The sequence below is a fragment of the Camelus dromedarius genome, chromosome 4, assembly GCF_036321535.1.
Source record: "Camelus dromedarius isolate mCamDro1 chromosome 4, mCamDro1.pat, whole genome shotgun sequence".
NCBI lineage: Eukaryota > Metazoa > Chordata > Mammalia > Artiodactyla > Camelidae > Camelus > Camelus dromedarius.
Window position 1 is genome coordinate 33,773,544 of NC_087439.1, and position 72,089 is coordinate 33,845,632.

Below are 72,089 nucleotides of genomic sequence, written 5' to 3' on the forward strand. Positions count from 1 at the left end.
AAAAGTACAAGAAGTGAAAATTAAATTCTACCCCAAACCACATCCTCAACATAAATTGAAGGCAGATATTACCAAAACTTCAAAATACCTATGAATAAAAATATAAAAACCACTAAACCTGCATACGAAGTTTCACTTTTCCATTCTGGTCTTAACCTACCCTAATTCTTCATGACGAGCAAAGGCAAAGTGACAAAACCTGCAAGGAAGACAAAAGAAGGAAGTTAACAACTCTGTCCAAGTTCATCTTCAACCACTCCCAGCAACCTTGTTTGTCCTAAGTCTAAAATTACTAAAGATGACACCAACAAAAACAGGTCTGGTCAGACAATTGCATGGACTACAGAGAGGAGACTCCAAAGGGCATGTGATTTAAAGAGAGAGATGAGATTGAAATGGGCGTTCCTTGAAACAAATGCATAACTTCTGGGAAAGTTAAAAGTCAAAAAGAAAAACAGAAAAAGAAGCACCCATTGATAACTGACAGAAGGGAAAGAGAAACAAGAGCACTGTTATGGGTTGAATGTGTCCCACCAAAATTCATATGTTCAAATCCTAACCCTCAATGAGATAGTAAGAAGTGGGGCTTTGGGGAAGTAATTAGGTCATGAGTGTGGGGCCCTCATGAATGGAATTAGTGTCCTTGTAAAAGAGATCCTAGGGAGTGCTCTCTCTACCATGTAAGGTTACAAGGAGAATTTGGCTGTTTGCAACCTGTGAGAGGACCCTCACCACAACTCATCCATGCTCGCATCCTGATCTCATACTTCCAGCCTCCAGAACTATGAGCAATAAATATTTGTTGTTTAAGCCACCCATGCTCTGGTGTTTGTTATAGCAGCCTAAACTGGCTAAGACAGGGATAATTTAGGCAATCAAAAACTAGAGGAATAAAAAACTCACCACCTACCACAAAAACAAAAAGACAATTCTATTCCTCTTAATTACTTCCCAAAGGCTCTACTTTCTAATACTATCAACTGGGCATTAGGACTTCAACATCTAATATGAAAAACAAACATACAGACTGTCTAGCTATAAATATAGATATAGATATAGATATAGATATAGATATATATCATACATACATGCATTGGTGCAAAAAAAATTAGGAAAGTTTAACTAGAAACTAAAAAGTTTAGTTATAGGAGCTGGATGGGAAAAGCGTGGAAAGAAAAATTAGGACCTGAATGACAGGGATAAGGAGGAGGGGACACTACCATGACTACACATTGTATAGCTTTTACTCTTAGAGCCATATTAATGTTCATGTGTCCCTAATAAGTAAATAATTAAACCAGGATATGGTGATATGGTGAGAACCCCAAAATGGAATAGAAATGGTAAAAAATGAACCCAACTATATTACAAATGAAAAATGTAACATACTGGATAAAATGAGGAATGTTTAAGGTTAAAAAAGTTTGGATAAGTCTTTGACCCTGAAAGATTTATACATTCAAATTAGGCTTATCAGGTGCCTATGGTCAACAAAAGCAGTGATAATCTCTGGTATTCAAAAAAGCATTATACCATGTTTGTTACAGAGTAAATGCTCAACAAATGGAAGAATCAATGATGAATTTGAAATGTAAATGGTTATTCAATCCTCAATTTTAGACTGGCTTTCAAATGGGTATGATTTTACCCCCAAGGGACATTTGGCAGTGTCTGGAACGGTAGTTTTATAACAACTGCAGAGAGGGGACTTGCTGCTGCCATCTAGTGGATAAAAGCAAGGACTACTGCCAGTCATCCCTCAATGCATAGAGTAGTCCCTGTCTACAAAGAGTTATCCAGCCCAAGATACCAAAACTGCCGAGGCTGAGAAACTCTGTTTCAGAGCAGTGCAGTTGTAATAAATAATGATGAATTAATGAGAATCTGTACCTTGTGACTATGTAAATGAAACAAAATTAGTGTTCAAGATACTCCATAAATTAATATAAACAAATGCACATGTTATCACAAAAACTATTTATATAACATCTAGAGAGCAGTGGTAATTGCACTGATCTTGAATAAAGTGGAAAACAATTCCCTTTCTGTTGTCTCAGTCTTGTGGAGAAAATCACAGATATTAAGTCAGGTTTGCCCAACATTTGATCAGAGAACTATATGTTCTCCTTTTGGAAGTGAAAATATCTTTAAAAAACTCATCAAACACTGTAATTACTCTATTCTTTCTTTGTTCTGCACAAAAATTAGCCACAGCTTCCTGCAGAAGACAAGGATGCAGATGTTGCTTTTACACTCAGCCAGATGATTTCATTAAAACCAAATTGTAAACTCAAATATATGTTTCAATCTCTTCTCTCCCTTATGGCTGCAGCATTTTAAGGCCAGATTTTAAACTTTGTATAAAATATAGGCTAAGAGGAAATGTGCTTGAGATATCACATTGAAATCAATTCAAGGAAAATATTAAAATTTTAATTTTTTTAATCTTTTTTTTTTACATATTATACTATCAAGTATAATTCTCAAGTGGACTTTCTGGAGGTTCTAAGGACTTTATTGAATTTAGAGAGTTCAGCCTGCCACACTGTTTAAATCTCTTTCTCTACCAACAATGCTCAGTTCTTTTCCAGGCAGAAATATTTACCTCTCACCATCTTATTGTCTTAGTCAACCATGTGTATTGAGGGAATCACTGAATTCTTTACACTTAACAGTTCAATTTCAGTCTCTAATATCACATGTGATCTAGTACAGTTTATTTTGTCTCCCTTTCTAAGTGACATACAAGTCACTTACTGTTACAATTCATTTTTAAACATAAGTTCTGTTGCGAACTGCGAATTTCCAAATTTCTAAAGTAGTTTAATTGTGAGTGGGATAGTTTGAGAAACATTTAACTAGGCAATGGGTATGATTTGACTCAAATAGATTATTTAATTATTAATAAGCAAATATCCTGTGAGATAAGACAGGTGACTTTCAAAAAATCAACATTCAAAGAAAGTTTTTGCTTAACATAATTCCTAAAAGTCTGCCCAAGATCAATATACTTAAGCTAAGATTATATCTTATAGCATTTTAATTCTAAATAGGATTTTTAAACAAGCATAGAAAAAATGGCCATTTTGACATGAGACTCTTAATCATAAAACCAGCAATAGAGTAATAGATTTTATTCATTTTTAAGGCAAAATTATATTTCATATTATGGATATACTACATTTTCTTTATACATTCTTCCATCAATAGACATTTAGCTTATTTCTATCTTAGCTATTGTGAACAGTGCTGTAGTGAACATGGAAGTACAGATATCTTTTTGAGATTCTGATTTCATATCTATTGGATATGTTCCCAGGAGTGGGATTATTGGATTATATGGTAGATCTACTTTTAATTTTTCAAGAAACTTTCATATTGTTTTCCAAAGATGCTGCATTTTATATCCCCACTAAGAATTCCAATTATTCCGTGTCCTTGCCAAAATGTAATAGCTTTTGTTTTTGTGACAATAATCAGTTTAAGAGGTATGAAGTTATATCTTACTGTGGATTTGATTTGCATTTCCCTGATAATTAGTGATTTTGAGCATCTCTTCATATATCTTTTTATATATTGTTATCCGTTTGAATATCTTCTTTAGAGAAATGTCTATTCAAGTCTTTTGTGCATTTCTAATGACCTAAGGAAATTCCTACACTCTTTATAGGCAACTAAGACATTCACAGTTAATTTCTAAAAATTGTTTTGCTCTACAATGGCATTTCTTCCGACCTTTTCACTATAATATTTCCTGATTCACAGAGTAAAAAATTTCTCCCTATGATGAAAAAATTAGTAAACTCAAGACTGACAATAAATTACTCAAGTTTCTCATTTCTTGGATCACATTACTTCTGTTCAGTAGGTATTTATTTAGTAAATACTATTTGCCCAGCATAGTCTTAAGGCTGAGGGAAAAAAGAATAAGGCACCTGGATTTATGCACAAATAAATAACACTGTAACATGATCTTTGCAATAGTAAAAGTAAATGTGTGTCACAGAACTAATACAGAACTTAAACTAAGGCATTCAGGCAGCTGTAATCATTAGGGAAGCATCAGAAAGGAAGAGATTCCTAAGCAGAATTTTGAAAGATCAGTGGGAGTGCCCAGATTTGCATTAATTAGGAATCCCAGGAAAACAAATCGCATGTGTCAGTTATCAGCATGTGGGTGACTCTGTTTTTGCCTCATTTAGTATCCACTGAGTAAAATGGACTTGGGAAGTACAACATTCTTCATAGATCAATATTCTATCAATCACCAAATCAGTTTTTCACCAGGACATAAGATCATTCTACTCCCAATTATCATCAATATCAACTTCTTCACTGGAAACAGAAATGATCTCTCAACTTTTTTTCTGTTCTCTGTGGGATCATTCTAGGACCCTATATAAGATATTAGAACTTTGTGATAAGAGGTGTTAAAAACCCTCAAACTACAGATCAAATATCCTCTTCCCAGTAGGTTCGGAAAATACCTGCTCTAATAGGAAATAAAGTGAACAGATACCTGAATACCATATTTGCTTCTTATTCTATAGTAAAGAATGTAGTTGAGATAAATACTGCCAATGACCTTTATATGTGCCTCTTCATAAGCCATCCAGACACTGGTTAGCTATGTACTTAATCAGTTAAGAATAGGTACCAAACAACAGATAGAAACTTTGAACAGGATTTATGCAAGGCCCTCTTTATTTGAATTTTTTGAGTTGATGTTAGAAGTAGGTAAAAATAAAATGATATAATTGTTCTTTTATAGATAAGAAATTATCAGACTGGGTCAAGAAATATCAGACTGGGTCCTTAGAAATCATAACCAGCTAATACACTGAAAAATATAGAGAAAGAGCTAGAAGAAGAGAAAAAAAGTTATATGGTATAAATTCTCAAAGTCACATCCAAGATTAATTTAGAGTAGGAGAGTTCTAAAATAAATATTGGTGAGCACACATACAAATCTTCAAAGCTGTCTTGGTTCAAAGCATATTTTCATGAAACTGTAAATTGTCTTACATAAAAGTGATTCTTGAAATGAGTGTAACCAATACATTCATGATTGAAAGGAAATAGGAGAGCAAGAAAGTTGAAAAAGAAGCTTATTAAAGTGTGCTTATTTTAGATTCATAACATTGAATAGTTACCACATTATTTATAATCATAAAATAGTTTATTGAAATCATACAATACAATAAAAATCACTTTGATTGAATAATGAGGCTAATGGAATAAAAGTACTAAAGTATAACCATAAATGACAAAATAAGGATAACGGTAGACAAGGAATACAAAATAAAAGTTCACAGATGATTATTTTGGATTGTTTTTCAGAAAAATTCCAACACTCTTTCCCTATCACTTTGAGTGAAGTTTAATTCCTCCTTGCATTCATGTTGGGCTTGGCCATGTAACTTTCTTTGGCTAATGGAAGATAATGATGTTGTTGTAACCAAAGTCTTGGCTTAGATCTGATGGTCTGTCATGGGAGTACTATGCTCCAGGTAGTCTGGGCCTCAGGAGGGGCCAGTAAAACAGACCATAAGCCCTGGAGCTGCTGGTTCAAGTAAGAGGCGATAAATATGAAACTTACCTGAATTTAGATCTACAGCCTGGAGCCCGAGGTCCAGAAACTAGAACCTAGAATCTAGTCTAACCCAACTGATTTGCAGCCTACCCTCACACCTAGGAGCATAAGAATAAATGATTGTTCTTCCAAATGAAAATAACCGGTCTCTTAAGAGCTAGATAGAAAAAGAACAAAGCTAGAAAGAAAGTAACGTATTGGGATGTCATGTACGAAATCATTTTGTTATGATTTATTATGTTTGTGTTATGCTCACCTTGACTGTACTACACTTGGTTGGTGAAAAGTCATACCTGAGTATAGTTGTTCATCCGTGTGCTATTTCCAGGAATCTTGAGTTGACCTGAACATAAAGAGAAGACCTGTAGGATACAAAGAGTTATGCAGAATAACTTACTGCTCTTCACCAATGAGCTCGAAGTTCGTAGACAGCAAGTCATCCTGACATTTTAAAGATCTTTAGGCCTGGTACTAATGTTTATGAACAACCAAGTTAAGAAAATACAAGCATTTAGAGATGAGTGACAAAGAGAATAATAGCATGTCAGAAAGGAAAGTGTCAGTGGTTGATTTAGACTTGTACAACTGACTAAAAAATTCTACCGTTGGTCTGTGGTTTCCTTGCAATTCTGCTTTTTTCAGGCTTCGTGCTCTCACATAACACTGTTGGATGTGATGGTTAGTGAGGTGCCATATAAAATCCACTTTGTCAAGAAACAGTGTACTTTCTTCCTAAATTAATGAAAGATTTCCTGGTTACCTATGAAAAGGGAAATGTTGCATGGCAATCTTGCACTCAAGTCCAGAGAGACTTGCTTGTCTTCCACACATGTTGCCTTGTATTTTGAGTTACGTTCTATAATTAAATCCAGAGGGAATGAATTGTAATTCTTTCTGATAGCCCATCTTTCAATGTTTCCACGTAAAATCGGGTGATGTCTTGGTATTATGAAGCTAATTGGTCTCTGTGGGAAACACAAAAGAGCGTTTTGAAGCAGTTGGGTTTCATTTGCCTATGAGTTCTGCTTGGTATATTATTAATATATGAAATAAAAATGTAGACGTCGAAGCATATGTAAAATCATGCCTAAAATCTAAGTAACAGATTCTGTTACATGAGGCCTGTTTAAGTCGGTTCTTTGGAACACAGATTGAACTTTGTCAGAAAAATAATGGTCTCTCTAAAGATTAGGATTCCAAAGACTGAAAAATAAAATAACTACACTCTAAAATGAATTTCAGTTCTCTTTGGAATACGGCAGAGTGCATTAAACAAATTACAGAAAACAAATAAATCTTAATGTAGTTTATTTATAGATTATATGTTAACCATATCAGCATGGAAAAAACAATCCAGAACTTCATACTGGCTTCCAGAAAATGAATTACCTGTACTCTAGTCCAGGCATAAAGAAAATGGACTCTAGTTTTGAGAAGAGCTAAATAACATAAACATGGTATAAATTTAAAATATATTCAAGAAAATGAAGTGTTCCACAGGGTAAAGTTGTGTGTGTTGAGGAATAAGAGTGAGATTTATGTTTAGGGTGGTCCGGTTCTAAGGCAGAATGTCATAAACCAGAGCGGCTGACAGTGGTGGTAAAATATATGTGTGTGTGTATGTAATTTATGATATATATATAATATTTTACATAATACCTATATACTTGGCAGCAGTACAAGCTGATCACCAGTGCTGACAGCAAAACTGGTGTTGACAGTGGTTGCAAAATGGAGCTCAAGAGCACATTTAAGCAAGGAAAAAACTATTGGGAGCCATGGAGTAGGCATTAAGTTGAGAGGCTATAAGAGTCAGGAAAGATGGCGTACCTCCAGGAGTATAAGATGGGGAAAAAACATCTGCTGAGAATTTTCTGTATGTAATGCCCTCTAATAAAGAGAGAATTAAGCTCGAATTTTTTCTTGTGTAAATTAATGGCTTACTCTTTGTAATTGAACATAGGTTAATCATCTTTGTAAAATCAGCCTGAAGATAATCTTAAATATATCTTTTTGTTTGTTTGTTTGTTCATTTGTTTTGATAGACTTTATTCTTTTAGAGCAGTTTCAGGTTCACAACAGAATTGAGCAGAAAATACAGAGTTCCCACATAGCCCTCCCCACCCACACATATACACTCCCCTATCCTCAACATCCCTCATCAGTGTGGCATATTTGGTATAATCGATGAACCAACATGGACACATTATTATCAACCAAAGTCCATAGTTTACATTAGGGTTCACTCTTGACGTTGTACATTCTATGGGTTTTGACAAATGCTAAATGATATGTAGCCACCACTATAGTATCATACAGAATAATTTCATTGCCCTAAAAATCCCTTGTGCTCCATCTATTCATTTCTCCCTCCCTCCATCTCCCCAAATCCCTGGAAACCATGATTGTTTTATTGTTTCTGTAGCTGTGCCTTTTCCAGATTGTCATTTGATTGGAATCATACAGTTTGTAGCCTTTTCAGACTGGCTTCTTTCACTTAGTAATATGTCTTTTAAGTTTCTTCCACGTCTTTCATGGCTTGATAGATATTTTTTTTTTACTACACACATATTTTTTAATTTACATATATATACTGTTCATTGTTTCTAAGAACGTTTAGAGCTTTAGCTTTTTAAACTTACACAGTTATCAAAGGAATAAAAGCAAGCACAAAATAAGAATTAACTCAAAAAGATACATATACTCTGCTATTAACAGCAACATTATTTGTAACTGCCAAGATATGGAAGCATCCTAAATGTACATCAATAGTTAAACAGATAATGAAGATGCAGCATATACATATATATATATATATATATATATATATATATATATATATATATATGTATAAATATAATGGAATACAACTCACGCATAAGAAAGAAAGCTATTTTTTTTGCCACTTCAAAAACCAGAATTTGATAACTGGCAGAGACATTTCCATTACATCAAAAACAACAAAATACCTAGAAATAAACTTAACCAAGGAGGTTACCTATACTCTGAAAGCTGAAATGACACAAAGAAATGGAAAGATTTCTTGTGGTCTTGGATTGGAAGAATCAATACTATCAAAATGGCCTCACTACCCAAAGCAATCCACAGATCCAACGCAACCCGCATCAAAATACTCATGACATTCCTCACAGAACTAGAACAAACAATTCCAAAATTTATAAGGACCTATAAAAAGACCCCAAAAAACAAAGCAATCTTTTGTAGGTCTCTCTCTTTTTTTTTTTTTCCTCTTTCTTCTTTTCTCTTTCCTTATGGTTTGATGACTAGAGACGGTCCTTTAACATTTGTTGTAAAGCTGGTTTGGTGATGCTGAGATCTTTTAGCTTTTATCTATGTGTGAAGCTTTTGATTTCTCCATCAAGTCTGAATGAGAGCCTTGCTGGATAGAGTGTTCTTGGTTGTAAGTTTCCCCCTTGCATCACTTTCAATATAGCGCGCCCCTCCCTTCTGGTGGGTAGAGTTTCTGCTGAAAAATCGGCTGATAACCTTATGGGAGTTCCCTTGTAAGTTATTTGTTGCTTTTCTCTGGCTAATTTTAATATTTTCTCCTTATCCTTAATTGTTGTTAATTTGATGATTATGTGCCTTGGTGTGTTCCTCTTTGGGTTGATTCTGTGCGGAACTCTCTGCACTTCGAGGACTTGGGTGACTGTTTCCTTTCCCAAGTTGGGGACATTTTCAGTTATTATCTCTCCAAAAATTTTCTCAGGTCCTTCCTCTCTCTCTTCTCTTTCTGGGACCCCTATAATGAGAATATTAGAGTGCTTCATGTTGTCTCAGAGTTCTCTTCAACTATCCTCATTCCTTTTCATTCTTTTTTCTTTTTTCTGTTCTGAAGTAGTGATTTCCACTAATTTGTCTTTTAGCTCACTTGTCTGTTCTTCTGCCTCATTTAGTCTATTCTTGGTTCCTTCTAGTGTATTGTTCATTTCAGTGATTTTATTCTTCAACTCCGTTTGGGTATTCTTTATATTTTCCAAATCTTTGCTAAAAACTTCACTCTGTGCACCTATACTCCTCTTGAGTTCTCTGAAAATCTTGGCCATAATTACTTTAATCTCTTTCTCAGATAAATTACCTATCTCCTCATCACTTATTCCTTCTTCTGGGATTTTATCTTGTGCCTTGGCCTGGGAGATATTCCTTTGCTGCCTCATATTGTCTATCTTTCTATGTGTTTGTGGATTCCTTCCACATGTTTTGGGATTATTGTTTTCTTATTTCTAGTGTCTGCCCCTGGTGGATGAAGCTGGACTAGAGGCTTATGCAGGTTTCCTGGCAGGAGGAGCCAGTGCCTCCTCACTGCTAGGGGAAGCTTGGTCCTGGACCTCCGGTGGGTAGGGCTGTGTCTAGAGGCCTTTGTGGCTTAGGAAGTCTGCTGATGGGTGTGGCTGTGTTCCCACCCTGTATGTTGTTTGGCCTGAGGCTTCCCTACAGGCTGCTGGGTGGGGCTAGGTCTTGGTGCTAATGATCAAATCAAGGTGTCAGCCTCCAGGAAAGCTCATGTAGATTAACACCCCTGGAATGTCCACCACCAGCTTTTATGTCCCCTGGGTGAGCCACAGCCACCCCCCACATCCCCAGGAGACCCTCCACATCCAGCAGGCAGGTGTGGCCTACGTTCCTATGAAATCACTGCCTCTGCCTTTGAACCTGGTGCACGTGAGTTTCCGTGTATGCTTCTCAAGCAAGTAGAGTCTCCATTTCCCCCAGTCCCGTGAGGCTCCCAGAGCCAAGCCCCAGCCTTCAAAATCAGATGTTCTGGGGTCTCCTTCTCATCCCAATGCCAGGACCTGGGCTGGGGAGCCTGACGTGGGGCTTAGAGCTCTCACTCCTCTGGGAGGGCCTCTGCAACTTAACAAATCTTCAGCTTGTGGATCGCCCACCTGGGGGGTATGGGGCCCAATTATATCATGAACACGCCCTCCTACCATCCTGCTGTGGTTCCCTCTTTATGTTTCCAGTTGCAGAAGATCTTTTTTGCTAGGTTCCAGTCTTTTTTCAATGGCTGTTTAGCAGTCAGTTGTGGTTTCATTGTAGTCGTGAGGAGGAGCGAGCTTGTGGTCCTGCCACTCCACCGTCTTGACAGGAACTCTCCCAGAACTCAATCTTAAATATATCTTAAGGCCAATAGTTCAGCTGAATGAATTGACTAGCAGAAGTGTTTCCAATGTTTAATGCAGTGGTCAATCTAGTATGTCAAAAAGATTATACAGATCATCAATAAATATAAGATGAAAATTAATCTAATCATGAAAGAAAAGTGAACAGATTAAAAAACAAGCCAGTGTTCACCCCAGAATAAAATCAGCAAATATTCCTTGAGCCCGAGGTGTGGGTTGAATATACGTCAACTCTGCTACTTTGGTAAGCCATCCAACCAACCATGCTCTATGCACTCTGCACTCTTCCCTTTCTAGGGATGTTTGAAGTGGCCCTGCTTAGATATGCATCAGATAAGGAGAGCAGAGATCTCAGAGACTGGTGTTTGGCCAAGAAGAATTTTCAGCTGAAGACAGGGGTCTCAGTCCAGTGCTGAGAATGCACTGAATCCTGAGGGGATATCAAGTGTTTACTGGGAAAAGTTGAGTTCAGTTTTCACATCCAGGGTGCCATCTGAAAGCCTTGATGACAGCATCTAGAGTCAAAAAGTAATGAGTAACCTAAGAGCAGGACTTTATTAATCTATCTTATTCATCACTGTTTACCAAGAGACTGGCCCACAGCAGGTCCCCCACCAATCCTTGTTGACTGAATGATTAAATCCCAGGGGGCCACAAATAGGGAAAACGTTTTCAGATGTTTAAGACACAACTGGTATATATGTACATGTATGTGGGTATCATGTTATCATATATCATCTATTATATATTATACAAAGAACTTCTATAAATCGGCAAGCAAAAGACAAGCAACTCTATTAAAAATCTGCAAAATCTTGCAGACATAGTATATGGGAAGGAACAGTAATAAGTATATGAAGTTTTGCCTTACCTCTTTCAAAATAAGAGGAATGCAAAATAAAATCACAGTAAGACACCATTTCACATGTACACAGGCTAGGTAAGAATTTTAACATCAGAAAATGTCAAGTATTAGAAAAGAGGCAGAACAACCAGAGGCTGATGAACTGCCTGTGACAATGCAATATGGCCTAATAAGCCTAGAAAGCAATTTGGCGTTATCTAATAAACTTGAAGCTATGCAAAACACTTAGAAATCCTACTCCTGGGAATAGACTCTAGATAAGTTCTCGCTATTTATAAGCTGCAGGAGACCTCTTCAAAAATATCAATGGCCTTACATTAGCAGACACCTGGGAAGAGCATTATCATCCATTAAAAGAAGCATGGATTAAAGGTCTCTCTCATATTCATAGGCTAGAGTATGACACAGTGTTGAAAATGAGTACATTATGACAACATGAACTGATTTTAAAAACTTAATTATGATTGAGAAATACAATAGACAGTGTAATTTCATCGTAAACATATAAAATGAAACTATAGTTCAGGAATGAAAACATGTACAATTATGATGAAAAAGAAGATTATAAGCACAAAATTAAGATAGTGGTTTTCTTTTTTGGGAGGGGGAGGGAGGCAATTAGGTATTTATTTATTTATTTATTTATTTATTTGATGGAAGTACTGGGGATTGAACCCAGGACCTCGTGCATGCTAAGCACATGCTCTACCACTGAGCTATACCCTTCTCTCCAGGATAGTGGTTTTCAATCTGACAGAAAAAAAGGATTGACAAGGTAAAGAACACATGGGGACTTCAGAATTCTGATAGGTAATATATTATTTCTTAGCTTGGGTGATATTAACCAAATCACTACTCTATACTACTTACATTTGATAATCTTTTATGCCTACAAATAATTTTTAAAAAAAAGAACTTCTAATACTTTGGTCTCACACCTCAAAGGACTGTCATACACCCACATGGAGGCTGCCTACTACAGAATAAAGAGGAAAGATAAGTACCCATCTTTACCAGAATTCCTTACGGCTCCCTAGAGACATACTTTTAATGTTTTCTAAGGTTTTATAGGGATTGGAACCTTTCTTTCTCCATTTCTTAGTATAATTAATTCATCCGGATTAATCCTCCTTCAAAGGTATTTTTTAAATTTCTTTTCCTTCTTTTTGTTCTCCTAAGCACACAGGCTGGCATGACAAACAAACGTTCTCCTGGCCCTGGTCCATTCCCTTTATTTCTCTCTGATAACTCCTTGATGTTTTATTTTTCTTAGTTCCATGTTCGTTCTGGTAATTACCACTCTCTTTAAATGTGGTTTATAAAAAAATTCATGCTCAAAGCAATTCAGTAGGTTTTCAGTAGAGGATAGCCTTTTCAACACATTCCCAGAGCAATTGACATCTATAGGCAAAAAGAAAGAAGGGGGGGGGGGAGAAAAGAAAAGAAAAAAGAAAAGATTTCTATATAGAGCATAAACTATGAAAGTTTCAGGGAAAAAAATAGAAGGGAAGATATTTAAGATTTGGGGCTAGGCAAAAGGTTCTTAAACTTGGCACTACACACATGATCCATAAAAAGAAAAATTGATAAATGAAGCTTCATCAAACTTAAAAATTTTTGCTTTATGGAAGATCCTGTTCAGAAAACAAAAAGATAATCTACAGTGTGAGAGAAAGCATTTACAACCTCATACTCAACCTAAGACTAGTGTGTAAAATATATAGAGTATTTTCAAAACTCAACAGTGAAAAGCAGATAATCCAGTTAAATGAAGAGCAAAGATCTGGAGAGCATCACTAAAGTAGATATTCAGGGGGCAAATCAACACATCAAAAAGTGAGCAACATTGTGAACCATTAGGAAAAAGAAAGCTAAAACCATACGATACCACACAACTATGAAAAGGACAGAAGTTTTTTTTCAATGTAATAAAAATGACAAGACCAAATGTTGACAAGCTTGCCAAGAAACTCAATTGTTCATACATTCCAGTGGGAATGCGAATGGTTTAGTCACTTTGTTAAAGAGTCTGGTAGTTCCTTAGAAAGGAACTAAACATGTAGTTACCATAGGACCCAGCACTCCTGGCCATTTATCACTGAGAAACGAAGACTGGTTCACACTAAAACATTCACATGAGCATTTAGCAGCCTTATTCCTAGCAGCCCCAAGCTGGAAACAAGATAGCTTTCAATGAGTGAATGATTTAAAAAACATTTAACCATGGATAAACATACTGTGGTGCTGCCTTATCACGTAATACCTCTTAGCAATAAAAAGGAACATGCTATTGATACACACAACAACCTGGATGAATTCTGTTGAGTGAAGAAAGCTGATCCCAAAAGGTTATGTATTGTCTGATTCCATTTACAGAACTGAACAATCTACCACTGACAAAATTATAGAAATGGAAAACAGATAATAGTTACCAGGATTTACAGAAATCATGGGGACAGGAGGGAAGTGGATGTGGCTATAAAACGGCAACGAGAGGAATCGTGGTGGTGCTAGAAATGTTCTGTGTCTTGACTCCATCAATGTCAGTATCCCGGTTATGATATTGTATTACAGTTTTGTGAGATGTTACCATTGGGGGAAATGGGATGAAGGAAACATGAAATTGCTCTGTACTATTTCTTACAACTGTATGTGAATCTGTATTTATCTAAGAAAGAAAAAAAAGCTTATTTTAAAAGTAAAAATTAATTTAAAAATAAAAGCACAAGTTTTTTAATTTAAAAAGTTTAATTAGAAAAAGCACATTAATGAGAGTCACTAAATTAACCCTAACAAAGTATAAACATGTGATATTAGAACACCTTATTGAAGTAATAGTTTCAACTCTTTATGCCTCTGAATTATTAAAATATAACTCAATCAGCAAGTTACAAGGTAAAATTAGATTCACTTAATTTTATGTACTCATCATTACTTATCAATTATTCACTTATAATTAACAAGCTATTTAACTTAAGCTATTGAATTTAAGTGCCTTTGGTCAGTAATGTAATCTAACTTCTCATTTTCAGTGGGAAATCTAAGGCAGAGCTTCCTAAACTTTAGTAGGTGTAGGAGTGATTGGAGAGTTTTTTGACTCTCGGACTGCTGGGTCCCACCTACGGAAAATCTGATTCAGAAGCTTTGCCTGGGACTCTGCATTTCTAACAAGTCTGCAGGGCTTGCCGGTGCTGCTGGTGCAGGTGGTCCGGGTGTTGAGCTTCGGGCCATATCTGAGTAGTACTTTCCTTAAGGCCAAAGGAATTGTTTTCCTAAAAGCCACCCAATTCTCAATAGCCAAGCACTATTTCCAGTCAAATTACATTCGGTACCACCTCTCTATAATGGAATTTAGTGGTTGTTTCACTGTTATTTTTAAAATACTTATAATAAAAGATTTTTCATTTCCACTGGACGATCTAATAAGCCATAAAATAGAATTCCTACTTCTATTGCTCATATCTTTCCATGAGCTCAACAGATTTCATGAAAAATTACCGAAGTTGAATGCACCATTTTAATTTTAGTTTAAAAAGATAAAAGCATCTGAGGCTTTGTATAAGAAGTGTAAACTTGTCACAAGATGACTTTCAAACACAGCACATACATAACCACACAGAAGTGATCTCTTGCACAAAATCACCTTTAAACTGCACAGTAGCATTGCGTTATAGGTCTTAGGTTTTTGAACTGTAAAAATAAAAAAGCAGCAGTATTTTTGCAGTATTGCTTAGAGGTAGATTTAAAACTTTAGATATACATGATAACATGGCCATCTAATGTGCGGTGCCAAGGAAGTTATATAGTTCATATTTAACACACCGTTGTTGCCCAGATTCTGCTATAAATCCAGAGGATAATCTTAGGTTACTGTATCCAAATATTGCTAAAAATAATAGGATAGTTTTTTTCTGAAGTGGAAAACACTGACATAATGAATCACAAACTACTGAGTCTGTTAAAACATAAGCTTTCTTTTTCTGATAGATCTAATTTTTCCTATTTCCCAGGAAACAAAGGGGGACAAAATTCATAATTTTTTTGGTGTGTTTCTTAAAACTAAAAGTTCATTCTCAATCAAAATATTTTAACACTAAACGCATTTTGTGATAGAATAAAGTGCATTTAAATTTTTTTTTCTTTTTAAAAAATAAACTAGAAAAATCATCAGAAAGAGAAGCAGATGGTTTGCAAAGATTGCTGCATTAAAATAAGAAAGGAATGGAGATCAAGGTTAAGTACCCAGAGGTATGCTAAAGAGCGCAAGACCAGCCGACAGTTAACAGTCATGGTCTGACTTAACACAAATAGATCAGAGTTTTATTGTTCACAAAATAAAAAATTCGAGATCTTTTAGGCGCCTTCCTGATTTAATCAATGTTTTTCTGAGGTGCAGTTCCTTTCCTCACGGAGGAGAAAAATTGTTTCCAGTTAAGAAAGTTCTTTCCAAATAATGCTGAGCCCATAATCACATCTCTTTTCTCTGGGATTTCCCAAATGCATTACAAGGCACCCAGTTTAAAGCATTCTTTTTCACTCTTCACAACCCCAAGTTTTACCAGTGCCTCAAGAGATGCAGGAAAAGTGAATGTGGGGTAGGAGGAGGGCCGTGTCCCAGGCTTCAGTACAGCCCCTGGGACGTGCCCCACCAAGTGTGGGTCCTTGGCTTCGCACAGGGAAGAATTCAAGAATGAGCCACAGTTGAGTAAAGGTAGATTTATTTAGAGAGATACATCGAAAAGGCAAGAGAAGGGCCACGAGGTGTGGGAGTTGGGTACACACTCCGTAGACAGAGCGCAGGCCGACTCCAAAGAGGGAGAGAGAGAGGGCAGCGGTGGCCCCGAGGCACCGTGTTGCCAGTTTTTATGGGCTCAGTGGCTTCATATGCTAATAAGTGGAAGGACCAGTGTAACTAGTCTGGGGAAGGAGCTGGGATTACCAGCAAGTTGGCCATTTCCCACTCTTTGACCTTTTGTGGCTAGCCTTGGGACGGTCATGGCGCCTGTGGGCATGTTATTCACCATGCTAATATATTACAATGGGCGTATAATGAAACTCTACTGGAAGTCAAATCTCCCTCCATCTTGAGCCTCAGGGCCTACTGGGGGTTGAATCTTCCACCATTTTGATGTTAATTGCTGTAGCATTTTTTGAATGGCTGTGCCCTGCCCCTTTCGTGTCTCACAAGTATCATAAAAACACATTTTCCCCACAGTATTCAATCCCCGAAAGAGTCACCGCAATCTTAGGAAATAAAGTCTTCCAAGTACTCATCTTTCTTAGTATATATGTTCAGTAACATACGTAAAGATAAAAGCAGAGTATCTAAAATCGTATTGTATTTAAGGTTGCCTCAGTCACATAATAGATTTCCTGATTTTTGTAAGTAACTTTGTATAATAGAATGTCCTTATTCTTAAGATGCAAGTGGACGTATGTAGAAGTAAATTATCAGGGTATCTACAACTTACTCTCAATGGTTAAAAAAAATCTGATATAAAAATATTGGGCAAATGTTAACAATTGATGCATTGGAGTAAATGTTTTATAGGAGTCCTTTTTATTATTTTTGTCTTTCTTTTGATAAGTTTGAAGTTATGATAAATTTACAAAAAAAAAGAAATATCATTATGTCCATAAAATAAATTATATTAATTTTAGATAAATATAGAGATTTAGTTTATTTACATTTTAGTGTATGTTTCAGGACCCCTAGTCTATATGTCTGTGTGGTGAGTAAACGGGTCCACTCCCACTTCAGAACTCTCAAACATCAGAAAATGTGTGACATAACAGTGAAACAATAATGACAATTCTTGTAAATTTAAGGCAAACCATATTTTTCAGCTTTCTAAAGGATAAAACTCAAGATTAATGTTTCAAAATAAATTCTTGTTAACTTCATCAAACTAAAGGGGATGTGGAGCAGAGCCTACAAATTGTATCATCTTGATTAGAGCTCCCCTTGGTGGCTTTATTTAGAATTTCACATGATACACACACACGTTTGTGGCTCCACAAATGCTTAACTTTACAAATAAAGTAGGAAGAAGACTTATTTCAGTACTTTGAAAGATACTGAAGTGCAGCTCCGTAAGTTTCTTTTCCAAAAATGCTAAAACCAGGCAGCTTAGTGTGAAATAATCAGATTCTTCCATTTAACCCAACCTGATCACAGTCTTTCACGTAAGATACAAAAACAAAACTTCTAATTGTTTTAAAGAGAGAACTGTCATTAAAAAAGTGTCTCTAAAAGCAAATGAACAAATATGGTAACACATTATAACTTATATTTCCTGCCTGTGTTTTCATAAAAAATATGCATTTGAGGGGCTGAAGTGAAAGTAGGACTCTTAACAACATATGTTTGCTTCCTCTTATTTCAGTAATTGATGTGAAACTAAATTTCTTATGTGTTAGCCACGCAAAAACACACAAGATAACAATGCCAATAAAAATGTATGGGAAAATGCTGAGTTTATATTTTGAATATACAAATCTTACATTTGAGTCAGAGAGTTTTTGACTATTTGATTTGTAAGCCAGAAGAAGGTGAAGCAGAAGCAGAAAAAGAAATGAAAAGATGGCACAGAATTAAATAGGATTTGAATTTGACATTGTGTGGAGTGTGTGTGTGTAGGGGTGAGAGGAGGGGGCAGTGGGTGAGGATTGACCCAGCTCTATTTTCTTACCCTGGAAACAGTTCTCCCCTTCTTAGGGGGAATTATTTGAAAACCCAGCTTCCAGATGTGTTTCAAATGAAAGATGGCATTGTCCCGCTTTCCTGGCCCCAGTGAACGGTGTGTAACCATTCACTATCGACCCAGTGGGATAGACACCAACAATTTGTCCCTCACAGTTCCCTCCTCCCGTCCTGGTTTCCACAGCCTAACATATTATGCCAGAGTTGGTCTGCATGTCCAACAGAACATGCAGAAGTCATTGCAGGCTGCATCGGAGATGAGGTTGTAAAAGTCACTGTGAGTCTCATCTTGGTCCCTCCCCTATCTGCTCTGTCTCTCTTGTCCTCTCACCACTCGCTCAAACAGAAGTCAGTTGCCATGTTGGGAGCAGCCCTATGGCAAGGTAGCATGGTAAGAAACGGAAGATTCATTTTTGTAATATCATTCCTGGGTGTACCTCCATATAGTATCAGTGTGAGGCATACTTTGACTTTCTTTGCCTCATGAAATCACACCTGTTGAAATCCTACTCATTTTTTCCAAGCTCAGATTAAAAGTCACCTCTGTATTGAAGCCTGCTTGAATCTGTGGACATATGTGACCTAAGAATTGTTCTGATCAATTTGATATTCTAACTGCTACAGTGGACTTGTGGCAGGACTGGGGTATTAGCTGAACACCTTCTTACCCTTCACATCATGCTCAGATGCCAAACAGAACCTAAAAGGGGAAGGGAGGTAACAAAAAAGAGTATTATTAAATCGTTTTCACATTCCCTATTTTTATTTCATCTTTTCTATCCATTCATACAAATATATTTAAGTCTATTTCAATGCATAAACCTACTAATACAGTTATTTTGACAATAGCAACTCATTATTTGGTCAAAAAAACGAGGAAAATGAAGTCTTATTTACAATGCCATTTCTGGGTACTGGGAATATGCTATCAGTTTGGGTGGCCATTCCTGTCCATTTTCACCTGCAGGAATCTCGTATGTTGAAAACTACCTCTTTTCCAGCCTCAGACTAAGTGCCACCTATACTGTGAAGTCCCGCTGGATCCATAAAAATAAAACAGATTACTTTGCTGCAAGTTCGAACCTTTGTTTTGTGTTATAATGAGTTGTATACCTGTATGCCTTCCCTACTGTATACTGTGCTCCTGGAAGGCAGGAGCAATCATTGCCCCCTTTATGAATTGTATTAGCAGATGGCTAAATTAGAGTGTCTTTTAATAAAAAAAAGTTCTAATGTCAGTAAAGAAATGATAGAATTAAAATATCACCATTTTATAACTCCATTCACAGTGAATTAATAAATCTTGGTGTTAAGCATCAACATTATAAATGGAGAAATTTCCTGTTTATTTCTCCTCTAATCTTGCCCAACAGGACCTATAATGATGACAAAAGGCCAAAACTTCTGTTTCATTAAACCTCTGGATCTAGTTGCTAATTTTCAGAAAATACAAAGGATGGAGAATCATACTGAAAACCACTCTAAGTGTGTAGCCAGCAAAATCCTGACTGTGGAAAACTCTCTAGGTCAAATAGCAGAGTCCTTTAAAAATAAATTGTTAAGACAAAGAAAAACATAGATGAGGGATACATAGAATAAGAATTTTTTTAAAATATTAATTTTAAATGGACATGATTAAGCTATATTTTCTAGGAATTCATATTTGTATAATAAAACACTTTTTTAAAACAAGGAAACAATTGTTACAATTGTCTATGGAAAGAAGGAAGGATTCATTATGGAACTGGATATTTAGAGGTGCTTCTGGGATGACTGGTAATAATCTGTTTCATGAGCTCATAGTTATTTGTCTTACAATAGTTCTTTAAGCTGTACATTTGTTTTGTGAATTTTTCTGTCTGGGATTTATTTTATAATAATGCGATTTTTACAAAAAAGAAAAAAGAACATCTATATATAAGAGACTCATGGATACAGAACCCATCTCTTTCATCAAATGTTAATTTAAAATTAAACTGTAGTATTACAAATTAAATTATTGAACTGTCTACAAATGAAGGACTAAAGGTGAATTTTAAAATTGCTTTGCTTGCTTCATTTTGGAGAAAAATGAAAACTAATCTGAAGTTAATAGAGTTAAAGTCTCTTCTTCTAGTTCTAACAACATATTTCTCTGAGGCTGGTTTCTCTATTCTTCTATGAAAATAAACTGCAAAAACTATTTATGTATATTTGCAGTGCATGTAGTATCGTCATCAATCTTACTTAGATTTGATAAGTTAACCAAAAAAGCAATCTCACTTGATACATGAAAAACGTTAAATATTGCTACAAGTGGTATTTATTCAAATTGTTTTATATAGATATTTAATTTGAGCAATTGCTATATCACTTTTATTTAGTTATATTCATAGAACAACAAAATTTAACATACAATATTCAGTATCAATCACCAGTACACAAGTTTTTGGAGAACAATAGGTATAGTTTTATAATTCTCTTGTATTTGCTCATGTAATAGATATTTCAATTATATTTCTTGAAATAAAATTTTATGTCTGTTGCATCTAATAACAAAAAGTTAGACTTGCACTTCATACCACCTGATTTTTTAAATTTTACCGTTGATGTATTTACTATATTTTAAGAGAATATTGCTCTGCAATGAGTTGGAAATTAGAAAGCCTAGTTTTTCATCATGGATAATTTAAGAAGTGTTGCCTTTCAACACTAATCAGAACACCATTCACTTAATCCATAATGAATGTATTTATAATTCAACTCACCAGATCTCATTGCTCAATGTTGCTTCCAAAATCTCCAAGTCTCCTTCTACTATATTTTAATTTTTATCATGTAACAGTACTTTACTTCAGAGTATATTTATCTAATACAAGTCAGTGGAATTTAGTTTAGTTCTACCAAATTCCTGCCATGTGAAACGTACTGAACTAGGCAATGAAGGGCAAAATGAATTATTAATAAATTCTCCCAGACTTTAAGTAGCTTAACACTCCAGTACAGAGAATAAGAAAACTATACAAACTGCTGTTATATAAATGCAAATAAGGTATATGAAAAGCACTTTACCACGTAGGGAGAAATCATATTTTGTTCAAGAGATCAGGAAAAAAAAATATTTTAACTGAAGAGAATTTTGAAAGACCTTGATGGAGAAAAAGTTGTAGAAAGAATATGAAGAAAAGATTTTCATATTTAATGGAGCACCTGGATGAATAGAAACAGAGACTTAATAGAAAATAATATTTGAAAGATACATTATGGAGGACTTTAAATCCTAGGGCTAAATAACTTATTTATACTTTCAAAAAACAATTTTATTGTTACACAAGTCCATGTCACAGGCTATGTGCCAGAAAACTATGGTAGACAGAGGGAGGAAGGGGAGGTGAGATTAAAACTACAAAGATAAATGAACCAAAAAATAGTGTTGAAAGATAATTGCAGTCATGGTAATAAATTCTGTGATATAGGGAATCATAAGTGTATGAGTATAAAGATGAAAAAAACTATTTTGCTGGAAGCTTTGATTTGGGTGTAGAAAAACTGTATTATAGGCCAAGGGGAGATCATTCATTTATTCCACCACATAGTTACCATTTACTAAACTCCTACTGCATTTTAGATATTTGACACAACTTTACATATAGATGGAAATATACAGAATATAATGTTTTGTGCCTGCCTTCCTTTACTTAATATCTTGTTTATGAGACTCGTCTATGCTATGGTGTATAGCTGCAGTTTGCTTCCATTGGTGGATGGTATGTCTATACCATAATGTATTTATCCATTCTTTTTAATGAAGGGTGAGTTAAAGGGGCCTTGCACAGAGACCAGTTAAAAAAAAAAAAAAAGCCAAAACCTCAGAATTAAGAGCTATGTCTAAATAAGCCCTTTCACGCTGATGTTAGTACGTGAAAAGGAGTGGAAGTGTATCAGTCGTACACAAAGCCCAGTAATATTTCGGAAACGTTCTGTTGCTAAAGAAATCACACAACTGACCTGTCGAAGTCTATGTCTGCGTGACCCCTGAAGCCACTCCTGGTTACCCAAACCGGCGCCAGCAGGAAGAGAGTCGGCACAGTGCTGGAGACACAAGAGCGTACTCCGTGGTGTGCTACAGATACAGCCACACAGAATGACGTACAAAGAGGTTTCTTCCTGAGAGTGAACTGGGGACTGTGAGACATAAATTTAAAGGTTTTTTTTTCCCTATCCCTCTAAGGAACTTATTCTACTCTCAGGGCTGAGATTTCAGCCTGAGTTTCTGCACAGCAGGATTTTAATATGGATATGTAACAGTGACAACTATTTGTACCTTATTTTTTCCCTTTTTAAACTAGAACTTATAAAACATAGGCATACCTCGGAGATGCTATGAGTTTGGTTCTAGACCACTGCAACAAAGTGAATATTGCAATAAAATGAGTCACAGAATATTGCAATAAAATGGTTTCCCAGTGCATGCAAATACTATGTTTATACTATAATGTAGTCTATTAAGTGTGCAATAACGTATGTCTGAAATATGTATACACTTTAAGTAAAAAACACCCTATAGTTAAAAAAAATGCTAACCATCATCTGAGCCTTCCACGAGTCATGATCTTCTTGCTGGTGGAGGGTATTGCTTCGATGTTGATGGCTGCTGACTGGTCAGCCTGGTGGTTGCTGAAGGCGGGGGTGGTTGTGCCAGTCTCTTAAAATAAGACAGCAATGGAGCTTGCATTGACAATCAGTTGACTGTTATTTTTATGAATGATTTCTCTGTTGCATGCAATTCCATTTGACAGGGCTTTACCCACAGTAGAACTTCTTTAGAAATCGAAGGAAATTCTCTCAAACCCTGCTGCTGCTTCATTAATTGAGTTCAAGTAGTATTCTAAATTCTTTGTTGTTATTTCAATAATCATCACAGCATTTTCATGAGAAACAGATTCCATCTCAAGAAACAATTTTCTTTGTTCATCCATAAGAAGCAACTCCTCCTCTGTTAAAGTTTTATCATGAGATTACAGGCACAGTCACATCTTCAGGTTCCATTTCTAATTCTGGTTCTCTTGCTTTTTCTGCCACATAAATTACTTGCTCCACTGAAGTCTTGAAACTTTCAGAGTCATCCATGAGGGTTAAAATCAACTGCTTTCGAATTCCTGTTAATTGTGTTATTTTTACCTCTTCCCATGAATCACAAATGTTCTTAATGGCATCTAGAATGGTGAATTCTTTCCAGAACATTTTCGATTTACATTGTCCAGATCCATCAGAGGAATCATTATCTATGGCAGCTGTAGTCTTATAAATGTATTTCTTAAATAATAAGACTTGAAATTCAGGCTTACTCTTTGGTCCATGGGCTGTAGAATGAATGTTGTATTAACAGGCATGAAAATAATGCTAATCACATAGTACTTCTCTATGAGAACTCTTGGCTGATGAGGAACATTGTCAATGAGCAGTAATGTTTTGAAACGAATCTTTTTATATGAGCAGTAGGTTGCAACACTGGGCTTAAAATATTCAGTAAGCCATATTGTCAACAGATGTGCTGTATTCCAGGCTGTTGTTCCATGTACAGAGCATAAGCAAAGTAGATTGAGTATAATTCTTAAGGGCCCTGGGATTATCAAAATGGTAAATGAGCATTGGCTTCAACTTAAAATCTCCAGCTGCATTGGGCCCTAATGAGAGAGTCAGCCTGTCCTTTGAAGCTCTGAACCAGACATTGACTTCTCCTCTCTATTTATGAAAGTCTAAGTCAGCATTTTCTTCCAGTTTAATGCTGCGTTGTCTACACTGAAAATCTATTGTTTAGAGTAGGCACCTTTATTAATAATCAGAGCTAGAACTTCTGGAAAACTTACTGCCACTTGTACATCAGCACTTCCTGCTTCACTTTGCACTTTAATCTTATGTAGATGGCCTCTTTCCTGACACCTCATGAACCTACCTCTGCTAGCTTCAGACTTTTCTTCTGCAGCTTCCTTACCTCTCTCAGCCTTCACAGAACTGAATAGAGTTAGGGCCTGGCTCTGGACTAGGCATTGTCTTAATGGTGTGTTGTGGCTGGTTAGATCTTCTGTCCAGACCACTGAAACTTTCTGTATATAAGCAATAAAGCTATTTCCTTTTCTGTTATTTCTGTTTTCACTGAAGCAGCACTTTTAATTTCCTTCCGGTAATTTTCCTTTATCTTCACAACTCGGCTGTTTGGTGCAAGCGGACTAACTTGGGCCTCTCTTGGCCTTCAACAAGCTATCTTCATTAAGCTTAATTACTCTAGCTTTTGACTTAAAGTAAGATGCGTGTAACTCTTTCTTTTATTTGAACACTTAGGGACATTGTAGGATTATTAACCGGTCTATTTCAATATTGTGTCTTAGGGAATAGGGGGCCTAAAGAGAGGGAGAGAGACGAGGAAATGGCTGGATGGTGGAGCAGTCAGAAACACTTAGCAATTAAGTTTGTGGTCTTACGTGGGTTTGGTTTGTGGCATCTCAAAACAATTATGAAAAGAGCATCAAAGATCGCTGATCGCAGATCACCATAACAAATACAATAATAATGAAAACGTTTGAAATGTGAGAATCACCAAAATGTGACACAGAAACAAATCGAGCAAACGCTGTTGAAAAATGGTGCCGATAAGCTTGCTCAGAGTTGCCATAAACCTTCAATTTGTAAAAAACACAGTATCTGCAAAGTGCAATAAATGGAAAAGCAATGAAAGGGATATTCCTGCCCCTTTGTCACGCTTCTACTCCATCATTATAAATTCAGTTGGCTCAATATCGCATACAATTTTATTTGAGTTTATTGGTCACCAGACTATCAGAAATTGTGCTTTGGAGATGGAACTGAATGTAATTACTATATGGAAAACTGATACTCCCCTTTGGTTACTTGTGAATACTTTTTATGTACAGGCAAAGGGTGAGTATGGATAGTAAGTCAGCGGAAGGGACATCATTTTGGTGACTGATAAGTTGTCCCATTTACATCCATTCTCTCTTTCACTGGAATTAGGCCTCCAGGGTTCATGGATTTCCAGTTTAAAAATACAATTCCTGGTAACTTTTGCAGCTAAGTATGAAATATTTACACTAACTGAAAAAAAAAACTTCCTAAAATCTACTATAATTGATACAGTGTGGTGCTGGTGTAAAGACTGCTGTGGATAACTAGGGAAAAACAGGGAATCCCAAAATAGATACACACATACATATTCTGTTGCTTTCCAAAAACAATGCAAAGAAAATTTAATGGTGAAAGAGTGCTTTTTTCAACAAATGATGCTGAAAAATTAAATACCTAAATGCCAAAATTAAAATTATCCATATATCACATCATATTAAAAAATATACTCAAATTGAATCATAAATCTAAACGTAAAATATAAAACTACAAAATATCTAAAAGAAGAGCAATGGAGAAAACCTTTGTGAGCTTGTGTTAGACAAAAAAATTCTTTAATGTAATTCTAAAAGCAAAACTTATTAAAGAAATATTTTATAAACTGTACCTCATCAAAATTTAAAAAAAAATTCATTGCATCACATATAATGTAGAAAATTTAGTACCTCTTCAAATATTTGAAGTCCTTCAAATAATCTTACATTTATTATAAATATCTTGTGTCCACTTCCTGCCACTGTAGAATTCCTAGTGACTGTTTTGAGTTACACCTGTTGCCAATCTTGTGTTCATTATTCACTTCACATGATCCCACTATTTCTCTTAAAAATATGATATATTTTATAGGCAGGATATTTTGCTAAAGACTTGTTATAATATGTACAAATTGTAACTTTGCACAATTAAGCAACTATTATGAAATGAAATGGTACTTATTGTGCCTATTAAAGTTCGTTGTCCATTTTTTCACCACAGAAAATTATTTATGAAACATAATTAAACCCATGCTCTGTCTATTGCCATATTCTTGATCCTCTTTCCCCCCACCTGGAACTTACTTCTCTTTACAAATTCATAATCATCAATTTTTTTTCCATTCAGAACAACTTAGATTTTAGCGATCACTTTCAAAAGTCTCATATTTCATTTTTTAAAGAACACAGAAAGATTCCACATTAATTATGCCAATCTACTAATATGCACAAGACAGATTTTTTCCCCTTGCAAATCTCTTCCCAGTGTCCTTTAGCAAGGCATACATAGCACCAATAGAAGGAAAGGAAAATGAGTACTACGTATTAAGGCAGATTGTGTTCAGAAATATTATAATTAATATTAATTAATTAATATTAATAAATATAACAAATATATAACAGATGTATATATACTACCTTATATATATACACACTGATATATTATGTGTGTGTGTATATATATACTTGTCAGTAGAGGGCAGTATATAATCATATAGCTCTACTTTTTGGTAATTCAAGGACAAATACATGGAGAACATAAATTCCAAAGAAATAGATTAAAAATTCTATTCAGTTGTTAATTCATTCACCTGACACAACAAAGTAAAATACTGCAACTTAAGCAAGTGGAATAGAAGTGTACAGAAAGTAAGGCAGCGACACTTCTAATTGCATCTTACCCCAACACTTTTGCTATCTCTTGGCCTAAGTTTGTAATGTTTACTCTCCAGTTCCATAATCATCACCGTACACTTTGCCTTCCAATTTTTATTTTTTATTTAAAAATGCACATATATAAAATTCAAAAAGCATTAAGGGAACAGTCAGTGAATTATGGCAAAATTTTCACACCTATGTAACCCTTCCTGGATGTAAAGGATGCTATATATGTCACTGAAATTGTCTGTTTGGGAGTGAGCTATTCATTTCTTCTGTTGCTAAGAGTGTTGTCTCCTCACAACTCACAACTAAGTATGCCTTGGCCAAAAGTTGCTGCTTTCTTTAGGTTACACCGCCCCCCTGGGGCAGAAATTATCCAGTGATGGGTTGACAAGTGAGGACGATGGCTCAACACACTTGCCATGAACAAGATGAGCTCCAGCGCTCACCACTGGGTCAGCTGAGGCTCCTACATCTGTTTTGCAAAAATAGAAAGAAAAAAAAAAAAAGCTCTTTTCCTGTCCAACTCCACTTCTTTCACTCTTTTCTAAATATATTTCCCAGGAGTCCATGAATGCAAATTTCTACATCAGAACTTATTTCCAAAATAATCTGACCTAAGAAAGCTGGTAACAGACTTGATCCTAGAAAGCAGGACCTAAAATGGGGTTTTAGAGGTGGATCTTTCACTGGTCCCCTCACACTGGGGGCTCTAATCACTGGTGGTAGGTAGAATGCTGGCAGCTTGTGGGATATACCCTGGCAGCGCAATTTTTAAAACTTATACTGGTTATGAACTGGACTGGAATCCCAATCAAAATGAATGCATTGGTGGGTACACCAACACAAGTATTTGAGACATTAGGGGAAAATAGTAATTACAAAGACTATGAAATTGGCTGGGACTCGCCTAGCATTGAAAAAAAACAATGCAAGCCTTCCGGTGATTAATCACCAATTTAAGGTGAAGTATGAAAGCCAGACGGTCTCTTTGGCAGCATATAAAGAGACTCATTTATTGCAGCAGGAGTGTAAAAAAAAAAGGTGATCATCAGGTCCAGTACTTAATTACAGTGTCAGCAGAGCTCGAGAGAAGGCTGATGGTCAGTGCCAGCAAGTCTGCTATGATAAGACCAGTGCCTTAACTGGGAAGGTGTGGAACTCTAGACTCAGGATAAAAAATCAGAGTCAATGTACTTGAAAAGTTAAACTGTCAAATTTCGCTGGACTCTCTGGGCTTGAAGAACTGACCCATTCCTTGTTAAAGGCCAGTGACCCTCCTTGCGTGAGTATGGTGCAGAAGCTCAGTGTTAAAAGGATGAATGTAGACAAACTTCAGGATCCATCACCTTCTCCCATTCTGGACGTCAGATCAATCACTACAGTTAGGCTGACATAACCTAGCTGGAGGGAGGCTGGAATTGTTCAAGGGCCAAAGGAAGTTGCATACTTGCTGCAGAACCTAGTCACCTGCACCGGAAGGACACATGGGAATATGGAGCTGGAGTCTGATGGTGGTGTATGTGTGTGGGTGCGAGTTTGGGACATGAATTTGGAAAAGGAAAAAAATGATTAATATGGAAGGTGTATCTCATGATAAAACACTGATTTGTTAGTTTTTTATTTAAATATAATTGTCCTACAATATTATATTAGTTTCAGGTGTGCTACATAGTGATTTGACATTTGTATGCATTGTGAAATAATCACCATGGTAAGTCTAGTAACCATCCGTCCCCGTCTTACAATATTATTGCCCATATCCCTTATGCTGTATATTACATCCCTGTGGCATATTTATTTTGTAACTGAAGGTTTGTATCTCTTAATTCCTTTCATCTATTTCACCCCAACGCCCATCCACTACCCTTCTGGCATCCATCTGTTTGTTCTCTGTGTCTACAAGTCTGTTTTCATTTTGTTTGTTCGGTTTGGTTTGATTTTTAGATTCCACATATAAGTGAGATCATACAGAATTTGTCTTTCTCTGTCTGACTTATTTCACTTTGCATAATACTTTTTATATAAAAGATTTAATACCCTGACATGGATCACAGGAAATATTACTAACAAGTTGCTAAGATAGATGGTTCTTGGAAGCCTGGAAAAAAATAATTTCTGTGGGATAAAGAAATTCCAAAATTGTCATGAAAAACAGTGGAGAAACAAACAAAGGCTCAAATATATGGGCCAAGCTAGAAAATTAAACTGCCCCAGATAGTTTATTAACAAAGCAATAAAAATTTCACTGTTAGGAAGGACAGCAGAATTATTGAAAAGCTTACATTAAAGATTAAATTAAGTTTGTCTTTTCTCTGGGGCCAGGGCTGGCTGATGGCAAGAGACACTTTTGTGTGCTGATTTCTCTGACAACAATGGAAATAAAAGTAATTGGTGTCCAGTTCCAAGTGCTGTAAGCAAAGTCTGACCCACCAAGAGCTCTCTCTCCCCATCCCATTCCCTCTCTATATATAGTTGTTCAAACACTGTATTCCTAGGGTGAAAATAGAGGGGACACCAGCAATAGTACTGCTTAGTTATGACAAATAAAATAAATCAAGGATGAATATTAAGAAGTTTAAGGACATCTATCCCAATAAAATCATGCGTTCAGTATATGGAACTGAGCTAGTTCCCAGATGCCGGATGGCTGAATCTCTGGGAGGAAGGATCCTGCAAGACCACAGCAAATACTCCCACAGTAATGATGCCCACAGTCCTTCCCCCAAGAGGAACCTAAAGCCACTTAGGTTCAGGTACTGTATGCTGGGTAAAGGAGAGTACCCAGACTTTTCAAGGACTGTTGCACCAAGGTCTGAGATGATGATGACAGTGGGCACTGAGTATCATCATATTCCCCCATGAGACTGAGTACCTCTGGGGGCCTTGGCTTAGTCAGGCTCACTGGATGTTCCTGTGGTGCATGGATCCACATGATGGTCATTTTCCCGGTTCATAAATATATCAAAATTAGACATACTCAATAGCTGGCAGAATACCCACATGGATCCTTTTGCCTGTGAGTTAAGAGCTATTGCGAGGAGGAGATCAACAGAGTGGAGTACGAGGATGCAAAGTTCACCTCCCTCCACGAACACACCAAAAATACATCTGGATGTGGAACAATTCTCACTGAAGACAATCCGGAGACTTTCAGAAAGACTCTTATACAATTAAGGCTGTATGAAAGACGCACATGGAGTCAGGTAGGACGGGGAGAGCAGTGGTCACATTGGGACCTATGCCCCTAGAAGGGGACACAGAAGAGGAGGGAGATTACACTGGTTTGAGGTCTTCCCTGGGGACTGAGCAGTTCGAACCACATATTGGGCATCCCAGCCCTGGGGTCCAAAACTGAGAGGACAAAGGCCCTCAGTTAGTTTGCAAACAAGTGGGACTAACAGCAAGGCTGTAAGAAACCTAGATGATACTCTTAAAGAATGTGCACATACTCACTTCTGAAACAAGGCAGAGAAAGCAGATCGAAACTGGCAGCCTGTGCTCCAGACCACAGCTCTCCTGCTACAAGGTGCAGCTCCACGCTAGGGTGAAGGCGGCCATTGCCAAGGGGAGTGTGCAGTTGTGGAGGGTGGAGTCAGCTCAGACCCAGCACAGCATCCAAACAGGGTGAGCACAGCCACAACTGGCCTCTACGTGGGAGGCATTTCGGGAGTGGTCTTGATCTCCGACCAGTGCTGGGACCACCCCAGCACACACCCTGACCCATGGCAAGTGCCCACTCTGTCGCTTTTTCTCCATGAGGCAGCCACCCACAGGGGAAAGGCTGCCATTTCTGAGAGTGTGCATTTATTAGGGATGGAGCAGGCTGGGACCTGGCACTGCATCTGAGCTGGGCGAGGGCAGCCGCTACTGGCACTCGTGAAGGCGGCAGATTGGGAGCAATCTAGAGCTCCGACTGGTGACCAGAACTGCCCCAAATGCAAGTCAACATCACAATGAGATATCACCACACACCTGTTAGAGTGCCTATCACCAAAAAGACTACAAATAACAAATGCTGGCCAAGATGCAGAGAAAAGGGAACCGTAGAACACTGTTAGTCGGAATGTAAATTGCAGCAGCCACTGTGGATAACAGTATGGAGGTTCCTCAAAATACTAACAATAAAATTACCATATGATCCAGCAATCCCCTTCCTGGGTATATGTTTGAAAAAAATGAAAACACTAATTTGAAAAGGTACCTGCACCCTAGTGTTCATAGCAGCATTGTTTACAACAGCTAAGATACGAAAGCAGCCTGTCCATCAACAGATGAATGGATAAATGAGATGCAATATATATAATATACACAATGGAATATTACCTAGCCATAAAAAGAATGAAATTTTGCCATTTGCAGCAACATGGATGGACCTGGAGGGTGTTATGCTTAGTGAGATAAGTCAGACAGAGATAGACAAATACTGTCTGTTATCACCTGTATGTGGAATCTAAAAAATAAAATGAATGAATATAACAAAACAGAAACAGACTCAGATATGGAGAACAAACTAGTGGTTACCAGTGGGAAGGGGCACGACAGGGGTAGGAGATTAAGAGGTACAAACTATTATGTATGAAATAAATAAGCTACAAGGATACATTGTACAGCACAGGGAGGATAGCCAATATTCTCTGACAGATTTAAATGGAGTGTAGTCTATAAAAATATGTAATTGCTATGTTTTACATCTAAATCTAGTATTGTAATATTTATAACATTAGAGGAGAGAAAAGACAGTTTACTTCCAACTCTTATATCAATTTTCTATGTTCCTTTCGGACTGGAGATCTGACCACATCTATGGTATGAATGATACACACACACACACACACACACACACACATTTCTTACTGTCACTTTTCCTCTGACTAAGGGTATTTCTTTATGTATGATTTTTAAATTTTATGTAATTTGATTTATCCATTCTCTCATTTATGGTTTTTATATTTTGTGACATGAATAGCAAAGATTGTGCAACTCCAAGGATATACAAAAATCATAATTCAATTTCCTTCCTGGTTATTCTTTTATTTTCTTTTTACATTTAGAACTTTGACTCATAGATCATGATGTATGATGAATCATTCAAATGAAAAAAAAACAATATCCGATTTTACTCATAAAATTGAAAAAAAAAGTCTGACATTAAGAAGTATGGTGGCATTATAGAATAATAAAAATTCTTACAAATTTCTGGTCATACAGTCACTTTGGAAAACAGTTTGGTATTAACTATTAAAGTTAAAGAATATTTAACTCATAGATATATCACATAGAGGCCCTTACACATGTGTGATAGAGGATGCGTACCAGAATGCTAATAACAGCTTTGTTCATAATAGGAAGAGATATTAACCAAAATTCTTGACAGGAAAGAAATAAATACTTGCATGTGTATACAGCAGAACAGTCATTTTATATACTTATTTATTTATTTAATAATATATATAGTTTAAAACAAGGGAAAACCGAATTATATACTGATTAAACGTGAGTATGTGTGTTTTAAAACCATAGAAAAAACAAGGGAATGAGTAACGCACCGTTCGGCACTGTGGTTACCTCACGGAGGGTGGGCGCTGTGCCCAGGCAGTGCGCCTGGGGGAGGCAGCTTTATCGTAGCGCTCTAGTTTGTAAGATGAGTAATGCTGCCTCTGTTTCATTTTGTCCTATTATGTAACATGTACATATAGATAAACTGTACTTTTTGTATGTATGGTATCGTTCAAATAAGAAAGTTGGTAACATGAATAAAACCGAGACAAGAACTCCCTTAAATTTTTACACCATTCCATTAATTCTGACATTCTTATTTTATTTAAAATTCTAGCTATAAATATGCAATTCTACATCTTGAAAATGTTAAAAAGCCACTTGAAAATACGTACTTGTTCCTTTGTTGAAAATAAAATGCCTGCCAGATAAAATAAATTTGATTTTCAGCTATATTGGTATTAAACATTTCCCTTTCGTACCAATATGTAAAGTTGTTCCAAATTTGCTTTCATGAACATGCCATTTGAGCTAATTACTTTATAGTAAATGCAGCTCTTAAATAATTGCTAAACCTTGGGAAATGCTTTCAATAATTGACTTGGTTTTCACAAGCAAAACTTGTGTTATTAAATTTAAATTAAATGCACATTTGAGACAACTTAAAGTGTTAACATATCAGCATTTTAATAGTGCAAATGAAATAACTTGTAGAATTAATACCAAAAATAATTCAAACATTGCATTCAGATTTTTTTACATATTTCCTTTCATCTGAAAAATTTGTAAATACTTTCCATATGCATTATGTCATCTGCAGTATCTGCCATGAATGTGTTTTCCTACCTATTGGCATAACCTAATTTTAAAATATTACATTTCCTAAGGTGCAGATTTCCAGTTTCTGTGACGTATAAAAAATGAGATGGAAAGATTATTTTATGGTGATATAAGTATAAATCAGTTAAGAAGTAGCAAAATACTGCAGACAGATTGATATATCTAAATGTTAAATTATTCATAATTAAAATTCGTTGGTAACTTTTCATAAAGTTTTTATTCAAGTTTATATAAATTTTATACAATCGGGAGGGAAAAATCACATTTCTCATCTCCTTTCAAATATTTTCTGTTGTTTTACCTCTTGTTTGTTCATCTATGAGAATTTTAAGCATTTAGTTATTTTTTCTGCTTTCAAAAAGAATTTAAAAGATAGATTGGTGGATAAAATAAATAGATACACAGATAGAGGTAATTTCTTAAGCATGACACTTTCCCCTTGATCAATCTTTGTTCCTGCTACAGCTGAAAATCTTTATGAGTCTTGTATTCAGAATGGTTAAACTCTCTATTTTCAAGAAAATGTATATTTTACGAAAAATGCGGAAGGAGTAGTTACATTACATATCACACATCTAAATGCATACACGTGTGGTGATTTTAAATATATTTTATTTTCTCCCACTGGAATCCTTCTTCCTTACCCAGTAAACTCAACCTGTCTTCTTTACTTAACCTCCAACAGGCCTCTAAGAAACCTACTCTTCTCAAAAATTAACCTAAAAATTACAATTATATAAGTATTTACATATATAAAGAGAAATTCCACTCCTAAAATATTAGAGTACTCAGCCAACTCAGGAATCTATGGCAGGTATTTTAAGGCTGAAAAAAGTAAGATTTTTATCTAAATTGTAAGATTTGTGAGTGTGTGTATGTGTACACACATATATGCACATGTGTACGTGTATTCTCAGGTGCATACAGAGGTAAACATACTACACAGAACAATGGAGAAGTGCTGCGTGTTTCTGACCGTCAGAGAAGACAGAGGTTAAGATGTGAGTATTATTTAAGGACCCTGAGTTATGAAATCAAGACGCCCGATTCATATCCCATCTTGACCACTAGTTACTAGATTTTTGTTATCTGTAACTGTCCTCTCTTACACATGGGAGAGCACCCACCTCATAACTATATTAAGTCAACGCCAGTACATTGGACTTGGCAATATATTGATGCGTGGAATAAATGAGAAAGACAAAAATGAGCGTCCAGCTGTGAGTCCTTTTCAGTGGTGTGACAAAAAGGAATGTGAATGATGTTTGACCTGCATATATGGGTAAATATGCTTGACTAGAACCAAGTCACTTCCAGGTAGGGAACTGTGCAAACATAAAGACATGCTCTCTTATTTGGACTCTTCCACTCTCTGACATTTTTATACCCTCCCCTATACTCAGTTATTTCTCCTTTCTCCCTACACTGAGTCATGATCACATCATTTCTCCCCCATGAGCTGCATCCATCTCTCTTCTCTCATCAAAACTTCCCTCTCCTGTTTTTGTAGGACTAGAACTTGGACGTCTTCAAACGTGAAAGAGGAGCCTCAGTTCAGAAATGTACACTAGATGGCTTCCTCAGTTCCTTCAATGAAGGGATGGCAATTCTGCCTAGACGGTTACATTGCAGGACAGTATAAATATAGCCATAATATATTGATAAAGTGGCACGTATATTAATGGGCTAAATTATCAATGTAATGGTTATTTATTAATTTGCAGGATTATTTCTATTTTCATTTTCAAATGTAATTTTAAATCTACTTTGGAATCTCTCCACTTTCTCTCATCTCTGGTGCCTATGCATTCATTCAAATGAAAATAGTTGTGTCACAGATTCCCTGTTCTACAAAAAAAGGTGCTATTCTATGAAGATGTGTGCCTATTTTAAAGATTATTTTACAATTATATGTTTACAATTTTCCCATAGAAAATATAAGCTATTGATACACTGGATGAGTAAAGATAATCCAAAGAAAACAGAGGTACGCCATAGATTTTGAACTTTTTGGGGAACAAATTGACTGCTTGTGGACTATCAGGGTTTCCACGTGAAGTGGAAAATGGAAAGAAAATAAGCAGACAAGGCTTTGCTCTTCTCTTCTGCCTCTTCTTTATCCAGAAGCTTATCTGTCTGTTTTTGGCTCTTATAGAAAATTTTACTCGAGGAAAGTTTTTCAGCACTTTACTAATGTGAGAACACCGAGTTAGTGGGTTTTTTAAAAAAATGCCTTTCAAGCCTTAAATTTATTGTGCCTTGACCATCCTCTGGTCCCAGCTGCATCCCTGGTGCCTAGCACTACTCTTGGCCACAGGCAACAAGTGTTTGTGGACCACTAGCTCAGCAGTGGGACTCTGTTCCCCATCACTTGATCTGGTGCAGACTTTATCCTCCAAATTTTGTTGTGTTTTTATTGCTTTTTTAAAACATTTTTTCCTTTTGTTGTTATTTAGCACTCCCCCTTCAACCAGGATTTACATTTTTACCAGGTGACTCTTTTCTTTGGTTCTAATTGAATGCACTGTGAGTAAACACCTAAATCAAATAGGGTCAATAAGAGGCTCTTGCTTGGGTGAGAACTAAATCTGTAAGTGGGATTACATAACCTTGGTTATGGAAAATGTAGGAATACATTTACTACTAGGACACAGTGCTTATCATGACTGAAAGTGAAGGTTGTGTGAGTTCAGCAGGAAACAGCTCCAGGATGTTATTACCACCTTTGTCCAGCAGATGGCAGTAAAATATTTTATTTTTAAAAAGACACCACATTTTTTTTTTAAACATTTTTTATTGATTTATAATCATTTACAATGTTGTGTCAAATTCCAGTGTAGAGCACAATTTTTCAGTTATACATGAACATATATATATTCATTGTCACATTTTTTTCTCTGTGAGCTACCATAAGATCTTGTATATATTTCCCTGTGCTATACAGTATAATCTTGTTTGTCTATTCTACAATTTTGAAATCCCAGTCTATCCCTTCCCACCCTCTGCCCCCTTGGCAACCACAAGTTTGTATTCTATGTCTATGAGTCTATTTCTGTTTTGTATTTATTGTTTGTGTTTTCTTTTTTAGATTCCACGTATGAGCAATCTCATATGGTATTTTTCTTTCTCTTTCTGGCTTACTTCACTTAGAATGACATTCTCCAGGAGCATCCATGTTGCTGCAAATGGCGTTATGTTGGCAGTTTTTATGGCTGAGTAGTATTCCATTGTATAAATATACCACTTCTTCTTTATCCAGTCATCTGTTGATGGACATTTAGGCTGTTTCCATGTCTTGGCTATTGTAAATAATGCTGCTGTGAGCATTGGGGTGCAGGTGTCATTTTGAAGTAGGGTTTAGGAGGGTTCCCTTTTCTCCACAGCCTCTCCAGCATTTGTCATTTGTGGATTTTTGAATAATGGAAAAAGGCACCACATTCTAATTAACCTAAGCTGTACAGGGCGGAACCCCACTGCCACACGCAGGATGGACCAGTTTTTTTTCAATACTGATAATTGTTTGCTAGGTGAATGGATGCACTGCATGTCAATTAAAAACAACTGGAAAAAAATGTATAGGTGAAATAAAGTGAAGGATTCTAGATTTAGCATTAAGATGAGACTGTGGTGGCCTGAATGTTTAAAATCCTTGTTTCAGTCCATTTTCCACTGCCTGTGAAAATCTGAAATCATCCTACATCTATACCTTGGCAAAATCTGCTGAGAAGTGAGAAGCTGGCACATGTTGGCATGGATACCTAACATCCACACCATTTCCCTTTGACAAGTTATTAACAGAAATGTTTCACTGAATCTGATGGGCTTTGCTTTACTGAAGAAGTATTTCCTGCCAAAATATTTCTTTTCTGTCACAGGGCCAGCCGAAATGGTGGACTGGTGCTCTTACTTCAATCTCTCTTGCCTCCTCTATTCAATTAGATGGAAATTTCACACCCTGCACTTTTGAAAAAATTATTAAACGTTTACTAAGTGCTTATTTTGTTCTTTTCCTTCCCCATCCCCCCCACCCCTCTATCCCAATCCAACTCTTATTGTTTTAATCATCTCTCTTAAAGGATTCAGACCTGGCTTTTCTTTCTCTAGCGCTTCTGTTTTCCATCCATTTAGTCCACTGCAAATAAATTAATTTTTCTGATGTAGATCCTGTGACATTTGTGATTTGTCTCACCTGTTTATTTGGTGGGAGGGGGTTAGTTCTGGGGATATCATGACCCCCTAGTTTGCTGTAAATGTCCATAGGTTTTTAGCTTTTCTTTCTGTATACTCCTTTTTGCCCTCTGTGTGTGTGAGTGTGTCTGGATATGTCTCTGTGTGGGTGTATGTGTGTGGATGTGTCTGTGAATTCAGAAAATTTCCGGAACTATGCTATCACTGCTTCCATCCTCTCAGAATGCTCTCAATTATGTAGTATAATGTTTTTATAGCTACTGATATTTTATACCATCTATTGATATTTCTGTATCAATATCTACCTTTCATTATCAGTATATGCAATCAGAATATATAAACATTTGTATACAAAATAGCCATGTTAGTTATGATTGATAGTAATTGGAAATCGATAACTTTGTAGGTGATTTTTTACCTTCTCTCTTTATGAACCGAGTTTTTTTTAATAAATAGAGAGGTATAGCTACACACACACACACACACACACACACGTATAAATTGGTGCCAATTTGAATTAAACTTTAGATAGACTCATCCAGAAGAAAACTTTGAGAAGTGGTTATCATTTCTGAGGTTAAGAAAATGACTTTCCTATGCTGAGTCAGTCACACAACAACAACAAAAAAAAAGGAATAAGAAACTCAAGACAAAATGAAATGCTTTACAATAAAAGCGTGATACTATTACAAAACAAATAAAAACATAGTGCATAGTGCATTTCATTCAATTATTGATAGCTTAAGGATTCATTTGAACATAAGGCTTAGCATTTTCTCTTTTGAATGGCACACATTTAGTGACAAAGACCATGTTTCATTTTATTTTTTACAAGTCAGTGGTATTGCCATATAAAATGATCAAATGATCTTTATATTATCTGTGCTTTATTCATTTTTAATTAGTATAATCAACCTATAAACACAAGTTATTGAAGGTTTGCACATACTTTTAGGCAAATAATAGATGCTGTAACTTTAAAGCCTAAAGTAATTGCGTGTCCAAAAATGGTCAAGAGGTGGAGTGAGTGGAAAAGGTGTGAGGCGTAGATGGACCAGTTCCTTGGCTAACATAGTGGCTGACATGCACGGACTAAAGATGCCAGTTCAGAAATGCATGTGTAAGTATTTTATGCATAGAGAAAAAGTAACAAATAGGGAAACGAAATGTCTGCAAAAGCAAAAGAGAGGAAGCAGTGCAAATATGCCTAATGCTACAGTCCTCTAAATAGGTAGCAATAAATCCTGTCTAACTTAGGTCTGTCCAGAAGTAGAGTTAAAAAATAGTATTTAGAATTTGATAAAAATCTACAGAAGAACTAAAAGCAGAAATAAATAAAATGTTAACCTTAGGGAATGAGAAAAGGTTTTTTTTCATTTTTTTATTTTACAGAATCCTGTATTATTATAATTTTTCAACACGGGCACATTATTTTTACAGTGAAAAAGAGAAATTTATTGAGGATTACCAGTTTTGAGTTCTAAAACATTATATGAAAGCATTTTATTATGAAGTATTTCATTTAAAATGTCCTTCCCATTCCATTCTGATACAGTTCAAAGGTATTTTTCACTTAGATTTTTTAAAAAAAAACTATTTAAGGCAGCCTACTATAATTGTAAATGACTCATATGTTTTTATAGGTTATCTTGCCAAAATAAATCACTTCATAAATTACATCTTCTAGAAAACTGGGTGGTATCAAAACCTAAAAAGAATATGGAAAGGCTGAAAAGTAACAGGTAACACCGACGAAGAGTGGAAGAACAATTCCTGATAAAAATGCAAAGTGATGATTCAATAAAATTTTTAATCACAATTGAGCGAATGAAGGACAATTTGATGAATCTGTGTATGAGAGTATCTTACTAACGTAATAGGAGAAATCGGGCATGGACTATGTGGGGCATCTGTACTTTCTTCAAATTTTTATGTAAATCTAAAACTTCTTAAATAAAAAGGTTATTTTTTAAAAGTCATTCAAAAACCAAATTGAGAGTGACATGACTTAACGTAGTCATTATATTTTTCAAAATGCTTTCCTTTCAAAAGAAATAACCTTCTCTCTACTCAGGAGACTGCATTGCAACTTTAAATAGTCAAGTCAGTTCACTAATCACATCTCTGAAATGCACTGAACTTCCCCTTGGTAAGCAAAGGATGGCCATATGTAAGGCACTAACCAGTTGAACCATTTTATGGCGATCCAACCAGTGTAGCCATCTTGAAATCAATGGCTGCTCCGGACACAACTGATTGGGTAGCAGTGATCAGGGTTGACGGTGAAAGTGTCAGCATTGATTGAACTGGCTGTGTTGCAGCTTAGTTTAGCTACCCTTGTGGTGAGTTTATTCCAGGTAGTAAATCTACAGAGGCTTTCTTATTGGCAACTAGATTTGAAGCACTACAACTAACATTGTCATTCCTATTAGCTACTTTAAATTATCCCTTTTTCTACACCCTTAAGGATGTTGTTTGCTAAACGCTACATGTTCTCCTGGAATAAAAAAATAATTTTCTGTTTAGACTGAATGGTCATTTTGATTAGAGCACTGGTGTTTACCTGTTTAAAGCAATTGTAGAAAACATGCACCCTGTTGTAGATCTTGCAGTCCTACCAGTCAAGGAACTAGTGTGACCTTCAAGAAAGAAAAAATGAAACAAAAAAGAAGGAAAAAATATTTTTATGAACATCTGAGGATTTTTAAGGTACTGGTGATTTTAAAATAATGTTCAAATTCTGTCACTTTCCTGTGCTTCCCCATCAATAAAATTTAGCCAATACCTGCCTCTCACCCAAAGTGACTTTTACAAGCTTTCCTGCCTCATATCTGCACATCTCAGCTAGTTCCATGTGAATTTGAAAAGCAGTGAAAGTACCTTTTCCCTTGAGTTTTGTGTCATGCTGATCCCACCCTGTTACAAAATCAGAACCTGGGAGGAGTAAGTAATGGTACAAGAATTAAAATTGTTTTCATCTCCCTAAAATTTAAGACAACAAAATCCTGAATTTTGCTAATGTCATAAAATTAACTAATCCTAGGAAAAGAGCATTCACAAAATAGTATAGTAGTTCTTAGTATCTAATAGTAACACACTGTAAAATATTAAATAAATCTTATTTGCTGTTCCTTTTTAAAAATTCTCCATTACCATGAAATGCAGCTCTAAGTCCCATGATACTGAAAGTCACACCTTCAAGTAATTTCTTCAGTCTCTACTAGATGGAGCCAAAGTATAAAAAATATGTCCATGTTAGACTGTGGTCTAAGGATTCTTAATCTGAAGCTAAAAACAGTTTTACTAGCATAATAAAGCAATGGAAAATCCTGAGAAACTGAATGTTTAGTATTAAGGCCATTCACTCAGAATCATTTGGATTTGAATTGGATTTGAATTCATTCACATATTTTTTTCCTGAAAAATTCTGTACAGGTAAACCTTATGGAGCAGATTTTTTTCCTAGAATCTTTTATTGGCCAAATTTTGAACATTTTTCCATCTATAATATATTTGAAAATTATTAGTACTGTATAACCTTTATTTGAAAATTATACAAACAATCCAGTTTACTCTTAATATTTTAAAATATATCATTTTCAGTTTTTTTGTAAAAAAATAAAAGAGGGAAAAGAAAATGACAGTGAAGGAAATAGTGACATGTGTTATAAAACCAGAGTAGTTTGTAAGAGCATAAATAGTTAGAGACAAAGAAGAAATGTTAACATAATTAGTTGTAGCTATTCCTTGACATGTTTTTTTTAAATAAATCAATTGCCTATATCATGTCATTAAATTATTCCTGTCATGATTAGTTAACAATGTAGTCACCTTTTGCTTTTCAGACAATTATTTTTTGGTTTCTGAATGGCCAATTAAGTGAATCCAAAAAACAAAACCCAAAATATGAAATAAGTGTTTTCTGTTGCAATTTTTCTATTTAAGGAATAACCTTATCTCAACACAAGAAAGTCATAAATTTTTAATGTACAAAAACTGAAACTAACATACTTAAAAAATTTTTTTTCCTTAAAGGTAGAAGCCTAAGAGTTGAATCATAAAAAAATTTAATGTATTGGCACTTAGTTAATTAAATTTATTTCTTTCATGTAAATGAAGAAACTTCCCTTGAGATATTCGGCAGATGACTGAGTCTCAGAATGATGATGGCAACGTACTTGCTTGATTAAGTATTTCACGTTTATGAAATGTATAAATGTATTGTGTCAGTTCTTTTAAGAAATCTTTTCCTCTGGTTATAGATTACCAACCTTTCAAGATGATCTAAAATAACAGGTGGTTGAATAATGAAAATTTTGTCCAGTAAACGCACTCCTTTTCCATCCTTGAAACCAAATATGTTAGATGCATAATCCATTACTTCACTGGTTCTGCTGAATCCATTGAGTAGGTTGGTCATGTCTAGGCGCACCATTTACCGATAAGCTCCGCACATCACTTGAATCACATAAAGAGGGGAATGTTACATACAGGCTGTCTGTCTCACAAAATGCAACTAATCAGTATTACCACTCAAATAACAGTGGAGGTCAGCTTAAAAAAAAAAAAGCCCAGAAAGTTAAACATGTTTTGTAGCACTATGTTGAAAGAAATCTAGTTGTTTTATTGATTTTTCTACATTTTAATTGTTTAAATCAAGGTTGTGTTGTTGTAACCATAGATACATTTAGGTGAAGTAAATCATAAATGTCACAGTGATTAGTCACCACTTTAGTAAACAGGTAAAAGAGAGGCTGCGATTCTTCAAAATATTTCAATAAATAATTTGTATTGCGATTTTAGAAGGTGAACTTGATGGTAGTAAATATTTATAAAATATGCTAATAGACTAATAATCAGCCAATTTTTCAGTTTTTCATTCCTGTGAAATATTTGTAGACATAGATTGACATGTATCAAAGCAAAAAGAAATTCTAAGCTTAAAAAAAAGAAAGAAAATTAAGATTTATAAAAGCTGGAGGGTTTATTGGAATATCATTAATAATAACTTGATAACTTTTCTTCCAAGGAAACTAAAATTCTGTGCATAAATTATTTTATGATGTAAAAGTTGTAGGGATTTAAAGCTATCATTGTAGCTCACTAAAAATAAAGCCAGTAAGTTCGTAAGATTAATTTCCTAGTAAAATTATATATTTTTCCTAGAATCATTCAAGTTGAACCAGTATGGAAAAAAAGAGGGGAGGACAGGAGACAGCAGAAAGAAGGAAAAGAAAGAAAGAAAATTCGAGAAAGTAGCAGGCAGTATCTAAAGTATAAAAGCAGTCCCTTGGTTTTAATCAATGATTTAATGCAGATCTTTTTTAACAACACACAATTCGGTTTATAAATGTTTTCAAGAACAATATTCGTCCTGAAACAGAACAGGTATGCCCACAGCACTGCTTTTGTACCACACTGTAGATCTCCTTTTATAATAATTGATTTCATCTTTTTCTTTTTTAAATTGAAGTATAGTCAATTTACAATGTTGTCTGTAACACAGGGAATTGATTGTGTCTTTTAATTAGAATTGAGGACACTAATTTCCCCAGTTCTGCTCTCATTAGTGTTAAGTAGAGGTTACATTTGCTTTGTTTATTTTGTGTGTGTTGTTTTGTTTGTTGTTTTCATTTTTTTCGTACAACCTAGTGTGAAATTCTACACGTGATAAATACATTTGACTTACTGTCACCTGTTCTTTTACCAATACTGTTGATTCCGAATATGCACCTACGGGAATAAGCAGGTAAATAATCATAATATGCTAAAAATTATTTCTTTTTGTGATGTTTAAACAGAAGAAAAATTTACTGGTACTTTAACTCCCTATTTTATATTTCAGAAAGGAAGAGCAGTCAGTATCAGTTGAACTATTGTTATTGAAACATGACTTTTAATTTTTTTTACATACAAACTAGAGATATATGTAGGTTTCCATGGCAACAAGCAGCACCTTTTTGTGTTCTGTAAATCTTATGTATTACACAGTTGACAAAATTTTGGAATATCATCTGAAATTTAAGGGTTGGAATTTAAGATTGTTTTTTCTCCATGACAGGGAAAAACAAGTACAATATAATTACTCATTATTGAGTGGGGAGGAGGAGGGGTATGTACTGCATCTGTGTATCATAACCTGCTGCCTTTTTTGGTCATACGTCTGCATCCAGCACTTTAGGATGTAGTTGATATCAGAGTTTACAAGGAGCAATATTTTGAATGTTATACATTTTTATTCTCCATTGGGATATCTGAATACCTTTCCCTCCTCTCCCTCATGTCTATAGAAGATATGCTAAAGGATTCCAAATAATCTGTCAAAAAAAACCCAGTTTTTGTTGAATATCAAATAAAGAAGAGATCAAAGTCATTGAGTGCACCCCAAAGCTCAGTCAGTGGAGCAAGTTCACCTCTTCTTTTATTCCCAATCTTATAACCATCTTACCAGCGACTTAAGAATCCCAGAAGTCAGAAGTTGAAAAAGACATGACAGATAGGTTCATCCAACCTACCCATTTTTCAGATGAAATTGAGGCCCAAGAAGTCATCTTTTAAGTTCAAGCCTGTACAATTAACTAGTAGCCAAGATCCTAGAACCTATTCTTACTGATTTCAGTCCTTTCTCTCAAATAACTTTTATCCAAATTCCAGGTGAGCAATTACAATCAAAATACATATTACTGTAAATTCATATTTCTCCCTATAAAGTTGTAAGATGGTTTCAAGTTTTTTCAGGGTTGTGTGAGAAGTGATCATTGCTGTGGGCGACACGAATTATAATCTTGAACAACTTCGACCTCCATTCTTCCGAAGACCTGGCTTTACCCTGGAAGCCAGGAGCTGAGAAGGGCAAAAGAGAAAAGAATTGCATTGCATGGTAGTTTGGTTAGCCATAGTTTTATGAAGACTAGTTTTGAAAAGCAAAGATTCAATAAAAGGGATGCTTTCAGTACAAATGACTGTAAAGATCTATCGGATGAGCAAATATCAGAGATTCTATAAACTCGGGTCACAGGCTGATGGAGACTCAGGATGCTTTACTATTGAACATAACTCCCCCACCTAAAAAAAGGACGCTGTATAAAAAAGGCAAACATGAAAGTTCGTTTTGTTCTCTGTGTTACCTTGTATGGATAATTTATCGAACACTAAAATGGATTCCGGGAGTGCTCCATTATTTCATAGAATATTAAGTTAAAGTACTATGTAATTAATAGCCGAACACTTGCTTTCTCACCGTACCCGGAATTTAGCTGCGGAAAGAGCAGTTCAAACTCTCACCGCTAGATGGCATTGTTACACTTGAATACAATTTAAATAATCCCATGACCAAATGAGCTGGTTAAATTAGTAGACAATTATCCCTGCTCTACTCCTCCTTTTATGTGATGAAACTGGTTACTTACAGCCTGCAGGATGAGTCCTATCGGATGCCCTGCTCAGTCAGGGCTGTTTTTTCACAAGCTCTCTCTTCCCAGCTTTCACCTCAATCTGTCATCCAGATTTGACACCGCATCGTTCCAACAGTACTCAGAAATGACATGTATATAATGTGGAATATTGTGCACATTTACAGCCGGGGCTCTTTCTCTTAAACATGGCTTGCTCTGTCTTGGCGTCGCTATTCTGCCCAGCTGGGTGTTTTTTACTTTCCACGTAAAAATGAGTTCCTAAACCAAAACTTGAATAATAGTAATTATTGTTACTGTTATGATGATGATTTTTTAAAAAGAAAAAACACAAAGAACAGCATAACTGATTTCTGTCGTTTTCTGTTAGCATTTCCAAGTTTCCGCTGAGCCGCCTTACAGGCTAATGAAGGCCACGAGACATGCAGGGCAATGCTAACACATGATATTTTTATGATTCAGTTCCATTAATGCTGCACATTATAAATCAAGTTAAGTGGCATTTCTATTCAAAGAGGTTCTTCTTTACTTATTTATTTATTTCCTTAAGATCAACAAGACCTATTCAATAAGCCTCGGAACCCATTTTCTTCCACGGAATAGACCCCAGCTTTGTTTTCCTGTTATCATAATCTAGCACTTTTCCTGTTCTAACTGAAAACCCACTAGGGAGGCGAATCATTCCATTATGCATGTGATCGCAAATCAATACCATACTATTTTTAAATGAATACAAATCTAAGATGTATTGTAAACGGTAACCAGCCCACACTTTGCTGATGCCACCCAAACATTCTGTGCATGATTACAGTACATCACATTTACATATTTCAGAAGAAGTAAGTACAATGCATTGTGGGTGGTGGTTTCTATTTACAAGAAGGGATGCTGGAAATACCTACCCACATCACAGAAGAATATTTTTGTTTTATTAAAGCAATAGGGAGCAGTTGTTCTGGCCGACTGCAATGCAGCTGTAGTATACTTCTTCAGATTAGGATTGCTACTTTGTTCTTTTTCTGGATACCCACCTGCCCCTCAGCTCACTTTCTTCTGGTGAATCTGGAACATTAACTCTTTACATCCCTACAGAACACATACTTTCAGTTTCTACTAAGAGAACACAGAAATCAGAGAGTTGAGTGTACAAAAGATACAAGCCATCCAATTAATTCTATACTATAAACTATTAATTATCAAATACACATAAACATTAAAGCCGTTTTAAATTATAAACAAACTAGGATTACATATGAAAGCCCGATTTGGCTATGAATATATACCAAGCATTGAAGAAGTTCTGTTGGATTTACAATATGATGCAACTTCCGTTAGACTGCTGTCACAACAAGCAAGAGGGAAGTGGGGGAAAATGACTGGCCTGGTCTAGGTCTTTAATCATCAGTTACCTGAAAGAAAGATAAATCCTATCCGTACAATTCTCAACAATCATAGTACTGAAATTTATAGTAATATGTTATGGAAATTTACAAGATTTTAGATAACCTTCTTGACAAAGTGCCTAGCATCAAGATCTTTAAGCTCAAACTTGAATATGTCTTTTTACCTTATAAAATGTTATTAATTTATTCAGAAAATCTGTTCATATGTTACACAGGCTCACTAAGATGTTAAAAGCAAGTCATTTTTATTCAAGCCAACATCTTTCAAAAATTCCTTTTTTTAAGCTTTCATTCATCTCAAATTCCTTTCAATGCATCTTAGAATCACAAAGGAAAATGCTTCTGATTCAGAATTTGTCTGTATTCAATTTATATTTCCTGAGAGAACGTATTTCACTAACAAAATTATGAATGAAAGAGGGAACTTTTTCAATATCATGTATTTTTATGGGTTCTTAACTTGAGTGTCACCTGATGAATTTTAATGTTGAAAACGAAACCTGGTTGTTATTCTACCAGTGTTCTGATGAACCCCTTCATTTAAATTGTACGTGCAGCAAATTAAAGTTTTTAGTTTTTTGACCAAAGTCAAAATGTCACTTCTTACTATGATTCATATAAACCATATTTTGATTACATTTTGTTTACAGAAAGAAAAGGCAATTTAGTCTCTGTAGAAAAAAATGGCTTGATCCACATTAAAACACTGGTCTGCTGAAGGACTGTTCTGTCCTGAATGTCCTGGAGCACTGATGCGGGTGTGATTTTAGCTCCTGCAATGTATATATTCAACAATGCATTTCTCACAAGAGTATCTCCCGAGCTCACTCACAGTATCCTCTCTCTCCACCACTGTTTCTGTCTTTTTCTCACAGAGACTGGCATCAGCTCTTTATTTCTTGAGCATCAATTTTAAATTTATCCCTGAAGCTGCATCAAAACTTGTGAAAGAGCTGTTTATAACAGTCCCCTAAGGGAAAATAGAGCGCCTTCACGTGACATAGGACTTCATCTGAAAAAGTTTACATGTGAGATAATTTTCAGTATTGCTGTCAGTCAAACTTGGCTCCGCTCATTTTGTTCAGCACACTGACATGTTTTTAATCTTTTCAATGTGTTTCTACATAAGAAGCCAAAATAATTGAGAGGCCAAACCACCACTTGAATTGTTTGATTATTAACTCCATGTTAACTTCTCATGCAGATTTTACAAATAAATCATTGACTATAAGTAATCCTATTAGAATCACAATAATAAACAGTGGTCATTTTGTTTGCAGTCAGTTGTTTACAATTCTGCTGTAAGATTGCCTTGAAGTAAGACAGTATACTTAAAGACAAATTCAGAAGAAAGCAGATGGTTTTAGAAACTTAATTTTGTTAGCATGATTGTACATATTTTGAAAAGTATTATCTTATAAATAACAGGGGTTTAGGTACAAGCATTATTCAGTTTTATTTGTGCAAACTGCATTGATGTTTTTTCCATCAAAAAATGGGTTACAATGAAAATAGTCTTTAATTATTAGGCTTATAAATGCATTTCACTAAAAACCCTACAATGCATTAATAGTGTTATTGATTTTATAAAATGAGTTCATTTTGGGTTAACACAAGTCTCTCTCAAGGGGTGGATGATGAGAAGTGGTTCCTTTGTAGGCATAAATGTCAGCGGGCAGGATGGCATAGCAAAAGAAAAAGTGGGACACAAATCTGGTGACCTACCTCCTATCTCTGCCATTTTTATTAGCCAAGTCACCTCTGCCAAGCTTTTAGCATCACGAATCCCCATTTTCCACCTCTGTAAATTGAGAATACCAAAACTTGCCTCGACTTTCCTATTGGGTAAGGGAATAATGAAAGTATTCAGATAACAAGAAATTATTATAAAATGCAAGGTGTTATTACACTGCACATCTTTCTGGTGGGATAAATACTTCTCATGAATATGGGAAGTTGAGTTTTGTCTGCTTTTAAAAGTTGGCAGTGTCTTAATAGTCAGGTGTACAATCTGCCAGTTCACAAGGGGTTCCTTCTCTTTTACACCAAAAATAATTTGACATTTTGGTGAAAATGGAAAGCACTTAGAATCTGAAGATCAAGTTGACAGTAATTAGAGAGATTTTACTAGCAGGGGACCTCACAAAGTTTCTTACAGAAATGTTTGTTAATATCATTGTATTTCTATATAAAGCTTGTATGTATCTTTATGAAGAAATAGATATTAATATGCAACATATAACACACATATATGGGTAAATGTCACATGTACACACACACACAAAATCATTCTGCCTCACTGAGATGGAGAAAACTGAAAATGACTGCTCTGGGATCAGATACTTAGTCTTCATTTTATTTAATTTTAAATATCAGATTTGAAATTAATCCAAAGACCACCATGGAACAGAAAAATGTGTGTGTCAACATCATCTTTGAAAACGAAACTTTGCCAGGCACAAGCCCTATTTTAGTCCTCAATTCAATTTGATGCAGATAACGAGATTAATTTGCAGGCTTCATTTTAATATTGTCTTTATTTTTAAAAAGCCCATTGATGGTGTCAAAGATTTTGATTAGATAATTTGATCACATTTCTCAAGCCAGATACAAATTAAAGTTGGAGCTAAAACAGAAAATCTTACTGTTTACTATTCAGAACAATCTTCCTATTTCAGGAAATGGCAGAGCTCCAAAAGCCACATGTGTACAAATGAAAATTCATAACATGTTATTCAAACTCCTGTTGTATTTGTGCAATTTACTAATTAGATATGGTAAGTATCAGCACTGAAATATCATAGTAATAGCATTAAAAAGGCCCCAAAAATCTACTTTTCTCAGTTTGCTTCTCTTTATGAATGATATAAAAGTCTTTTTTTGTAGCATAACTACTCTCTATATCAAATATAAAATAAAATCTTCTGAGTGTAGTGTATATTTTAACAGGATTCTCATTTTCTGTATGAGAAACAGAAAAACTCTGATGGAAGATACTTTAATTAAGATTGGTGATATCTGGAATAAAACAAGGTAATACCCACGTATACAAATTAATTTCTTCTTCAAATCATGTGTGTTATATTATAAAAATGCCAAGTCATTTGAATTCATTGGGCCCCAACATGGAAACTTAAAAAAGAATAATTTCTTCTCATAACTACCTCCTCATTTTTAAGAAAAAAAGTCTTTTTCTCCCTTGTAGAATTCTTTGGAAAGTGATTCATCATACACATGTATTAGCTGATAAGATATTAAATTTCAGGTTAATGGTTTTAAAAATTAGAGAGGGTGTGTTTTTGTAATTTCTGACAGGTGAATAAACCCTGACTCTCCTATTACCACAATTACCTTCTTTAGGTACAATCCCCATTAATCCTCTGCTGGGTAGATAATTGTGTTAATAAAAATAATATCTAATATTTACTGTGCCAGACATTGGAATAAACATTTCAGATAAACTTTATTATTTAACCTCTTCCTTTTGTCCAGAGGCCATAATTTCTGATAAGCCATTTTACAGACTTAGGAAACCAAGGCTAAGTGAAGTAAAATAACTTGCTCAAGCCTCGTATTCTAGTGGTGCTGAAATTTGAACCCACATACATCTGATTTAGGAGCTTACCTTCTTACTCACCATGATGCATATACTGCCTGCTCACTTTAATCTCAGCTATTTCTCATTAACAGAAGAAATTGACTAGTGCTAGAGATCATACTTGTGCAAATATCTGTTAATGACGAAGATTTGCCAGTAAGGTTTTCAAGGTTGACACTGTTAGCAGTCACATATTTCTTGCTTTCCAATGCTAAATTAAGCATCTTGAATGTACAAATTTCAGGACACTGGAGTCAGAACACATTTTTCATGCCAACCTAAACAGAAAACACTTAATTCATTTTCAAAATGGATGAAAGGGAGTAAATGTAATGGGCGCCTACTGTCTCCCACAGGTTCCCATGGCAGCAGAGCAAGCTCGAGAGCCATCAGACAGTGAGAAAAAGGAGACACGAAGGGAGGTGCTGGATCTCTTACATGGAATCACATCAGAGAGAAAGCAGGGGCTCAGGCAGTGTGATGTCTGGGAACTGAAGCAGAGGGATGGATTGGGGGAGAGCTGGGCTGGCTTCAGTAGCTCTTTCCAGCCTCCATAGTTCTCATTTCCTTGACCCTAGACTGATGATCTGGGGACATAGCTGTCCTCTGTCCTACAGTCTCTTCTCTCTTTCCTCAGCTTATTTCATTATCTTTTTTCTGGCTTCCTTCCTTACTAACTTCATACAGATGGAGACACTCTTGAAAGTGCCTGTGTATACGAGGGCACACATTCTTCTTTTCCATCTCACCATACCTTCTCATTGGACTCTGCTGCACAAACTGAGAAAATCTCCACCACACTGTTAGCATATCCTTATTTAAAAAAAAGAAAAACAGCTTTCAGAATTCTGAGAGACTATAGATTTATAGTAAGTATATGTAGACAAACAAAAGAAAGGACATTATCTGTATTGATAAAAAATAAATGTTTTCTACAAATCTATTTGCAAACACACACAAATACACACCCATACACAAAGTCCTATAATTAAGATGCTAATCTTTATTCATCAGAATAATACAATCTCCTAACAGTTTTCAGCTTTGCTGAACCTTCCTCTGATTCCTCCAACAGCTTACTACTCAAAAGCCAAAGCTACTTAATGGCAGACAATTTTGCATCTTAGTTCTCATATCAGCTCAAAGGCTCACTGCCAACACAATCTCTTCAAACATGGACCTGCTTGGCTTGGCTTGGCTTTCCTTGATTTGTTAAACACAGCTCAGGAAGTCCAGGGCTAAGTAAACCAACTACATTAAGGGACAGGAATTTATTTCATACTTAGAGAATTGTGGGCTTATCAGTCTTTCCTTCTTTCATTCATCCACTCTTTCATACGTTTTTTGATTCTTTAATATTTTTCAGTTATATAGTAGTATATATCTAGTGTTGGACTCTAGGGTCATTCTCAGTCTTGAAGAAATTATACTTTTGTTCATTTTTCCCCTGAACAGCTTGTTTATAATAATGAGGGGTGCTAGCTAAAAATACTTTCTTGCCTCTCTCCCAGAGAGTCTCATACAATAGGGCTAAGATGGTACCAGCTAATCCTTATGAAAGGACGTGTTTGTAACACGATGGTGTCTTGGTAATAATGAGTTTTTGGCCAAGTTAATGCTGGCTGTAATGTTTTTAAAATAAATTTGTGAAAGAATTCCTGTATCAAAAATAGTCTGAATTACCATTTTTCTATTTCAAATAGAATGTATACAAAAGCAACACCATAATGCTGATCTAGGTGCTACATGGACAATCCCGACACCTGAGTTTGATACCTACACAATGACCTCAGGAAAATAAATACTTCTGTGTAGCAATGATTCCTTAACTACTAACTACTTGATTCGTGGCACAGAGTGTTTGGAGGAACATCCTGAATGCCAGGAGGAAAAGGTAGTAGACAAATATTCAATACATTTAAAATCATCAGTGAACTCATATTATCATTATTGTTTCTAGAATACCTGACATTGTTAGATTTTGCCTCAGTGACTCACAATGGTGGCAATGTACAAAAATCAACTTTTATCAAGAATGCACAATTCAAGACCCTTCCTAGGCCTGCCAAATCACATTCTCTAGTGGGTAAAGAGTAGAAATACTTTTTTTTTAAACAATGATTTTTGATGCTCTCATAACCCTGATCCCATTCCCAGTTAAAAACAATGTTCTCCTTGGGCAGGAAGCCATCGTGGTCCATGGTAGAGAAGTCCATGTTGACAAAATAAAACAGTTATGTTGAATGATGAGACAGTGAGAATAACTCTTACTTTCCATATGCATCATAATTCATAGTCATTTTCATAATATTGATGGAAAGAGAGCAAGTAAACGTGGTATGATCCACCCTCTGAGAGAAGAGCTCTGGTAGTGCAAAACAATGACTAATTAAAATATTGTGTAGTGTATTTTGAAATGTGTTAAGATACTTGTTTTTTAACAGATAACTTTTTGCTGAGTCATACACTAATAACTGTCATATTTAATATTATAATTAGTTTTGTCTCCCCCTGCCTTCTACCGTCTGGAAAGAAAAACAATTTTGGAGATGGTCCAATACGACCTTTTTTTTTTTTTTTTTTTTTTTTTTAATGCTGTAGACCTATTACCACATTTTAGAATAAGAAAAATTCACCTTAAAAAAAGATCTGAATTATAATCACATTTTTATTTGTATGATCCACAGAAAGGAAAGTTTAGACTGGCAGTCTGGGATATCTTCCTTTTAATTGAATGCACATATAAACTAAAAGGGTATTTATATAGACTAATTTATGAAAACCTCATGTGAAATCTTATTCTTTCACATAATTTACAACCTGGATAATTCAGGGTTGATATAACCTTTATAAGGCTCAGCATTGTGGGGGCAATTAAATGTAGTATTCCATATATTTTCTAAGTGTGGGGCACAAAGTCTCTTTGTGTGTTAGCTCCCCCCACCAAAGGAGGGGGGAGGATAATATACTATCAAAAACTCTTCTGGTTTGGGAAAAGGAAAAACAGCCCTCTATAGCTATATGTTTGATGGTGGGGAAATGATACAGAGAGAGAGAGATGGGCTGTCCAACCAGATAGCTGGTTGTAGCCCAGGTAGCTTAACTTTAGAGCAATTAGCTAGAGCTGTTACACAAATGAAATTTGCTTTCCACAGTCTTCTTCAGTGCCAGTCAGTTGGGTGTTTTTAATCATTGTGAATTTTCAGAATCTTTCTAAAACCATTACTCGGATGTGAAAGGTTAATCCCACCTCCTGACCTCACAGAGCTGTGGGCCAGACCCTGGAATTCTAAAAGGCAGTGAGGTCTCCTTCCTTCTGATTTAGTTTCACAGGCTCCTGGGACATCAATTTTTAAAGGCCTAGTCAACAGATCGCAGAAATCATTGAAGTTAAATTTTTACTGGGGAAAAACACATGACTTCACAAATACCTTTTCCTGTGAAAATATAAACTTAAATATCTTTAACTGGAGAGGAATGGCAAAGGGGGTGGAGCAGAACACTCGAAAGATTTTTGTACTGAGCATAGGCAGCCCTAAGATTAAATAGTTTTCCTAATGGTTCTTTTGAATAATTGATATCAATTACTATTTCCAAGGGCATCCAAATTTATTAGAGGTAATTGGCCAGGGCTCTTACATGAAGAGCATCTGGGAGACGACTACGGACAACAGATGCAGGCACACTAAACTTCCAGAAAATCGTTCATTAGCTCCAGTTTTTGAGAATGAGTTCTGATGTATGGTAGGTTTCCAGCCTGTTTCTGAAGAGGCTACTAACCTTCTGTCAAGTTAGTCAGGATCTTTATCTTAGAAATTTAATATATGGGACTTATTTGGGGTTCAAAACTAAATTAGAGAAGATATACCTTGTCATAGGGGATAGAAGTTCTAGTTGTATTGGGTTTCTGGTCATTTATACAGAAATTGTTTTCAAGACAGTAGTTTGGGCTGCGTGTTCTCATTTCCTTCCCATTCCTGGGACCCTCTGGATTGCAAATCACAACGTCTGAAAGAGTTCATGCCCTGAATGGTGGGTGCTGTCACGGTCTTGCCAGGATCAGAGTTGCAGGGTAGAGGAACAACACTTATAAATGCTATTCTTAGTTAGTAAAGCTTAAATTCTGTGTGTGTGTTTTGGATTTTCCTAGTTATGGTGAAGTATTTGCTATACTCTGTTGGCATTTGTCAAGCAGCTGGTTGAGTTAGGGTTTCGGTCTGTGCTCCTGGACCAAAATAAAGCAAAATAACCTCCAGAGAGATCAAACACTCAACCTCAGCACCAGGCTCATCAGACTTGAAAACCAATTGAACTGACCCAGCGTTAGACCAAACCAGAGCCGGCTGAACCTGAAACTCCTGACAGTTCAGCTAATTAATCTAATCCTTGCTTACTCATTATAGTGGCTTGGGAATCTTCCAGAATTCGTGACAGTAGACTTCTCATCACTAAAACTAGGGGGCAAAAAAGTGATCCTCTTGAAATCTTACAAAATTTCAAGTTTACCTTGTACAAAACAATCACAGTACTGGAACCCTTCAGGGGATCTGAGCAGCCCGCTCATGAAGGTATGTTGAATTGATAACAGTGAATAACTGGTAAACCACTGAGGGTAGGCTGATTAATTTACCAAAATAATTACAGATGAGATACACAAATCGTAGGCAAAGGTATGAAGCTATAGATTGCAGTGACTAAGCAGGATTTAAAAAATAACTATACTTTCCAAGCGTAAACAGTAAATTTGACTCCATGGCCTTGCCCTCTTGCTCCTTGCTCCGAGTCTTCTCCACCAAATTCAATGGTAATGACATTCTTCCTCTGCACAGGCAAAAGGATTGGCATCATCTTTGACCCTTCTTTTTATCTCTTACACCAATCTGTTGGCAAATTGTGTCAGCTGTATTTTCAAAATACACCCCAAATCCAACCACTTCTAACCTTCTATCAACCATCTTTCTCCTAGAATATTCTACAATCTGCACCATATAGCACAGCAACCAGAGTAACACCATTAACACATATGCCACATCAAATCACACATTTATTCAAAATTCTCCAAAAGCTTCTCATTTCCTTAAGAATAACACCCAAATTATTTGTCATGGACTGAAGGGGACTACCTTCACGATTTTTCCCTCCCACTGCTTACCACTGATGGTAGGCTAATTTTATCATTAGCCACCCCTTCCACCTATCACTCTTCTCATCCTCCTCACCGACTTCCTTGCTCTTCCTTGAGGAAGCCAATCATACTCTTTCCTCAGGAGTATGTATCTCATTTACACTGAAAGCTAGTTGTCTCCTTTGCAGTCGTATGCATTTGGAGGGGAGACCACGAGGAGGAGGTTCTCCTCACTATCTCCAGGGCAGAGGGCTATATGAAAGATAAGAGATGGGCTGTTGGGTTACCTGGGTGACAGCATACAGGAGAATTGTTGCTGCATTGAAACTGACCTGCATATCTACATCTTCAGGCAAAACATGAACAAAAGTTTCCCAGAGATGTGGGTCAGACAGGAAAGAGAGCTGAAGCAATAGTAAGCTTGGATCCTGTCCAATATGACTGCTCAGAGGAGCAAATGAGCTTCTGGAGAAAAACCGTAGATGGTTTCCAAATTCCAGGGGCAGAGGATAGAGAGATCTGCCATTAGAACAGAGTACATCCACCTCCAAGGCTATGAGGACTGTAAACAAAAGACTATTAGTCATTGAGAGAGGTCTCCATAAGAACCCTGCGTGGATAACCATGAAGTTACCCACAAAGGAAAACGTCATCTTCAAACATCTGCCAGGCCACCAGAGTGTACTTCCTCCCCTTTCCCTTCTCCCTTCTCTCCAGATGAATCATTTTATGGACATGGTGGGGAAAAGAGTGGGTGAAAAAAATGAGGGAAAAGTAAAGACTTTTCTCCTCACTCACTCATGTTATCAACTTCAACAGTCCCAAAATAGGAAATGGAGTTATGTTAACATTAATTTAGTTGAATATTTTATTGATTATATTGTTATAATTGACTGACTATTATTAATTACTAAACTGGAAATGTAAAGTGACCAAGCCATGAATTGCTAAAATTTTCTTGCAGGAAGGAGATAAATTTCCTCTTCAACAGAAGTTATAAAGAGACAGGAGACAAAACACTATGTCCAATAACAAGGTAATCCCATCTTCACAAGGCGGGCCAATAATCCCAATAAATTGGCTCTGCCTGTTAAATATTGCCCAAACATGCCCTCTTCCTAACACCCAATACAAGTGCTGGAGCCCTAGAAATTAACTTTGCTTATAGAACCTTACCATCCATATCAACCAAGTCTTCTGTAGAAGATAAGAAATTAACAGGCAGAAGGCAATCACAAATGTGTTTTTTCCAAATGTGCATTATCATACAAATTTTCTAAATACATTAACATCACATTCTTAATTTTTACAGCTGGTCAGGATAGACAGTTTGTGTTCTTTACTCCTCAGTATGATTTAAGGAACCCCTGATGGTGCAGCTTTTGTAGGGTTTCCGTAGCTTTCCTGTAACTGATACCATTGTAATTGTTGCCATTATGACTCAAGTGACTCTAAGATCTCCCACTTCAGGCTTAGACTTACTCATTCGCTATTATGAGCCTATGTCTTGTCTTGAACAACTTCAGCCAATGTGATAACTGCTCATTTTGCTTATTAACCCATTGGCATGAAAAATTGGAAATATCCTATTTGTAGAATTAGTTTCCTCTATAAAGAAACTTTCTTTGTATACCCAAAGCTTTTAACATGAAAAACCTAGTCATAAGCAAGAAACAAAACTTTCTGTGAGTCACTGGTCATCACAGTGGAAGATGCTTTCTCTACTTACACTTCTTGCTTCCTTGAGTCGTTAATTTTGCATTGTAAAAATTATCACAGTATGTGGGTCACTGGTTCACAGCATATATTTCATACTTTAGGAGTTTACCTGTTGCTGAAACTGAATCTTTTATAGGTTGTAACAACATGAGTTTCTATTGCCAGCTACTTCTGAATGTTAAGTTAGGTTGTTGAGCCTGTGGAAAAATGCCAAGCACCCTTCCACCACCTCTGCCTCGTTGATCCCACTGTTTTTGAAGATTGAGCAAGTTTCAGTGCACTTGCAGAAGGATGCTTATTAACCTCAACAGACAGGAGCAACTAATTACTAAGAGTTTCTGCCATGGTTGGGAATCTGTGATAAGTTTTCACAATTCTCTGGCCCTATTCCATGGGGTTCATTACAGTTTCTCCTTTGATTGCCGCTAATTATTAAATCTTGTTCTGCTCAAATCTTGGTTCTCCAGTCAAATCATTAGCCAATGTTCATGAAAAGGTTCCCTGCCTTTCCAGGAATGGCATTTAATTAACTGTCCCTCATATCATTTCAATTATGCATGGTGCCAGCCTATAACATAGAGCCATCTCTATTTCCTTCCTCAATCTATGAGTTCTAGGAATCCTCATAAGGCCATGAGTGTATGTTGAGAAAAGCATGTGTCCAAGAGTACACATACTCAATTCATAAATTCACTTATATCTACAGGACCTGTTTGGGCCAGATGCCTTACAATCAAAATTCTACTTTATTATGGAGTGTTCCTGGACACATGAAAATCGTGGGTAAGTGGATCAGATAGAACCTTCTGCATGACAGAAGGCTCTATCCAGTCATATGGTTCCCTGGTATTTGATGATCAGAATTTTTGTTTGTTTGTTTGTTTGTTTCCTGGAGCCTAATAGCAAATCAAGAGCTAGTTTTGAAAGGAGAACCTATATTTGAAATTGAGGATATAGTTTTTATTCAGTATCTAAAGACCCCTGCTAGGAAGCTTTACCCAAGCTCCTTACCGTATCCTTATTTAAATGATGTGAAATGACAGAGCTACTTGTACTTCAGCCTTCAATAGCTGGAGAAACTTCCTCTTGGCCTCACTAAAAGCTAGGATTTTATTTTACCTGATAATTGTTAGGACATCATGTCCATATGGCTTTTGTCTCCAAAATCAAAGAGGAAGTATACTGTCTATTTCTTAGAACATGTAGATAAAAAAGGTAGCAAATTTCCCTTTTGTTATCTCAAATCATAGAACACTGTATTTTTGTTGGATTTATTTCCTATCTGTTGGCGTTGTTTAAGGCATCTAAGGGTACCTGCTACTTCCTTCTGGGTTCTATAAGTGTGATTATAGAAATGTAAGAGTCTTATATTCTATGGAACATGGAGATGATTATGGTCACTGAGAACTTAATAGGTACACAGAAGCTGAGAACTGATATAACCCAGAGGAAAGTTGGTAATGGCATAACTTCCTTTACTGCCATGTAAAGTAAACTTTTTTTGATGTTCATTAGGTAATGAAATAAAAAAAAGAAAAAATTCATTTTTCCCCAAGTTAATACCTGTATACCAGGACAAAAATGCATTTACTCTTTAGTCCCCATAAGCAGAATAACAGTTATAGTTGGTACTATGACCTGATTAAGTTTCTAACAATGCATTGTCTAGGATCCATTCATCCTTTTCACTGCGGAAATAAATGTATCGGATTGGAATCACCAACCCTGAATCTTCCAGATTCTTGATGATGACAATAACTTCTACAACTCTGTGACTCCTCCTGGGAGACAATACTGCTATTGATCATGATTTTACTTTTTTAAAATTTATTATATTGGTAGAGAAGCAAATGTCTGAAAACTTCAGATTGTTGCTTCTAACTGTAAGAACCCTCATATCATGGGTTAGGGAACCAATGTAAAGATTCTGCCATTTGCTAAGGTTCTATATTCCGACTATTCACAAATAGTTAAGAAAAAATTAACGTGAAATTTGTGGACCCAATGAGCTTACCATAAGCAAATCTTGAGTAAAACTTCATTGACAGTTTACCACTAAAATCTTGATATACCACAGTTAACATCTGGCTTCCCAGAAATTAGAGTTAGCTCAAAGACAAAACTTTGAGTATTTCCCATCTTTAGTTCTAAGTTATCGATACTTTTTTAGGAAAATTAAGGGGAAGTTTGTAGAACATTATCATGTTATTTCAGAATCCTTTTTGAGGATACCCAACTGATCCATCATTTAAGATATTCTTGCTACTCAATTTGACTTAAGTCTTGAAACTGATCACTCTCTTTTGGATATAGTCATATTCCTACTGAAGTCAAGAAGTCCTTTTCTAGCCTACAGAAAGCATTCTAAAGTGTTTTTTTTTTTTTCAAAACTCATGTCTATCTAATCCCTGTTGTTGAAATATACAAGTTTTTTTTTTTAACACAGCCATAGAAAATACCTAGTTTTTAATCAGTGACATCTGAAAATTTAGATTTGAGCTTGCCTTTAACTTCTTTAAATTGTACAATGATGTGCATTCCTTGAATTTTAGAAGACTTTCATATGGTTTTAAGGCTTTGGAAACTTAAATCATTATCAGTCTAATAAGAACTTCTTTGTCTCACATATCTCTCCATCATTCCAACCTGGTAGGAGTCATAAAACACATTAGCTATTTGGAAAGAAAGACTGTTCTTCCACTTGAATTTTTTTGTTTTATGTTTGGTTCCCTTAGTGCAGATAATGCATTCTTTTTCACTCCTCCCAAATTCTTCAAAAATTTGCTGATACTTTCAGTTCTGTCTATTACATTCTGTTTACCCCTTTACTTGGACAGGACCTAACATATCCTTGTGTCCACTCTCATTCTCATGAAGCCAACATCTGGTCCATTGGAAACACACAAGTTTTTCTCCAATAAATCCTGGGAGTGTGGGCTACCACTTCTTTTTGGCTTGTCAGTCGTAAGTAGATAGCTCATCTTTTGCCTTTGACTTTTATTGTGAGGAATCATTTACCTACTGTAGCTTTCAATACCATAAGAGATTCCTTTTTGGCTATCTGAATAGTCTCATTGATTCTCTCTGATTATATTTGAGGAGATAGCTAGGCACATTCATCTTCTCCCCTTTGTGAGAGGGGAACTTAAGCTCACAGAAATTTCTTTTTAAAATTTTTCTTTACCAATTCTTCTTTAATATCCCCAGTGAAATTGCAAAGCCTAAGAGCTTCTAACCCATGTCCCACACACTTCCTTTGAAACTCTTTCTGTCTAATATCTCACGTTGATGTCTTATTATTCCTGCCAAAGTTTCCACTTTAGCATCTTGTTACACTGTGAAGATAATTCAGATGCTGAGAAGCTAACAATGACAAATTTCTAACTTAATAACTTTAAATGTGCTCAGTTGACCATTTTTCTTTTAAAAAATGGTACAATGTGCTTGTGTTTTGAGCACGACAGATGAAAAGATGGCAATTGGAATTAACTGAGATTATGTCATGTGGAACATATTCTGCTAGGAGCCTTCACCTAAGAGAAGAGATGGATTTAGAAAGAAAAACAAAGTGTGTGTGTGTGTTTGTGTGGCAGGGGTGAGGAGTAATGTACTATTATTAGGGAAATTTTTTAAATGTCCTTCATTTAGTGAAAGAGAGTGCTTGCAGAGTGAAGAAATCTCCCATCACCACAAAATTTTTTATTTTTGCACTATCTTTTCCTCTGTCAGCTTTGTGTTATCACTACAATTGAATTAAACATTAAATGAGTGTTATGCATCAACCTGGTCAGTCTCTAAAATAATTCCTGAATATTCAACTTCAAGTCCTCTATTCAGCTGTCATTTTTAGCTTGTTTTCAGTATACTACCAATCTTTAGTAACTGCACTGATTTGAAGAAATTCCATGAGAGTGACTACAAAATCACTAGAAAAATTCCAGACGTATGGACTCCTCCAAACTCTAAGAATTCACCTCTCTTCATGTGTAAAACAAATACCCAAAATTGGGTAAATTCAAATTTCATTGACAGAAGAAAGAAATTCTGATAAATATACTTTTTTTTTGGTAGCAGATTCTACTGTTGAACAAGTGGGTTTTCATTTTATGTATGAAATGTTGTTTGCCGCAAATATACCTCAGATCATATCTTGGATAAGCATAAGAACAGACTATTTTTAAGGCTGTATACTTTTTACATATTTATATCACAGATAAATTTTACTCAATAATTTAAGAACTTTTATTTATGCATCCCTCCCTATCTTTGGTTAGCTCTAATATGAAAGAATAGGTTCTTTATCTACATCTGCCTTGGCCTTGATTTTCAACCAGAAAATGAGTTACAACTGAATTCCAAAAAAGGTGTTGTCCTGTATTCTACTAATTTTAGAAAGTACACAGGACTAGTCTCAGAATGGAGTATGTGCAAACACCATATTATTTACAGCAAACTAAATATAATGCCTTGATTTGGCACTGCCTGCTTGATATTTCTCTTGAAAACTGTTACATATGTTTGTTTTGAGTTACTGCCAAAATAGCAAGATTGTTAAATATCTTTCATGTGCTTCTTGTTAAATTCAAGGAAAGAATTACAGATTACCTTAGTTTAAATTTTATACAATAGTCCCTTGGACACTAAGTCATTTGGAAGAATAAAATAATATTCAATTTATACAGAAAAAAAGTTACTCTTGTAAGCACAAAGGTATTGCAATTGTAACATGCCAATATTCATTTTTATACCTAAACCAACTCTATGTGTAATAATCTGAGTCCTTGGTAAATGAATGTAGAATATAGTGAGATTATAATTATGTGAGGGCTGATTATCCAGGTTGTCAATTATTCAAGGCTTTTGCTTCCCTTTCTTCTTCGTCCTGCTGTCCACCTCTTGGACAGTTATTGCCTTGTTAGTATTTTTACTCTCTGCTTGTTAGTGAGATTGGCAGGGAAAGGAAAAGGTGTGAAAACTTAAATCAGTAGATATTATTACTTGCAAGAATTTCTCATAAAAATTGGTGGTGGAAGAGTTTGAAGCTAATTGCTAAAATTATGTTGGGGATATGTGCATTTCACTTATGCTTGTTTATCTAATTCTCCATATATCAGAGAGAGTTAAAAGTAAAATGCAAGCCTTTCAAAAGAGAGAAAATTATTTTTGACAGAGACTTTCTGAGAAAATTATTTTAGATGGAGGCTTTCTGAAGAACCTCACATAAAATAGCCAATCTAACAATTCAGATTTTTACACTCAGGCAATTATATTAGAAAACATTACAATTTGCTCCCCAATGAACTAGTCAAATGTATAATTAAACATTTACAAAATATGCCTGATGAATCTCTTTATTGGGAAAAAATATGTATCTGAAAGTCAGTATTTCATATTTTTATATTTTGCAAGCTTTACAGTATATAGCATACAAGTTTAGATCTAATTTATTTTATTTAAAAGTTTTATATTTCTCCTTTCAGCAAATCTGAGTTTATTTGAAAACATTATTCTATATCTATTTTTTAATTTTAATATTTTTGGGGGGTAATTAGGTTTATTTGTTCATTTTTAATGGAGGTACTGGGGATTGAACCCAGCACCTTGTGCACGCTAAGCACGCACTCTACCACTGAGCTATACCCTCCCCCATACTTATTTTTAAAAGATATAAAATTCACCTGATTTGAAACATGTTCCATTTGTTCACTCCAAGTTTTAAAACTTCATGTAAACATTCATTTTAAAATTATTTAGTCAAAGAAGATTTATTGAGCATTAACTCCATGCCCAACACACAGCTGACACTGGAGATAAAATGATGAGCAATTTATATATTATTTTGACCTCACAATACTCACAGTCCAACAGCAAAAGTAGTCATTCATCAAAAAGTCCCACAATCTCTTTTGTACTTCCCCCACCCTTCCCATTCAGGGTGAGGCTAACACAGAATCATGTAAAGGGCAGAAGGAATAATCAAAGCACTTAAACTTACTAGCCCTCTGCAATTTCAGACCAACTCTAATAGGGCTTCATGAGTGAGATTTTCCACCTTTTCCCACAGTCCATCATTTTTACCCTGGGGCTGATTTATTAGAATACATAAGACAATGTGGTGTTACAATAACATGATTTATAAAGCATCCATTTCAGAGACAGGGAAGGAAACAATAGATCAATAATAACCCAGAAAATCACCAAAATATATGCTTGATTTTTCCTATATTTATTTATAACCTGACCCCATTCTCTTGTTTCTCTCTTCTGACTCTGCTGATGATCCCAATCATCACTACTACTTCCAAAGTTCTGATTTCTCTTCTGGAAGTTCCCAAAATACTGTCTCTTGCAATGCCCAGATTTGGTGTGAACACCGTGTCATTATACTACAGGAGACCTTTATTGTTTTTAGCTTCCACATCTTGCACTGCATAGCTTTTTTGTAGTGATGCCTTGTGAGAAAAATTCATCTTAGAAATCTCTGGTTCAAAGAGGTAAAGAACAACATTTTGCTTTCTGTTGTATCTCATAGCACCAGTTGACTGTTGATGATAAGCAAATCTTTTTTTTTTTCTTTTCTTTTTGTTTTACACAACCTCTTATGATAGGTGACCAGTGATCCAAACGGTGTTGTTCAAAACGATGAGACTTTGTCATGTTGTGTACCTGATGACGGTATCTTTGTATTGACCTTTGAACATGTTCTCTTAACTTTGTATGTATTAAGCCACTGAGAATCTGCATTGATTATAATACAACAAAATCTAGCCTATGCAACTTTTACATTTTCTTAAATGCCAGATTTTCTCCTCAAATATGTCTACTTATTTCGAAAGTAGAGTTAAAAAAAACCTCCCAAGTATAATGATAATCAGCAGGCAGGTAGCTCTAAGAAGCTAAAAGTAGGAAAAACAAGATTTTATCCTGTATATTATCTTCATCTAAGCTGTTTATGGAAGAAAAGCAAAATAGATTATTAATAATAACATTAATTAAACATGATATGCTGTGCAGAAAGAATTCTATGCCAAATGTATAGACATAGTTGGAAAAAAATTTGAAGGTTTTAATGAAGGGAACAGTTTTTTTCTTAAAAATTGCTATAATTATGCCCCCCTATTATACTGCCTAAGAGAGGTAAGAAGATTCTAGTGGATCCAATAGACAGATGTGCTTTCACATGGTTTTTGTCAAAATTAGGGCCATTATTAAGGCCATTGGTTTATTAGTTGAAGGAATATTCTGGGACACTAAATATTTTTCTTATATATAATTTCTAATGCAATAAAATGGAAGAATTAATGTTCCCCTGAGAGGATGACTCAGACAAATGACAGCATGCAGGAGAAAGACTTACCCTGTTTTCAGTCAAAAGGCTATCTTTTATATGCTTCTTGGACATGAGCACCTATCTTCTTGAATCATGTTTATGACACATCTTTTCCATAGCTGGAGATTTTCAAGCCAAAATGTGTTCAATCTATACATTTGGAACTTGACCATTCTCTCTCTACCTTCAACAGGAATTCCCTAACTGCTGATTAGAAATACACAGAAATTTCGGTCTTGTATACTGACAATATCCTCTTCATTAGTGTGGTCCCCTGGAAGCCCATTTCCTCAGTTAGGACACTGAATATGCTGAGACTCTAAGCCCAAACGACAAAGAAAAAACACCTCTAGTTTGATCTGTGCAGAAGTATGTAATCACTACACACAGCAAGTCAGCAGATCTATGGTTCTCACTTCCTGTGACTGACCGTTTATGCTTAGCAGAGATCACTTTTTCACCATAAATTCTATTGACATTAAGTTACATAAATAAGCTTTATAAAACACCATTCATATTTCAAAGAGTCATATAAGACAGTGAAAAATTTTGCCAACTACAAAGAAAAGTGAAACAGTGTCCACAAGACTGCACATTCTCACTTCTGACACCAACTTGTGAGAGTTTTGGTCACTGTTTAGTTAGAGCGAAGAGTCCACATAAGACTACTCTCTCTTCTGACACAAACTACAAGTTTGGAAGGCTCCCCAAAATACCCTTAGTCGTGATAATTTGCTATAACTCCTAGAACTCACTGAAAGATATTTATTCATGCTTATTGTTTATTAAAGAGAAAGGTACAGAATAAAATCAGCCAGGGGAAAAGATGCATAGGGCAGAGGACAAGGACATAGGAAATATGGAGCTTACATTGTCTCATTCTCATGGAGACCGAACACATCACTTTCCCAAAATCAGTATGTGACAATACACATTATTGTCAACCATGGAAGCTCATCCAAGTCTCGTTGTATAGAATTTTTATTGAGACTTTATTACATAGGTATGATTAATTGATTGCCCGTGTGTTTGATCTCACTCCCCAGGTCAACTGTGGTCAAGGACTCTACCATAAATCACATTGTTTCTACTGGACCAGCCCAAGACCACCAAGGGAACAAAGATTACCAACCAAGAGCTGAGGGCAAAGGCCAGATCTCATGTGGCAAGATAAAATTCTTTACTAGGTACATACACAGGTTATTTCTGAAAAGTCACTTGAGATAGTATCAAATCTTTGAAAGATAGTTCTCTGCCTTCTGTTTGTTTGTTTTTACCTTGTGTTTCTACTTTTTTCATCCTAGAGAACTGTGTCTCTCTAAGATAGTCTAAGGATTCTTAATCCATCCTTAAATTCTCTATCATATTAAAGACACTAGCTTTTTCCACACAATTTGCATTATAACTCTACTTCTAAAATTAAAGAGCAGCCAATTATTATAGTTATCACCAGCAAATTGACAGTTACTCTGACTTAACCTGCAATTGTGTGTGTATGTGTGTGTTGTCTTTGCCTAGTGAACATAAGATATTTACTAACTGTATACTTATATGGAAGCCATTTGAGATCAAATAATAAGAACATTAAACAAGTTATTGGGTCAAGCCTCATAGATTCAATGGTGATAAGAGCCTTCATTTTTGCTTTCCTTAAATATAAGGTAAAATTTATACATTCTTATATAATCAAATGATTAAATAGAGAAATATAGGTTACCTAATTTAGCATGCAAGTCTATTGTACGTACTCTCTAATTAATAACTTTTTAAAACTAAATTCCTTATAAGAACTACTAGTAAGCATTTGAAAAACAACTTTTAACTTGAACATATATACAACTAGACTGCTAAAAACATTGGTTATAATTCATTTTTTTAATTTTACATTTATTTCTTGAATTAGTCCAAAATCATGATGTGGAGGACAACAAAAGGAGAAAATATGCAAAATGACTATACGAACATACAATTAAAATTTAGATGACAGAGCAAAGTAAAGAAATACTACCTACATATCCTTAAAGCACCAAGCTTCTTACTCTAAGCTAAAGAATTGGACATATAAGTAAGACAAATAACTAGAATCATTTTATTTATCTTAATTAAAATATTTTTTCCTGACACTGTGAATGCTATTTCAAAATCTATTTCTCTAGTGCTTGCGTATCATTCAAAGAAATAGGTGGGGAAATTATTATCAGTCTTACCACACAGGGAAGATGTGACCTTTGAATTTTTAATTGAATTTTAAGAAAATAAATGATTTTACAATTTTCATGTCATTAAACAAAATAAATATGGAGAATTCTTTACTATGCTAAGCTTTTGGCAGAAACAGACAACAGACCAGAACAAACGAAGTTCCTTTCTTTTTAAAGTGTGGCATGTGGACAGTTTCTCTGTCTCTGTCTCTCTGTATCTCTCTCTATTTCTGTCTCTTTCTCTTCATGATATAGGAGTCACTTATACGTCTTGAAGTTCTTCCATATAGAAAGGTACATATGTCTTACTACTGTTCATCACCACTATCCCTATTTTATTTTTATTTCTTTTAGCCCCTTCATTTCTTTTCAAGTAAGTTATTACACTTTTTATCACTATTTTGTAATTGGAAAACTTATCTCTAAATTTTGTTCAGATATCTTTCGTTATTGTTGTTTGAAAGCAGGGAGGGAAGGATTGCATGTGTTAATAGCATTCGCTTGATTAGTGCATATTAAGTTAGTAAGATGCCATCAGCAAAAAATATAAAATAGTGCTTAAATTATACTTCCACTTTATATTACTTAATAGAATTGTTGTATTCTATTGTCATGGAGGCCAGGCACCAAAATATTAGTTAGTAGTTAAACAAACAGCATTAATAATGTTGTTACAGAGTACTAATTTGTGTCAGGCCTTTGTAAAACATCAGAAATGTTCCAGAGTAGCTGTTCTTTACTTTTGCATTTTATACCTTCCCATCATGAGGATCATAGAGATACTTATAAAGGTATGAAGAAAATAGATTTAAAAATACTGCTACATTTCTTCACAGTTTTTGATTATGTTAATGTGCTTTGTGAAAAATGGATAGAACGATTCTGGGATTTAGGATGTAGTGTTTTTCTAAGCTTATTTGACTATAGAACTTATGTCCCCAGGGCATCTAAAATTACTTTGTGAACCTACCAAGTAATTTATCATTGATCTACCAAGTTATTTACCATTTTTTTATTCCAATGATCTACACAATATTTTATCATTCCATCAGAGACACATACAAAAAATATTTTAGGATTTGCCCTTGGAACCATAAGTGTCTTAGCACATATAAGAACAATTTTATAGTAATGAAAAAGTGTAAATATTACAGAAGATCATTTATCATTGAATTTATGTGCCAATGGTGGGGTGGTGATATAATTTAATTATGTTCTATGAGTGCCATCAATTGAAGACATAATTTGTTGAACACATGAAAGAAGAAAAATCTTTTCTTCAGAAAGCTGCAGAATTAACAAAACTTAGGAACTAGTGTCCATGAAATTGTTAAAATGAAACTGGCAGTGAGCAAAAAGGAATGCAACAGAGAAACCAGGACCTCTTTTCGAATGAGTAATAAATAACTCCATATCACATTCTAAGTGTGAAAAAATCTGCAGCAACTTTCCTTTCTCAAGTCAAGCAAAATTATGAAAATAAGGCGGAAATTATAAAGAACACAGTAAGTGTGAACAATAAACTATGGCATCATGTGATATTAAAAGCAAACTTATAGCATCATATTTAATGGTGCAAAAATTGGAGCTTTTACATTAAGATCAAGAACAAGGCAACAATATCCCCTCCCACCATGTCTTTCAACATCAATTTGGTAGTACAAGCTAACAACATCAGAAAAGGAAAGGAAATAAAAGGTATTCAACTTGAGAAGGAAGAAATAAAAATATCTTTGTTCAAAAATGACATGATTATCTATGTAGGAAATTCAAAAGAACTGACAAAAAAATCTGGAACTAATAAGCAGATTATGGCAAAGTAGGAGGATACAGGTTAATACATAAAGGTTAATTGTTTTTCTGTATACTAGCAATGAACAAGTGGAATTTGAAATTAAAAACACAATATCATTTACATTAGCATCCCCAAAATGTAATAATTAGGTATGATGTAACAAAATGTGTACAAGATCTACATAAGAAAAACTATAAAACTCTGATGAATAAAATCAAATAAGGACTAAATATTCCATTTTCATGGACAGGGAGACACAATATTGTCAAGATGTCAGTTCTTCCCAACATGATCTACAGATTCAATGCAGTCTTAATCAAAATTTCAGCAAATTATTCTGTGAGGCGCCAATGAACTGATTCCAAAGTTTATATGGAGGCGCAAAAGACATAGAATAACCAGCACAATGATGAAGGAGAAGAACAAAATTGGAGGTTGAGACTACTGGGCTTTAAGACTTATTAGAAAGCTACAGTCATCAAAAGAGTGTGGTATGGGCAAAAGAATGGACAAATAGGTCAATAGCACAGAATACAGAGCCCAGAAATAGACCCATGTGATATAGTCAACTGATCTTGGACCAAGGAGCAAAGGCAATACAATGGAGCAAAGATAATCTTTACAAAAATGATATTGGAACAACTGGACATCCATGTAACCAAAAAATGAATCTAGATGTCAACCTTATACCCTTTTCAAAAATTAACTCAAAATGGATCATACACTTAATGTAAAACTCTTATAAGATAACTTTTACAAGAGAAAATCTGGGACATCTTAGGGATGACTTTGACTTTTTAGAGACAATATTCTGTGAAAGAAATAATTGATAATTTTTTATTTCATTAAAATTGAAAACGTTTGGTCTGTGAAAGACAATGTCAGGAGAGTGAGAAGATAAGTCACAGGCTAGAATAACATATTTTCAGAGGTCACATCTGATAAAGGACAGTTATCCAAAGTATAACAGCCCTCAAAACTCAATAATAAGAACATGTGCAACCCTACTGAAAAGTGAGCTAAAGACCTTATCTGGCACTTCACCAGAAAAAAACTTTAAAATGGCAATATGCATATAAAAATATTTCACATCATACATCATCAGGGAAATACAAATTTTAAAAATGAGATATTACTACACAGCTATTAGAATTGCCAAAATGCAGAATACTGACAACACCAAATGCTGACTAAGATGTACAACAACAGAAACTCTCGTTCATCGCTGGTAGGAATGCAAAATGGTACAGCTACTTTGGAAGACAGTACGGCACTTTCTCACAAAACTAAACATATTCTTATCCAATGATCCAGCAATCACACTCCCTGGTATGTACCCAAACATGCACTCCCTGGTATTTACCCAAAAAGAGTTTAATGCATTTGTTCACACGAGAACCTGCATATGTATTCTTACAGCAGCTTTATTCATAATTGCCAAAACATGGAAACAACCCAAATATCCTTCAGTAGTTGAGCAGAAAAATAAACTGTGGTACATCCAGACAATGGAATATTATTCAGTGCTAAAATGAAATGAGCAATTGAGCCATGAAAATACTTAGAGGAAACTTAAATGCATCTTACCAAGTAAAAGAAACTAATCTACCAAGGCTACATACTATACGATTCCAAGTATATGAGGCTCTGGAAAAGGCAACATTTTGGAGACAGTAAAAAGATCAGTCATTGCCAGAGTTTGGTGGTGGTTAAAAATAAGGGATAAATAGGTGTAGCACAGAGGATTTTTATGGCAATGAAAATACTCTGTATGATACTATAATGATGGATACATGCTATTATATATTTGTTCAAACCCACAGAATGTATAACAAGAGTGAACCCTGATGTGAACTACGGACTTCAGGTGATTACGATGTGTCAGATCTATTGCAACAATTGTACCACTCTGGTGGGATGTTCATAATAAGACAGGCTGTGAATGTAGGTGGACAGGTAATATATGGGAAATTTTAAAAAGTAAAAAAGTATAAAACATAAATGCATAACATTTTATTTATTGCCTTAAGTTAAAGCACTCTTGAATATTATAGTAAATTTAGGAAGTTGCTTTATGTTAAATTGGTATGTAATTTATAGCTGATAAAGATGAGGAGGTTTCTTTTTTTAAGCCTCAAACGTCGAACCTTAGCTTCTAATATTTATTTGTAACATATTAACATGATTTTTATCACTTTGGCTTATTTTTTTCTTCTAGCATCATAATCTACCATTAAATATGAGAACTCTAGTCAATCTGTGAAAAATTGACACTGATGAAATGAAAAGAAAAAATAAACATACAAAGAATTTGTTTCAATTTGGGCAGGACCTTATTTATAATGTTTGTCCTGGAAAGCATAATTTAAAAAATTAATGTTACAAATGCCTTAATTTCGAGGGAATTAATTTTTTGGTAGAAATTCTTACCTTTGTGTGGGCTTCAACAATTAGGCATGGATTTTTGTTTGTTTTCTTCTGAAATTTCATTGCAGTTATCTCTTTTTTTTTTTTTTTTTAATTTCAAAAGACAGATGTTAACTTAGCTTTAAAGAACTCACCCTGTTTCCAATTACTGTGCACTGCCTTTGTTACTAAGCATTCCTGAGTGATTATGAATAATTTTAAGTCATGTTTCAGTGTATTGAGGCTCTGGGACTCAAATGTCAAATTAGAAAAACAAATGTGGGGCAAGCATCTTCCCTCGTGTCTTCAATAAAGTGTCCTAAAATTGAGAATTCTCAAATGTCTGAGTCAAGATCCATAAAATCTCGCAAAGACACAGATTTTTTTCAATGCTGATTGACATTTTTCACATATTGAAGGCAATTCCAAAATTTCCCATTAAAAAATAAGTGTATAATTTGGACATTCAAAATATTAACATAAACATTCAACTAACATTATTACCTCAATAGACAGTTGGCATCAGTTAGCATAAATAGTGGGTGAGAATGTAGGCAAAGGAGCAAGGTGATTTAATTAACAACCTCTAGACTTGAGGCATTTTACTACTATGCATTTGGTGTTGTAATAACTTTCTGAAAGAAACAAACCCACAGGAAATCATTTAGATGGATTTTATAGTCTTAACATTTAGAGATTTAGTAAAAACTTTGAAAATGTAAATTTAAAAAATGTATTAAAATCCACTGAGTGTAATTCTAATTACTGGAATTTTGACGATTGAGATTTATACATATTAAATATATACATGTTATATATGTGTATATTACTTACAAATATATAGGTATATCTGTATGCATCTGTGTGCCTTTGTGCCTGTCTATGTTATGTATTTACGTGTCTGTCTATCCCCTGTGTATCCCTATATCTATACCTGTCTAATTGTCTGCTTCTCTTGCTGTTAGTTTTGGTCAGCTCACTATGTTTAGTGTGTGAAATGTAACAGAAATGTTCACTGTACTTCTGAGAAGTGTCCTCAAAAGAGAAGTGTTATACTCTTCTCCTTTTCCTCATCATCCAGTTTGGAACCCTAAACTCATGTTTAGGGTTTGTACCAGCCATTTTGGACCACGGGGAAAAGTCCTGTGTCTTAGAGAAAATATAGGTGGCACAGGGCACAGTCAGTTCTTAGAGAAATTGTATCATCCTCTAGTCTGGGTGGAAAAGAGGGAAAGACACTGACGAAGTCTTGGGTCCCTGATGATTTGTGAAGGTTCCAAGTGTTTCTGGAACCTATCTAACTTCAGATTTAATTTGCATAAAAGGGAAATACATTCTGATCTTATTTAAGGGATTAACTGATTGTGTAAATGGTAAATTGTTGGATCCTCAGACTCCTATCTTCTTTCCAGAAAAACAAAAAAGGAGAAAGAGTCCTTGTACTTGAGAAATACACACTAATGAATGAAGTGATAGAAAGACAATATTTTGCTCAAAAATAGATCAGTGTGGATGGTGGGTTCATAGTATTGAGGGAAATATGGAAGGGTAGAGTAAGACTGACCTTGTGTTGACAGTTGCTGGAGCTGGGAGAAGAGTATATATGGAACATAAGGGTTCATTAGACTATTCTTTCTACTGTTGTATACGTTAGAAAATTTTAGTAACACAAATGAGAAGATATACTTAAAGTATTCAGAGGTGAGGGGAAGTAGAGGGGAAAAAAGGAGAAAC

General features: G+C 35.4%; 1 pseudogene; it reads right to left on the reverse strand.

Moving 5' to 3' along the window:
• Nucleotides 1-18,953: 18,953 nt before the first annotated feature.
• Nucleotides 18,954-41,801, reverse strand: LOC135321189 (tigger transposable element-derived protein 1-like; annotated as a pseudogene).
• Nucleotides 41,802-72,089: the final 30,288 nt, after the last annotated feature.